The sequence below is a fragment of the Gallinula chloropus genome (genome assembly GCF_964237585.1).
Source record: "Gallinula chloropus genome assembly, chromosome: 27".
NCBI classification, from domain to species: domain Eukaryota; kingdom Metazoa; phylum Chordata; class Aves; order Gruiformes; family Rallidae; genus Gallinula; species Gallinula chloropus.
The window spans coordinates 2,397,949-2,466,740 of NC_140112.1; the positions used below are offsets into that span (position 1 = coordinate 2,397,949).

Here is a 68,792-nt window from a genome sequence, read left to right on the forward strand (position 1 = left end):
GCGGTGGCCGTGTCATTCAGCTGAGGTTGAGCCCTGCAGCAGGGACCATGGGCTTTATCCCTGGCTCATTGTTTTTTTGGGGGGTTGATTTCTCTGGTTGTTTGTCTCTTTGCCTCCTTCGGGGGTCTCTTTGGCCTTGCCAGTTTTGTTGGGTGTCCAAAGCTCCTCTCGGGTGGCAGCGGGTGAAGCCTGACCCGGACAATGGAGCGCGCTGCTGTCTTGGCAGCTGCTCCACATGCTGACAGCTGTGGGGATGATGGGGGGGGGGAGGAGGGAAAGGATGATGTGGGGGACAGGGAGTGACAGGCGGTTGTTGCTTGGATGGTTTCCCACATAAAAACTGAGCTGGGTGGGTGTTTCCCCTGGAAGATGCTCTGGGAGGTCCCTGAACAGCCTTTTTCCAGGTGCTCTTGGAGGAGGAGGTGGGGGGATGCCCTGGAGGGTCCCAGTTGGGATCCCACTATGGTGTGGCTGAAGTCTGAGCACTGTTGAACAGAGAGGAAAGTCCTGTTTGCTGAGGCCTGAGTAAACCCTCCCCTGGTCCCATCAGGCTGTTTGATCTCAGTGTGGTCTCTGGCTTCACTTGGCTCTGGGCAGTGCCTCAGGCTGAAGGGATGGAGCATGACATGGGAACCCCCACTCTGCCACCAGCACAGAAAGCTCTGGGTGCTGGGGAAAAGTAGAAGTCAGAAACATGGGAGGACTGAGGAGGTGCAGAGCCAGACCCCCCCAAACCACAGCCAGCCCTGCTGTACCACCCACCACGCTGCATGGCTGGCACACCTCCCCTCTGCAGAGCTGCCTCCTGCTGACATCCCCATGCAGGTAAGGAGACCTGGGGAGGAAAATCCTCCTCTCCCAGCTCCTTGTGAAGCTGCAGCAAACCCTCCCTTGGCTGAACCCACTCCCCCTCCTCCCAACACTTTGCAAAGCTGCAGCAAATCCTGCCTCAGTGCAGGATGCTCAAGGCATGAGCCCACATCCCTGGTAGTAGCAGGATGGGGCAGTGTGGCCACGTTGGACCCACACAGCTCATCCCAGGAGAGGATGCCCAGGCAGAAATGCTCCTCAAAGCTCCCTGGAGCCTGATTCCTCCTCCTCGTCCTGTTGCAGCTGGGCTGGGTCTGTGCAGTTGGGTAGGAGAGGAGAAGAATCAGTCCCAGGGGGTAATGGGGGGGCAGATGCCTTGCTTCATGCCAGATACAGGGGGGCAGCCTGGCTCTTCCCGGTGGGAGAGGGCTCCAAAGGGGCTGAGCATCAACAGCTTCACACCGAGGCAGAGGAGAGGCAGCCCCACAGGCAGCTGCCTGGCTGGGTGGATGGGAGCTCAGCAGGGAAGACGAGGGATTGCATCCAGGCTCTGCTTCCCAGCAGCTTCCCACATACCTTGGGGCTTGCTCTGTCCTTAAAGAGCGGTGAAACCCCCTCGTGTGGGGAGCTTGGAGGGTTTGGGGGCACGAGGGAGGCGAGGACGGCTCGTCCCCAGCCACTTGTCTTCACGTGGATGATGGTTTCCAGCTGAACTGCTGGGATGGGATTTTTGGGGTTGTTTGAGGGTTTTTTTATCAGCTGCTTTATCCCTCTGAGTGACCTCTCCCAGTCCTGAGACCTCCTGTGTTTTCCTCCTCCACAGGCACCACACTGATGGAGGCTGAGCCACAGCTGGAGACATCCCACAGGCAGGAGAGGAGCAGGAGAGCCCATGGAAATGCCTGGCTGGGTGATAGCCAGGGGATGCAAAGAGAAAAACCTGGTTGTGTCAGGGCTCTGGGGTAAGGGAACACACTCCATCAGCCAGATGGTTTGGGTTTCTTTTGGGCCGGGGATACTCACAGGGTGTTAAGGGTGGGTCTGTGCTGGGTACAGGGCGGTGGGTATCCCTACAGCATCCTCTTGGGCAGCCTGACTTTGGGGATGTCTGAGGAAGGACACTCAGGTTCTTGTGTTGGCATCCTGGTGGGATGCTCTGAGAGGGAGCTCGAGGTAAAAATTCCTGGCAGAAGGGAGAAAAGAGGTGAGATCTTTGCTCTCTGCTGCTCTCTGCCCATCCCAGGTCAGCCCAAACAGCCCGATGAGAGGTGGAGCCAGGCTCAGGTGAAGGTCTCTGGGGACAGACAGCTGCTGTTTCTGGGACAAGACACATGAGTGAAGAGCTCAGTGTGTGCTGGTGCTGCAGTGCTGCAGAACACTCCCAGCCTCTGGAACCAGCGCAGCGCCCGTGCTGCTCCGTCCTTCTCCCCAGACGGCCGCATCCTGCGCCTGGAGGTGCTCAGGCCGGGGAGGTGAGGGACTTGGAGGCTTGTTCCCGGTCTGGGGGCAGGATATAGCGATTCATCTGGGGCTGGGACTAATCCAGGGGAGCAGCTGAGGTGCAGGGGATGGGGTCTGGCTCCTGGTTTGCTGCAGACCCTGTCAGGCCTGATGGTGCAGTCGCTTGGGGCACGGGAAGGATTTTTCACTTGCACCCAGCTCTGAAAAGAAGGAGGGAACAGGGTGAACCCCCCACCCTGGGTGCCAGCTCCTCGTGCCTTGCTTGCTGTGGGGCCCATAGAACACTCCTGCCCCCCCCCCCAATCTCCATGTGAGCTGAGCATCTCAAAGCCCATGGGGTTTTTTTTTCCTCCTTCTGCCAAAGGAGATTGTTAACTATCACCTTCCTCATCCTCACCTCTGCCCAGCTGCTAAGGAGTGACCTGGCTGTGGGGAGGTGATACTGCAGGGGACAGGGGAAATTTGGGTGGGGGGAGCTCAGTGCCTGATGGGGGGGTAGGGGAGGGAAGCTGTAGGGGACATTTGGGGATCGTTTTGCCTGGAAACATATAGAAAGCAGCATCCTGGGGAAGAAGGTGTGACGTCAAAGGCAGCTCTTAAAATACACTCAGGGCAAAATCACATGGCAGCTGGTGAAACAGGAGCTCCACACACCGAGTCCCGTGGGAGCCTTGGGCATCCGGTGGGAAGTGTCCTCAGCTGAAGCCAGCAGCTTTGCTTTCCCTGCTCCTTTATCCCAGCATCTCCCTGGGCCTTGCTGTGAGTGGGGAGCCAGACTGGGGACAGCAGGGAGGGCTGGCCAGTGGCAGGTGGCCGGAGAGGCCGCAGGTGACAGTCTGGCTTCCATCTGCTCCCCACCAGCCAGGGCTGTGGCTGCACAGCCCCAGGGTGGTTCCTGGGTGACTTTTGTTGGAAGCAGCTTCTGGTGGGGACTGGCTGGATGGCATCTGCCTGCTTCTTGTTAGCTGGGGGAGGGTGATGCCGGGTGCCAAGCTGCCGGGGTTATCTCCCTGTGGAGGGCAGGGGATGGTGCAGCTCTGCAGGGTTGGCTCAAGAGCCCAGGACATGCTTTATTTCCCCCTTGTTACTCCAGGGAATGTGGGTTGGGGTGAAAATCCTCTGGTTTTGGCACTTTGAGCCCTGTTGAGTCTCCAGGGCAGGTTGCACAGTCAGGATGAGCGTCAGAGGAACAAGCTGCGTGCTGGTTTGGGCAGCATCAGACAAGGCCATAGCAAGGTCCCTCCTCGCCGGGCTGTGTCCTCCCTTTGGGACTCAGAGAGGGGACATGTGTCCCCTCTCTCAAAGAGACTGCCCCGAAGGCAGGCTGAGATCTCTCTTTATTCCTCCAGGAATAAATGGTGCAGCCAGCAGTGGCTGTGTAAGGAGATCTGAGGCTGAGCAGCCCTTTGAAGGGGTTTTGTTTTCATTTCCAAGGACAAAATGTCCAAGGACCCTGCGGCTCCCCACAGTGGGTCCAGGCACTGAGAGCATCCCAGATCCCCCACTCAGGGCTCTGTGCTGGGCAGGGAGGGCTGGATCCAGCCGTGGTGGTGGGGCTTTTGGGGTGCATCCTGCTGCAAGGAGATGGAGGTGGCGAAGGGAAGGACTGGGGAGGGTCTGGGTGGGGGAAAAGCAGTATTAGCCAAGCTACAGGCAAAGCCCTCAAAAAAAATACCCCAAACCCTCCCTGAGATCACTGGCAGCCCCTCCAAAAAGACCCACCCTGGCCACCAAAGCCACCTGGAAAGGCAGCTTGCTCCGTGGCAGCAGCGGTGCCACCCAGCCCATGAATTTGCCCCGTTGCACAACGCAGCCTTGGCTGTGCCTGATCCCATGGCAGCTCAGCATGGGAAGCAAATTAAGACCAGAACTCAGGAGCAGCAGCTCTTTTCAAGCCTGTTGTCCCGCTGCTAGGAGCCCTTGCCTGGGGCCACGGGACATGGTTCTCATTCCTAGGCCTGTGCTGGGGTTTATTATTCCTCCTTCCATTGTGCAGAGTCCCCTTTCTTCCCTGCATGCCTGTCCCCAGGGGCTGACTGGGGCGATGTGGTTTTCTTCTCCCGCTCAGACACGGCTTCTTGCCTCCTCCCAACCACCCTTTGGGGGTGGGTTTTTTTGATGTGATCTCCAGGCCAAAAATAGACAGTCCCTGCTCCTTGCAGCCCCAAGAGAGACACCCAACAGGTGGGTGCACGGAAGGGCACCGGAGCTGCTTTCATGGAGACCACTAATAAATGGGAGAGGTTTCTTTTAAAGGTCACTTTCTCCATGTCTCTTGATGTCTCCAGCTGGGGCTGCTTGGTGTTTGTCCTCTCCCCAGACCCCTGTGGGGTCACCACCCCTCTCTTGGCAACCCAGGGAGGTCTGGGAGCCTTTGGAAGTGCCGCCACGTCTGCACGGGCTCGATGGTCACTGGCCTGAGCTGTCTCTGTTCTCTGTCATGATGATGAGGATGAAGCAGCTCTGGGATGGATGAGGCAAATCCAAGGGGAATGTTCCCAGCCGGGATCCCGGCTGTGCCAGCGCTTCAGCTGCAGCCTTGGGCACATCCCGTCCCCCCATGGCGCTGGGGGAAGCCTCGCACGGGCGAGCTGGGATCCCAGGGTGGAAAATGCTCCGTCAGAGCCAGGAATTCCTCTGCTCTGAGGAGGGCTGGGCTCTCCTCTCCCAGCTCGGCTCCTTTCCCCCTGGAAGGAGCTGTGACAGGGCCTGGCTTCACAGGCAAAGATGTCTTGAGACACATGAGGGTTTTATCCCCTTCCCTTAGGTGCAAAATCATCTCCTGAGGTACTGACAGCTCTGGTTCACCGTCCTGTTAATCCCCCTCTGTTTGTACCCTGCTTTGACAGGGGGAAGCTGGGCTTAGGAGCCCTGTCCTCAGGGGTAGGTAAATGAAGGCAGCCACCTCTTCCCAAAGGCACCGGGGTGGTCCCTGTGCCCAGAGGGGTTTGGGGTGGAGGGCAGGGGGGAGAAAGGGCCATAAATGCATCTCCCTGCGCTGGCAGCACCCTCACAGTGCTCCAAACTGCTGGGGGCTGCCTGGGAAGGAGTTCCTTCATCCCTGCAGACGTCTGTCTGTCCATGGTCCCTGCCCATCCAGGCTTGTCTGCTGTCCCTCCCTTCCCAGGAGCCCCTGTCTGGCTGCAGTGGGCTTGGAAATCCAGGCTCTGCCGCATTCCTCCTGGGCAGGACCGCTCCATCCTCACCCGCTGCCTCCAAACCTCCCCGCTGTATTTTTTCCTCCCCAAATCGCCACTTTCATCCTTTAAAAAGCCTGGGCGATGCCTCCCCCACACCAGGCCCCCTCCCTGGGACCAGTTCTATGAATGAATGGTTGGTGGCCCCGTGATGCCATTTCCATGGTGACAGATGGCAGCCGAAGATGCGGGGATCAGGGTCACATGAGAGCAGCAGTAAATTCAGGTGGTTATTTATAGGCTGCTGCTCCAGCGTTTATGGAAATGCGTCTATCTTGGCCCGTGGTATCAGCCCTTCGCTGGCTCTCCGGGGCACTGCTCTTCCAGGAGAGACATTACTCATGCTCTGCTTTAATCCAGACTGTTCCTGCTGCTCAGGCTGGCGTTGGAAAAGTACCGGGCTCACAGGGTTTGGGGGATTTATTTTTTTAATTTTTTTTTTTAAGGTTTTTTTTGTGGGTTTTTTTTTTTTTTTTTTGTTCCTTTGGAGCTTCAACCAAAAGCAGCCCCAGCCAGAGCTTCTTGTATCTGCCTGTGGCATCTTCTGTGCCGATTGCTGGCACCGTCTGCAGCGTGACAGCTTGGGCTAGAGCCTGGAATTTCAGTCCTGAGTTGCATGTGTTCGTGGCAGAGCTCAGGTCCAGCCATGTCTGGTCTTTTTAGCTCTGGGGAAATCTTTCCGTGCCTCAGTTTACCAACTGGCAACATGCTCTGGTGATGTGTGGCCGGCCAAGGGGGGATCTGTAAATCCTCAGGGCAGGATTTATGACACCTCGAGGTGTCACTGAGTCACCCGTGACCCAGGAACTCCCCCTTCCCCTGTGCCAATAGGCTCATCCCTGCTCCCCGCTGAGACATACAGGCTCAGGGGAGCTGAATGGCTGGTTCAGCCCCCTCATAATAAGGTTGCTTGGTTTCCCTTTGCTTAAGACCCCCTTAATAAGGTCACTGGATCTTCTTTTGTTTAATCTCCAGGCGTCCAGAGAGCTTTATGCTGCCGGCATTTGCAGCCCGTGGGCTCGGCAGCGCCCCTTCCCCAGCCCTCCCAACCTCATCCCCCTCTCCCCACAGACACGGGGCCAGGATGCAAAACAAAAGTCTCCCTCTCTGGAAATTAGGGAGGTTTCTCATGCCTGCAGACAGCAGGGCTGCTCTCCCATCGCTGGGCTCTTCCCAGAGCGTGTGACAAGCCCGATGCTGCAGGAAGAGTCCATCTCACACCGACCCCACACGGGGCTGAGTTTCTCAGGGGTAGAAGCCCCTCCAGCCATGCAGGACCAGGAACCATCCCTGCAGAGGGCTCCTGGTCCCTATGGAGGTGACATGGGGCACATTCCCCTCTTGTTCGTAGCAGCTGTTGCCCATCCCCATAGGAGGGAGCAGGGGACCCCATTGATGTCCTGGCTATGATGACTGGGGCACTGCGTCCTGTCCCTCCGTGTTTGCTTCTCCCATCAGCCAGGGAGTCTGATCCAGGGAAGGACCACAGCAAGGCTCTGTGTTCCAAACACAGAGAGCAACAAGCCTCCAGGGAGGCCACGAAGCCTCCAACCAGAGAAACCCCCAGCAGGCTTTGCCCTGCACCCTGTCTCTTCCAGGCTGGATCACATCAGCCTCCCTCAGAACACGCTGGCCCTTGCTGAGGTGTGTCAGCCCCCGTGGGATGTGTGAAGGCATCACGGTCAGCCCAGCAGAGGCTGAGGAGTTCACAGGGCCATCAATCCCAAGCAGGAGGTGCCTCCTCCCCTCAGCCCTGCCTGGGGCGGGCGAAGGCCCAGGTTTAATGGAGTGTGGCCTTGTCATCTCTCCCAGGGAGCAGAGGAGGGAGAGTTATGACCGTCTCTCTGGCGCTGGATCGCGGTGCCGGCGCTGGCCGAGCTCCCAAGTACCTGCAAGAATTGATCGCTTGGTGCCTAATAGGCTGGAAAGGGGAATGGGTGGGCAGGCCAGCAGTGTGCCCATGTGTTGGGATTGGGGAGCTGGGAGGAGCGTGGTTTGGGGCTGGAGGGCTGAACCCTCTGGGGTTTGTCCCTTCCAAGTGTGTTTTCCCTCCTGTCAGGGTTTCCCACTGATGCCCAGCACCAGTAAACACACCAGCTAGAGGAATCCCCACAGCTGCACTGCTGGGGCTTGGATGGGCTGAATTTGGGTTTTCATCACCTTAATTGTTTCCACCAGCAACCGAACCTGCCATGAACTCCTTTGAAAACTCATTATCCCCTCCAGCAAACACACCTAACCCCCCTCTCATTAACCCAATTAGATGTTTTCTGGGGGCAGGACTGGCAGCCCTGAATAAAAGGGAGGGCTGAGGGCTGCTGGTGTGCCTGGGTTTTGTATTGCCACATTGCTGCACCAAGACAGCCTATGGGGTGTGGTAAATTAGGCCTGTGTAATGAGCTTGGTTTGGGGTTTGTTTGCCCCAACGAGCTGTTTGTGCATGTGTATTTCTGCTTCCCTCCTGGCGAAGTATCCTGCCACGTGGTGTTGGGATGGGGAGTGGGATTTCACCATCAGCATTGAGGGGGGGTTGGTAAATGTGGGTTATCTTGTTCTCCAAAGCTGCCTTAGAGCCGGCACTACCCCTTAGCTCAGTTTTGGCTCATGGGGGAACTGGTGGCTGGAGATGGGGTGTCCTGAGTCTGGGGTCCCTGGGATGTGGGTCCCCTGCTTTTGAAGGGCAAGCCCCAGGCTCACGCCAGAGTTATGGGGAGCAGAATTCAGGTCCTGACTGCCCTTCCTGCCTCCCTTTGTCCCTGTGTGACCAGACACAAGGCAACCCCTCTGATACATCAATGTATTTCCTCTGGTATATTGGAGGAGAAGGATGACCAAATCCCTTCCCTGGGGCAGAGCCACAGCCGTGCCCAGGAGAGCACCTCAGGGGCTGCCCTTTTCGGGCGGGGGGGGGCATTATAAAGCTGGATTTTGCCTTTCCCCACAGCACCAGCGTGGGCAAAGCTGAGCCCCCCCTTCAGCCACGACTCACCGCTATTTTTCCTCCACGCAAGAGCCCCCCAGGAGTGAGGTGTGTATGTGGGGAGGGGGGGGGTGGGTTTGGCCCGGCACCCCAGCGTTGACGCGCAGCCCTGGTGACTCAAGCCTGCGTCAGGGGCTGCGTGTCCCTTCTTATTTATTCATTTTTTTCTTCTTTTTTAAAATTTATTCGGAGCCGAGAGCAGTTCCCCCCCCGCTCAAACACATCCCCCCCCCTCCCCGCCCCGTCACCCCCCGGCGAAGGGCAGCGGGGCCGGGCCGAGCCCAGCGCGCATCCGCCGAGCAGGGAGGGAAAGGAGGGAGCGGGGAAAGGAGGGAGGGAGGGAAGGAGGGGGCATCACGGCGGAAGGAAACCGGCTCCCCGGCGCGCAGCCACCGGTACCCGCGGAGCTTCTCCGCCGCGGGGCGCGGAGGCAGCGGCAGCATCGCTCCGGGGCCCTACAGCACCGGGAGCCGCTTTCCCGGCCCCGCCGCTCACCCCCATCGCTTTCCCAGGCTGTGGAGAGGGGAATCCTGCTCAGCTTCTCCCGGGACCTGGTCCGTTTCAGCCGGGAACGGGCCAGTTTCGCGTCCCCGGGAGCCGCCGGGCAGCCGCAGCGCTAAGGTAAGGCTGCTCCCCTCGCCCCCCCCCCTTCCCGGGGGTCTCCTCCCGCCCCTCACCGGGTGCCGCCCGCTTTCTTTGCCCCCTCCCCACGGCTGCTGGTGGGGGCTAAGCTGGGGGGGGGAGTGATGGAGGGACACACCTAAGCCTGGAGGCATCAGGCGTGGTCCTAAGGGTGGGGGCATCCAAGGCTGTGGGGGGCATTAGAGACCCTAAATGGCTTAAGCCACCCCGGAGAGCCTGGGGGGCGTTGTGGGGGGGTGGCACTGGCCCCCTTTAGCTGAGGTTGGGGGGGGGGCTCATCCCCTCCAAGCTGCTGCCTGAGGATGGGTAGAAATGCAGCCTCCAGGTTGACCTTGACGGTAACATTGGGAGAGGAGAAAGCACTTGGCTGCACAGAGTGTTTCCTTCCTGGTCCCTACGATGTTGGGGGGGATGTATTTCTAATTATTTATTTATTTATGCTGCTCCCTGAGCGTGGGAGGCTGGTTTCTGAGGTGAGGAGAAGGAAGCTCGGGGTCGTGGTTTTGTGTAGCTCTTGGTGTTGACTGTGGACTGTCCTTATTCCCCTCTGGGCATTTATTGCATCACCAGATGTGCCCAGAGGTGCATGTTTTGGGGTTGGCATCTCAGCCAGGTGCAGATTTGTATCACTCCGGGGATGTGAGGCTCAGACTAGCTGAGAAATCCGGTCCCAGCTCTTTGTAAAGGACCCAGAAGGTGAAATCCTTCTGCTTCTCGATTCTGCCTTGTGTCTGAGGCACCTGAGGTTGAATCCATCAGGAGCTGATGCAACTATTTCTGGTCTTGGTAGGAAAAAAACCCCCAAAAATGCCACAGTGGCTGAGCTATTCTCAGCAGGGCGTAGAGTTCCTTGTGAATATCTCTCTAGAGGTGTCAGGACTAGGTCAAGGAACCTGGATGGTGGTTTGACTGCTTGGAAGGGAAATAAAATGTGGGTCTGAGCTGTCCTCTGGTATAAATCTGAGATGGCCCCGCTAAAATCGATAGGAATAAAAGGGTTTGGTCTAAATCTGGAATGACTCCACTGCTACTTCAGGCTTGCACAGAGCAGGGAATCTGGAGTCATACCAGAGCCAAGCTGGAGTCACGAGGATCAAATTTACCCCAGATCAGGTGCTGACCTACGCACATCCAGACTGAACCATCGCCCTGAGGAGGAGAGACCGATTTTACCCCATCCTTGGGATGTGTTTGTTTACAAACATAGCAGCAGCTTCACGAATTGCAATAGGGAAGAGCGGAGCTTGCAGAGGGATTTGGATGCCACCCGTTCGCTGCCTTTTAGGATCAACCCAGCCTGGGTTTGGGGTCGGTTGGTAACCTCCAGCCGGAGCGGGTGCGTTAAGAGGCGTCGCTGAGGTTTAGCTGGGGAAAGATCATCTGGTGGATCAAGCAGAGCCCTGAAGGAATCACGTGCTGGCTGGCTTGGTACGGTGTCACTGCAGCTGATGGGGTGTTTTCATGATACTAAATGAGGGATGAAAGGAGAGTGAATCTGATGAATCAAGAGGCTAATACGCTTCGTGACACCCCGCGTGCCAAGGCTTCCCCTCCTCCGCTGCGGCTGTGTCTGCCTCATGACCCATCCACAAAACTGCCCTTCCCCAAGGCTTCCTGGTACCTACTGAGGAAAAGAGTCACCTGAACGTCACAACCCACCGTGGGGGTGAAATAAAACACCCAAGCTGGGGGTGGGGAGCAACGCACCCACCTCTGGGGTGGCGCTGGCTGTGGTAGCCCCACCTCTCCTTGCCTTTATAGGAGCTGGGGGGTTATTTATAACATCTGGGTGCTCTTTGCTGGCAACATCCACTTGGGTGGGTGTACGGCAGAAGCGGAGGCAGCTCTGATTCATCAGCCAGTGTGAACTGCTCCTGTGTCATGCTGCTGAAGCAGGCCTGAGCGCTTGCACGGGGAGGATGCGGCGCAGAGCATCTCCAGCTCCTGCGGCGGGCAAGTGCCGGGTTGTGTGCTGCTGTGGTGATCTCCAGCCCGTGCTGGGAGCTTGGTTCCCAGCAGAGCTTCTTGTGGGTGCCCTTGTCCTCGGGCACCCCTGCGCTCTCCTGTCTGCTCACACTGACCCCGTCCGAAGTTTGTGCCTCTCCAAGCGTGGGTGTAACGGAGGGAGCGCAGCGGGACGCGGCTCGGCTGGTGGGACTGAGTCACTGGGTGTCATCTCTGCAGGGTGGTGAGAGCCTGCCGCTAATTAACAGGGATCGTTAAAAGAAGGGGAGAGAGGGAGCAGCCCTAATGAGCCCAGATGGCAAAAACCTTCCCCACGGAGCCAGCGAGGATGAGCAGGGAGGAGCAAGCCCTGGCACTGCATAGCTTTAAGATGAAGGCATCTTGGACTGGTCTTGGCTGGTGGATGGGAGGTTTGTGTGACAGAGGCTGCAGGAAGGTCCCTGGAGTGGGGCTGGGGGCGGGGGTCAGAGCTGCAGTGCTTCTGTGTTTGGCAAAAATCTCTTCTTGGGTCTTTGATGTGGAGTTTGGGTGCTGCTGGGAGGGTCCCAGGGTCCCACCCTTGGTTCCTTGCAGCGTGTAAGAGCAGGATTCCTCCCAAAGACAGGATGCTTCCCAAATCACCCCTTCTCTGAGGGGGATCCCTCTCCCATCCCAGAGGTGTTCCCAAGCAGCAGGTAGGGCCTGGAGCTGGTTTTCTCATCATTTGGTCCCAAAGCTGGGGTGTGTACCCAGGGCTCCTTGCCTTTGCTGTGTGCAGAGGCAGGGATGCTTCTTTCTTCCCTCTGGAGTGGGGGTGACCTTGCAACCGTGCCTTCCACTCCCCATCTGCACCAAACAGCCTGGCCCTGGGTGCAAGGTTTCCTGTGTGCCGGAGGGGTGATGGGGAGCTGCAAATTGATGCTCACATCTCCCAGCCTGAGCCCAAGAGTGGCCTTCCACCTCCTGAGATCCCTTCGTGCCTCTGGTCCCTTTGCACTTCCCTCCTTTCCCTGCTCTGTGACCTTGAGCCAAACCTTCCTGGGCCCTGGGAGCTGGATGCTTCACCAGGAGAATCCTTCTAGGAGCTGGAGGGGGGATTTGCCTGGAAGCTGAGTGAAGCGGAGTCCTGGCCAAAGGAGAGGTGGTGGGGTGGGGAGGGACTAGCAGGGACTCCCCATGCTTTGAATATTAATTTTGAATTCACCCAATCTCAGCCTGTGGTGGGTTTGGGGTTTTTTTAATGCCTCAGTTTCCCCTTTATGGATGCAAATGCAGAATTTGGACAGGGGGGAGGAGGAATCTCCCCCTGTGTTTGTCCTTCAGACCCAGAGCGTGTTTGCTGCTGGTGGCTGCTCTCCTTGGAAGCTGCTGTAAATCCCTGTCTCCTCCAGCCTCTGCACTCCCAGGCCCAGCTGAAAGCTTTGCTGACACGTTTCCAGGCTGCTTTATTGCTCCCCAGATGCCTTCCCAAGAAAGCAAGGACGGGCCAAGGCAGGACACATGTCTTGGAGCATCCCTCCTCTGCCGAGCCATTCGTGATGCCGCTGGCAGGGCTGGGCTGGGGGATGTGGTGCCCTTGGCTCCTGGAGGGCTTCACTCATCTGAAATAGCATCTTTCCCGGATTCCAGCTGGGATGGAACCTCTGGGCTGGGATTAAACCCCTGGGTATAGCAAAACCAGAGCTTTTCCATCTCTACCCCTTCACTGGGTGGGGTGAAGGTGGCTTGTGTGGCAGGAAACCATTGCCATGTGCCTTCAACCCACAGCTGTGGCAGCTCCTAAGGTGTCAGTGCAAAGGGATGTGGTGGTTGAGGTCACCCCTGTGTCACCTGGACGGGGGGACATGGATGGAGGATTGTCACTGGGTGGGAACAGGAGCCCTGGGCTTGGCCGGTGAGTCTGGTGTGGTGCTGGGGGTGGTGGTTACTTTGCAAGGGGTTAGGAGTGAAGGTGTCCATGGAATGGGGAGTCCTACCCAAGGAGATGCTCAGGGACACTGAGCAGTGGGAGATGCAGGGGGTGAGTTATCCCCAGGCAGAGCCCAGCGATGCTTTCCCTGCTGTTTCCCCTCAGAACACACCCCGGGGTGTTGTTGGTCACTCTCTGGAGATGCTGGCACCGACCACAGCACAAACCAATCCTTTCCCTGGTCCTGCCGTGGGACAAGCTGTTGTCCCTCTCCAGGTGCCTGTGTGGGTGGCCACAGCAGTGGCTTTACCTGGGCAATGTGGCTGGTGCAAAGGCCCCCTGGTCTGGCAGCGCAGGCGAGGTGACTGCAAGCCCTGGGCTCTGAAAGACCCTAATCTGTCCTCAAGAGAGAGAAAAAAAATGCACATTTAAGAAAATTAAGGTCATGAGGGCTAAGTAAACAAGCTGAATCTCCATCTGTCAGTGACAAGGGTTTTCTATATCTCCCCAGCCTGAAAAGCTCCTGATTGCCAGCTGATCTCCTTCGTCTTTCTCTCAGGGTGGTTATTATTTTTGGCAGATGAATTTTGGATTAAACTCCCCTTTTTCAATCAAAGAAACAAGTGGAAATACCTTTCCTAGGTGGATCTAGACTGTGGTCTCCAGTCTGAGGGGTGCAGACCCTGGGGCTAACGTAAGATGTTGGGGAAATCACTAGGAAGAGCCCTGTTGACCTGGCTGCAGCCTGGATCGGGTCTCTGTGCTGTGTGGGGTGGTGGCTTTGTGCTGGTTCTGGCTGGGCTCATCTCGTGGCATCAGCAGGGATGTGGACAGCAGAGGCTGGGAGTGCTTCTGGGTTTGCAGGTGGGAAGGGACCCCTCTCCTTCAGGTCAGGATCTCCTCCAGGCGATTGCTGGGCTGAGGATGAGCCACTTGGGATACAGCAGGACCCCCTCAGACAAGGGGCCCAGTGGCAGAGCCATGCTGGGGTCAAGATTTGGACCTCTACCATGGTTTTCCCCCACTCTAGTTCAATTTGGGCATGTCTCCCCCAGGGAGGAAGACTTGTACCCCTGCTCCTTCACTCTCATCTCATCCTCTGGTGTGGTCTCACCCTAATGCTAGAAAGCCCTTGCCCCAGGAGAGGAGACAAAGATGGATAAATCCCCTTTGGATGCCCAAATCCTTTGGGAATGTTGCTGTCTTGAGCATCCCCCAAGGAGCTGAGAGCTTCTGGGGCTTCAGAGGAGCTTGATAAAACCTGCATTTCCCAGGCTTTGCTCCTGTCCCAGGAGAGAAGTTTTGGTGCTCTTGTCTTATGAGTCTGAGCTCTGGGGGCTCAGCTAGCACATCCCAGGTCTTCTGGGCTCCATCCCTGATACAAAGAGGGACTTTAGTCCCCAAGGCTGAGTCTTCCTGAAGGTTTGAGTCTCACTCACTCAGAATGAACTTAAGTAGCTGCTGAGCAGCCAAGGAGCAGCACACAGCTTGGGGGGTGGAGGTGGATTCAGCCAGGTCCCCACTGGTCTATACAGAGCCAGATCCAGAATTGGTGGAAATCCCAGTAATTCCCTGGCTGCTGGGTGAAGCCCCTTCCCCACCCTCTGTGCCTATCCCCAGCCTGGCTGAGGATGCTCCAGCCCCAGGCTGGTAATTGCCACGCTGGAGCTGTGAGTGGTTTACATGAATGAGCCCTCGTTAGGAAATTAAACATTGCTGGGCCAGGCTTGGAAGAATAATTCAGACAGCATCTCTGGAGGAGCTGGATCCAGGCAAGATGTGGAGCTGACACGGTTGCTTGGTAACGGATGCAGCCGACAGCTGAAAATAGCTTTTTTTTTTAAATAGGAACAGGGCCTGGCAAAGGGGAACTTTCTTCAGGGGTGAAAAACCACCCAGGTGAGGGCAGGGAGGGTGAGGGTCCCTGCTGTGGGTGTTTTGATTCTCTCCCAGTGGGTCAGGACCTCGGTGTGCTGGTGGGGGATTTGCTGCCTGGGCTGAACCTGTGGCTGGGAAAAGGTTTGGGAGCGTGAGCTGAATTGGGTCAAAAAGAGGGATGTTTGTCCAAAGGAAAGAATTGCCAGGGAAGGCTCTGGAAAGTCATTGGAGAGTTTTTCTTTGGCTCCCCAGAGCAGGAGACCCATTCATTGCCTGTCCTGGTAGAGACCTGTCAGCCCTGACACTGTGAGATGCCACCTGGTCTTGTATAGGCTACAAACTGAGGGAGACAGCCCCATGGGGAGGGTGGGGTGGGGGTGATGCTGGGCTGGGGGAGGGCCTCAGGCATGGCACCATTGCTCTTGCAGAGGCTGGTGACCAGCCTGGTGTCCCCTGCAATGTAGGGATGGAGGTGAGAGGGTGGAAGAAGCAGCAACCAGCCCTTTGGGAGAGTTGTTTTGCCAGGACGTGAGGTTTTCTCTCCCCAGTTGGTGAAGCTCCAGGATCCCAGCTGGGATGGGATCTGCCACTCCAAGCCCAGTTCTCCCAGTATGGAGAGGAGGGCTGTGTTTCTTTCCCAGGTGAGGGAAGCAGAGTTCCCTGATCCTCCAAACCTTTTTAAGGGGAAAGGGAGCGTTGTGGGGTTGAGCCAGGTTATGGGGCCCCCCAAAACACCTCGGTGTGGGGTCACTCCTGCAGCTGGAGCAGTCCCTGGGGCAAACCCATGGCCACCTGTTTGCAAACACAACCCACTGTGGGGATCTGCTCATCAGTGTGATGAACCCACACTCCCTCCGTGGATCCCAGACCTGCCCAGCCCTGTGCCCATGGGACCTGGTGCCATCCACTTTGGGAATGAGGTGGTGGAGGCCCAACTGGTGTAACTGTGTGGATGCTGTGGGACTGGTGTGGCTCTCCCTGGCTGATGCTGAAGGCTGGGAAGGTGGAGGGGTTGGGAGGATTGATGGTTTTGCCTTGGCTGCCACTGTTTTACAGCTGCTATCAGCTGTAAAGCTGCCTGGGAAGATTTAGCTGCAGGCTTCCAAGTCACTCCTGATAACGTCCAGGGCTGGAGAGATGGCCTGGGTGTTTGTCACTGTCCCCCAGTGCTTTTGAGCTGTCGTGGGGCTGAGGCCAGGCTCTGCTGAGGGGCTGAGAGGGCAGGGAGCTGGGCAAGGAGGGCAGAGCAGAGCCCTGGGTGTGGTGTCTGCCAACCCTCACCAGCGCCGCTGGCCCAGGAGCGGGGCTGTTGGAGGGTGAGAGGTGTCCCGGCGATGTGACTGTCTCCATCGCTTGTCACCATCCCCTGCAGCACAGGGGAATTCCTTCCTGTGGGTCACAGGAGGTTCTTCTCCATGAATGCTGAACCAAGGGGTAGTTCCTGGTCATCCATAGAAAAAGGGGGACCCAGAGGGAGGTCCCCAAGGACCCTTCTCCCCACGGTGCTGCCACCTTTGAGGCAACGCAAACCCAACTCCTCCTCCGTTCTCCCCTTTCCCTCCCAGGTCCTGCTGATGAAGAGGAGGTGAGGGTTGAGCTGTAGCTCACACAGGTGCCATTCCCTGTGGGATATTCATCTCCTCCCCACCCCACTCACCCCACCCCATCCCGTCCCCTCCCCGGGGCCGCGCGGAGCCGCCCGGATGCCGAAGAACAGCAAGGTGACGCAGCGGGAGCACAGCAGCGAGCATGTCACCGAGTCGGTGGCCGACTTGCTGGCCCACGAAGAGCCAGTGGACTACAAACGCAGCGTCCTCAACGTGACAGGGGAGACCTGGGACAAGCAGAAGGATGGAGAAGAGGAGCTGGATGCCGAGAACCGGCCGGCGTGGAACAGCAAGCTGCAGTACATCCTGGCGCAGATCGGCTACTCCGTGGGGCTGGGCAACGTCTGGCGCTTCCCCTACCTCTGCCAGAAGAATGGAGGGGGTGAGTGATGGGGTTGGGATGGGCTCAGCCCTTAGGGAAAGGGCTGTGGTCTCATCCTGCCTCGCTACATGTAGGCTGCTCCTGCTAGGGTGGGGGTGCTGGGGCAGGATGGGGGTTAATTGGGTGCTGAAGGGGGACAGGGGCAGCTGGGAGCTGCAGGGATGTGAAGTAATCCAGGATGGCTTCTCCCTAAAGGGTGTCTGCCTGCCTGCCCCAAAGTCAAGGTGACTCCCTGGAGCCAGGGTTTCTGCAGCCCTCTGTTCCTGTTGGGGCAGCCTGGAAACAAGAGGGGGAAAATGAGAGTCCCTCCATCTCCCTACATCTCAAAGGCATGTTGTGTTGGGTCCTGCCCCTTCCCAAATCTCCCTCCAGCCAGCCCATCCTCCCACCCTACCCTCCTTGGGCTCTCCAGAGCAGCTCGGAGGGCCGGGTCTTCTTCAGCTGTGCAGAGACCTGACACCCTTCGTGCCACTGATGAGAAGGCAGGTTGCTCATGGTTAATCCAAAGCCACCTCTTGAGGCCCCATCCCCACAGCCCTGACCTTTGTGGTGATGGGAAGCAGCTCACACTGAGCGAAGCCAGGATGAGCCCATCTTTGCCCGCTCCCCCTTGCACTTGCTCTGGATGCTGCATCAGGGAGCGTGCCCCCAGCCCCAGAGCTGGCAAGCCCACAGTGCTCTCAGGACTTAAAACATCCTTGGTGTCATCTCCGTGATGAGTCACTCTCCCAAAGGAAGAGTGGTGCCGTCAGCACTTCCCACCCCGCGCTGCTCACACCTTCCTCACCTTCCCTGCCCGGCTGGGACGAGCGCTCTGAGCCCAGCTCCTGCATCCCAGCATCTCCCAGCCTGCTGGCACACTTAGCTCCTGGTGTCCTACTTTGTGTCCAGGCTGGGTTTTGGTGAAGCAGAGTTGTTGGGCGCGGTGTGGAGCCCAGGAGGGGGTCTTGGTGGGGTCTTGGGTTGCAGTGGGTGCTGCAGGGCTCGGTAGCAGCCTGAGGTCGCTGTGTGGCACGTGCTGGTGTGTGTGTGGGGTGCAGGGCGCAGGGTTGTACACGTGGCCCAGAGGAGGTTGGAGGCAGAGCCTGGGGTACATTCAGGGCTGGGGTAGGTCATTACAGAATCACAGACTCACAGAATCACCAGGTTGGAAAAGACCTTTGAAGATCATCAAGTCCAACCATTCCCATCCTAAGCTAAACCAGATCCCTCAGCACCTCATCTACCCGCCTGTTAAACACCCCCAGGGGTGGGGACTCAGCCCCCTCCCTGGGCAGCCTGTGCCAGGCCCTGACAGCTCTGCCAGGGAAGAACTTTGCCCTCCCATCTGCTCTGCCCCTGCCCTGGGGCAGCTTGAGCCCATTGCCCCTTGTCCCATCTCCTGTCCCCTGGGGCAGACACGGACTTTCTGCCTTTTCCTTTACCCTCTTAGCCTGTAGCTGGGGCTCCTACTGGGCTGTGAGCCTGGTGCCAGACAGACGGATGTGGGAGCTGGGGAGTGATGGACGGACAACTTTTGGGTGCTGAACAGCCCCGGGATGTGATGGTGGCTGCTCCTTTCTCCCCTGCTCCCCAGATGGGTGTCTGCAGGGGAGAACAGCTATGTGCTCACAGCAAGATGGGCTGGAGCCAAATTCCCAGGACTCGGTGTGCCGGGAGCCGGCACGGGCTGGCAGCGCTGCACATCGTGCTGCTGGGCATGGTGCTGCACGGGCACGAGCTGGTGCCTGTCTTCCCAGAGGCTGCAGAAGGAAAATGCCCAATATTGGAGCAATCTGCATCTGAATCTGTCCATCTGTCTCACCTCTGTCAGTCTGCAGGTCGAGATGTGGACACCCAGGAGGGTGTTGTAGGGATGGGATGTTTGTGGTCCTTCCCGAATCACACCAGCTCTACCCTGCTGCCTGCCTCTCCTTTCAACCTCCTAATCACCAAGAGCTGCTGCATCTTAATTTATCTCCCCACCAGCATTCCTGACAGACCCATCCCCAACCCACTGCCAGGGTGCTGGGCTCAGGATGCTGCCATGGGCTCAACCACTTTGCACCACTGCTGCTCAGAGCAGCAACAGCCACCCAGCTCCTACCCACAGCCAGGGCCTGGTGGCTGTCACCTGGGTGGAAATCCATCCAGGAATTTGCCCAAAGCATCCAGGCTCCAGCATGTGCCTCTGGATCACCTGTGGCCCCAGAGGAGTGAGCCACGTGCTCCCCAGCCCCTTCCTCAGCCCCTGGCAGGAGGTTGGAGTAATTCATCAGCTGGGCGCTGCAGCGTGAGTCATCGCATCCTTTAGGGTCGTTTGGTTGTGCTTCAGGAGCTGCTAATTTCTCTCTGGCCTCCTCAATTAAGCAAAGATTAACCGTGTTTCTAATTGGAGCTGTTTCTATCCCTACCAGAGGACCCTGGTGTGTGCTGGGCAGTGGGGGATGCGGGGGATGCGGGTGCCCGTGGGGAGAGCATGTTGGTACAGGGGGCTTGGTGATGCTCAGACGTGTGTGTGCAGGCAGGACCTGGAGGAACAGGAGTGCTCCCACCTGTCTGTGTGTCTGAGGTGGCTGGGATCGTGTGTGTGTGTGTGTGTCTCCCCATGGGTTGGGTTACAGAGGTGTCCCCTTGTGCGTGGGGTGAGGTGTCTGTATGGATGCTGTGTGGTTTGGGGTCTGTCCCACACATCCGCACAGTGGCAGGGGATGTTGCTCCCTTCCCCTTCCCCTTCCCCTTCCCCTTCCCCTTCCCCTTCCCCTTCCCCTTCCCCTTCCCCTTCCCCTTCCCCTTCCCCTTCCCCTTCCCCTTCCCCTTCCCCTTCCCCTTCCCCTTCCCCTTCCCCTTCCCCTTCCCCTTCCCCTTCCCCTTCCCCTTCCCCTTCCCCTTCCCCTTCCCCTTCCCCTTCCCCTTCCCCTTCCCCTTCCCCTTCCCCTTCCCCCATATGCACCTGTCCCAGCTCTGCCCTGTCCAACCATCCATCCCTGTCCACCCATCCTGCATGACAGCACCAGAGATGGGTCCATGATGAGCTTTCTTTCCTCTGCCAGGCGCCTACCTGGTCCCATACCTGGTCCTACTCATCATCATCGGGCTGCCCCTCTTCTTCCTGGAGCTGGCGGTGGGGCAGCGGATCCGCCGGGGCAGCATCGGTGTCTGGAATTACATCTGCCCTCGCCTGGGGGGCATCGGCTACGCCAGCTGCCTGGTGAGTGCACCCACGGGGCCTTCAGACCCCCACCTTGGGCTGGGGGGGGGTGGGGCTGGCCTGGAAACAAAGCTTTGTGGGCTCCCACGTGGGTTGAGAGGTGAAGGAGAGTTTCCCAGCTTCACCCCCAGGTCTAGGGTTGGGTGGGAATGGGCTCATGCCCTGATCCCAGCACCCCTGCTCCCCCCCCTCCAGGCTGGGTCCCTGCCCAGTGGGAACTGTGCTGGGGACAGTGTCGCTGTGATTTAAGTGTGTCCTCCCTCCTCCTCCCAGGTCTGCTTTTTTGTTGGTCTCTATTACAACGTCATCATCGGCTGGAGCATCTTTTACTTCTTTAAGTCCTTCCAGTACCCCCTTCCCTGGAGCGAGTGCCCCATCGTGAAGAATGGCTCGGTGGCTGGTAAGGGGCTGTCACTGGTGTCCATGGTGGGAAGGGTGGCAAGGCTCAGCTTGGAGGGAGCAGTTCCCAGTGAAGGGGGGCTCTGGGAAACTGGGGACCCCCAACATCTGTAGCTGTCACAGGCTGGAGACACCAGAGGGTGAGGTGTCTCCTGAGGCAGTGGGTCCTATCCAGCCAGCTGCCTTGATCATATGGAGAGCAATGAGATGGACAGATCTCTCCAGTGCCCTCCCTGCAGGGTCTGCATCCACTTAGGGGACTTGATGGTAGGATCCAGAGGTGGGTCTCTAGGCTGCACCTCGAGGCCAGGATCTGACCCAGGACCACGGAGGGAGGCAGCAGTAGCCAGGCAGGGCTCACCTGGCTGCTCCATCAGTGTCTGAGGGAACTGATGGTGTTTAGCAGAAGCTGAGCACCTCTGTGAGAGGCTTCAGAGCAAACGCCAACCCCTCTCCCTGTATTTAACATCATCTTTTCTCCTGATGGTGGCTTGTTGTCTTGTCTCTTATTTTCCTGCTGAAAAGGAGCCCCATTAATTCCTGTCCCCTAGTTTCCAGGGATGCCCACCTTCCCTGGCCAGCTCCAGTAGGTCTTGGATATTACCTGACACCCATCCCCTAAGAGCTGGTGGGTGACTCTCCCAGCCCCCTCACTCTCTCCTGCCTCTGCTCGGTTGCAGTTGTGGAGACTGAATGTGAGAGGAGCTCGGCCACCACCTACTTCTGGTACCGGGAGACCCTGGACATCTCCAACTCAATCTCAGAGAGCGGAGGGCTCAACTGGAAGATGACCCTCTGTCTGCTGGTGGCCTGGAGCCTCGTTGGCTTGGCCATGATCAAAGGCATCCAGTCCTCGGGGAAGGTGAGTATTGGTGGCCACCTGAGCCTTGGCTGGGGTCCTGGAGGGGCTGGAGGGTGATGTGTCTGCAGGGGGATGCTCACACCCCCTCCAGAGTTGGGGCTGTGTCTGGGGAGCTCCAGAACAAGATCAAAAAGGAGCAGCCATGGCTAAGGGCTTGGCCACACCAGGCCAGCCAGATTGCCTGCCCAGCCCCTGTAATCAGGGGCTGTCAACTGTCCATCCCTGATGCACATGATCTTGATGGGTGCTCGTAGGATGTTGGGGTGAGGGCTGAGTCCTCCTTCACCCAGGGAGCACTGGAATTGTGCGTGAGGAGCTTTGGGAGAGGGAATGCCTGTAGCTCGCAGAGGCTGTTGACGTTTCAAGCAAGGCTGTGTGGGAGGTGGGGTTGGGTGCAGAAGGGTATGTGTCTCCTGGGAGGTTTGAACATCCCTGTCTCCAGATGTGCTCTGCAAAACATCTGGTGCAGTAGGTAGCATGGTCTGAGGAGACCCCTGTCCTGCATCCCCAAGAGCAGCGGGGTGGGAGTGAGCTGCAGGAGGAGGACAAGCAGCAGGTCTCCTCCTCCCAGGACCAAGCCCCATCTCCATCTGCTCATCGGGGCACAGGAAACATGTGAGGAACCATCTGGGGCTGCCTGTGGCCCTGGGCAGGTGCTGGGGAAGGGGTGAGGGGGGACAGAGATGTCCTTCCCTTGGGCTCCCTGGGCACCCCTGGTTTGTGTTTCAGGGGGTTTCTGAGCCAACACTGGTTCCTCTCTATCCAGCACCCCAATAGATTTTCTCTCTCCTAAGCGTGTCCCACTTTGAAAACCCACCTGAGCTTCAGCACCTGCAGCACCCAGCGCAGCCTGCCCTGGCTTTGGGGGAGGTACCGCTCCCTTGGCACCCCCAGGAGCTGTCCATGAGTTGGATGGGGGGTGGCTGGGGCAGTAAATGAGGTTGTGCCCGTGTCTCTCTTGCTGTAGGTGATGTACTTCAGCTCGCTCTTCCCCTACGTGGTGCTGGTTTGCTTCCTGGTGCGGGGGCTTCTCCTGCGCGGGGCGGTGGATGGGATCATGCATATGTTCACCCCCAAGGTGAGACTCCCTGAGCCCAGCACACTCCAAGCAGGTTCTGCTCCTGCCTGGTCACACCCTATTTCCCCTTACAGACCTCACCCCAAAAAACTACCTTGGGGGTCCTGGAATGTCACCAGGACCCTAAATACAGAGGGTATGGCCAGGGCAACAGAGCTTTGCACACCCCCACCCTGGAGCTGCTCTGGGTCTTTAGCATCACTCCTGTCACCTTTAGGTGCCCAGACACCAGGGTTGGGGGGGGGGGGGGGGTATGGGGGTGCCTGAGGCTAGATACTTAAAGACTTTGTGGGAAGATGCTGGCTGGCAGCACAACCTCTGCTGGTGGTATGCATCCATTAATGAAGCAGCTAATTAATTAATTAATTAATTAGCGATGTAGATGAATCAGCTCACTCAGCGAGGCTGTTAAAGATATTAATTATGATCTCTTGATGAGTGATGCTGGGAGGCCTCTGGGCTGCGGCGCTGGCTCGCGGGAGGGGGGGGGATGTGGTTGTGGGGAAGGGAGGTTAAACAAACCCACCTTGAGATGTTTGATTCTCGGTGCTCCAGAGGCAGGAGAAGGCCAGGAGGGGCTGGAGACTCATCGCTGAGCGGCGTGTGGCTCCCTTGGGTGGGAGGATGGGGACAGGGGGTACGGGTGGCCCACTGGGAAGCTGTAGGGCTTTGCACTGGTACCCAGCTTGGGCTCTGGGGCAAAGATGTGGTCAAGTCAAACCTTCCCCTGCCCTTCTCCGTGCCTCAGTTTCCACCTCTGTGGGAAAGAGCAAAAGGCTCTAGACCTAATGCTAGACCTGGTAGTGGAAGATCAAAGCATGTCCCTGGCTGCTCCAAAGTCATCCCAGGCTGTAAAGCCTTTTAATTTAGCTCTGGTTCCACTGGGATGAGTTGTAAGGCCACCAAACCATGTCACTTCTGTCTCCCCTCCAAGCTGGACAAGATGCTGGACCCCCAGGTGTGGCGGGAGGCAGCTACCCAGGTTTTCTTCGCCCTGGGCCTGGGCTTTGGAGGGGTCATTGCCTTCTCCAGCTACAACAAGCAGGACAACAACTGTCACTTTGATGCCACGCTCGTCTCCTTCATCAACTTCTTCACGTCTGTCCTGGCCACCCTGGTTGTGTTTGCTGTGCTGGGCTTCAAGGCCAACATCATGAATGAGAAATGTGTGGTGGAGTAAGAGGACTTGCTTTTTCTCTCTTTGGGTGGGTCTTTGCTACTGCTGGTTGTGGTGGATCTGGAGGTGATTAAGTGCTCTGGAGCAGGATGATGCTGTGTTTTGGTGGACCCTAATTCCTGCTGGTCAAGACCTGTATCTCCAGAGATGTCCTGCTGGAGCTGAGGAAGCTGGGTGTTCAGGTCCTCCAATCTAACATCCAGCCCTAAGATGGGCTCTTAGCCTGCAAACTGAGGGGGAACTCCAACATGTCTGGTCACATCCCCTGGGTTTGCCCTGGTTTCCACTTACTGTGGGGCCACTTGTTGGCCAGGTGAAGGCAGCAGCTGTGCTGTACCCCAAAGCAGCTGGAGGGAGGTGAATTTGTCCACCTTGTGTTATCCTTTGGCAGTGAGCTGCATCCATAAAAATTCTGGCTGTGCAGTGAGGAGTACCAGAGCAGGAGACAGGTCTGAGAAGGAGGTGCAGAAGGCCCCTTCCCTGGTGATGCTTCATGTGCATCCTCTGTCATGTGGCCTGATGCACTGTTTGCTTACCCCTTGGGAACTGCAAAGAGGTCCTCTGACTGGGACCTGGGTGACAGGGCCCAGGGAGGGTTCATCCTGCCTGGCCCACAGGGATTATTCCATGGTCAGACCCCATGCTCCACCCTGGGAGGAAAGGGACATCTCTGGGTGACCAGGCTCTGCTCTCCCTTAGGAATGCTGAGAAGATCTTAGGCTACCTGAACACCAACGTGTTGAGCCACGACCTCATCCCACCCCACGTGAACTTCTCCCACCTCACTGCCAAAGACTACAACGAGATGTACAGGGTGATCATGACAGTGAAAGAGGGGCACTTCAAGGAACTAGGCTTGGATGCCTGCTTGTTGGAGGATGAACTCAACAAGGTACTTGGTGGCACTCCTTGTAAGGACCAGGAGGTCACCTACCCTCCCCTTGCCTCTCCTTGGTAGGATCTGCTTTACTTGTGTTCCTTCTGGCAGGTGGATCTGGGAAAGCTATTTCTAGAGCCTCTCCAGGGGATACCTCATCCCAGTGGTCTTCCCCTGCACACACTGGTCCTTCCTGGGGTGGGGGGAAAGGTCTCACCATACCAAGCCTAACAGGGTCATCGATGCTTCCAGGCCCTAGTACCAGATTAGACTTTTCTTTCCTCAAAGAGTGGTTCAGTGCAACAGGAGAGAGAGCTGAGGCATGCAGGGGCTTGCAGGCTGTGTCCTTGACCTGTTCCTCCTCCTTTTTGTCCTCCCTCTGAACAGTCAGTGCAAGGAACTGGCCTGGCCTTCATTGCCTTCACAGAAGCCATGACACACTTCCCAGCCTCACCCTTCTGGTCCGTCATGTTCTTCCTGATGCTGATAAACCTGGGGCTGGGGAGCATGATCGGGACCATGTCAGGCATCACCACACCCATCATCGACACCTTTAAGGTGCGGAAGGAAGTGTTCACAGGTGAGGTCTTTTCTCCTGCATCCTCCTGGGGAAGGGGGTGGAGGGTCCCCGTTGCCCTGCGGAGTCACTTGAGGAGAGCAGGGACGTGGTGGGTTGTACTGGGGTGTGTGGGGTGCTCTGCTGACCATGCCCTTTTTGATGCCCCACAGTTGGCTGCTGCATCTTTGCTTTCCTGGTGGGACTGATCTTCGTGCAGCGCTCTGGGAACTACTTTGTCACCATGTTTGATGACTACTCAGCCACGCTGCCGCTCACAGTTGTGGTCATCCTGGAGAACATCGCTGTAGCCTGGATTTATGGCACCAAGAAGTAAGGCTGCCTCACAACAGCAGGAATAACTGTGCTCTAACTCCTGCCTAAGAAAGTCTTCTTTCCAGCTCTTCTCCATATGACTTTTCACCCAGGAGGTCAGGTCTGCTGGAGCAAGTGCTTCAGGGGCAGCTACCTTATAGAGGCAGGAACTCAGTCCACCTTGATCTCTGCCCTAGGTGTTACCCAGCCCCAGGAGCAGGTCCTTTTTGTGGGTATCTGGTGTTGGTTATGGTGCTCTGTCACTTGTGATTATGCTTTTTGTCGGAGGTTTCCAGGTTCTTCTGGAAGAGGATCTTGTTCCTCCAGTGCTTGTTCTTGTTGTTCATGAGTTGGATGGAGCAAGGGAGGTTCTAGCTAGTGCTTGAGGGGCCTTTTTGCTTTGGAGGTTCCCAAAAAGCCCTACCAGCTTACATAGATGCTTGCCTGGATCACCTGGGTTCTTCAAGCCCTGCCTTGAGTGCAGTCCACAGCGGGGTGTCCCTGGGAGGGAGTTTCTCACTTGGAGGTGGCAATCAGCCTGTTCCATCTCTTCTCCTTGGCAGGTTCATGCAGGAGCTGACAGAAATGCTGGGATTCCGGCCCTATCAGTTTTACTACTACACCTGGAAGTACGTGTCTCCCATCTGCATGGCCGTGCTCATGACTGCCAGCATCATCCAGCTGGGGGTCAGCCCCCCAGGCTACAGTGCATGGATCAGGGAGGAGGTGAGCACCGTTCCCTTCCCCACACCAGGGCCAGGCTGAGCAGGGGGCAGCTGAGAGCTGCAGACCACCCTGTTCTTCCCAGCTCTGCTCGCTTCTCCTCCCTTCTCCTCCTGCTGGGAGATGTCCTGCCTGTGGCTGTTTGTCCTCTGCAGCCCATCAGGTTTGTCAACGCTGCTGGGAACTCTCCAGCCAGCTCTGACCAGGGGCTGGAGTTTGAGCTTGGGTTTTGGTTTGCTTCCACAGGACTCTATCCTTTACCTTGATTTGAACCCACCTTCCAACAGCTTCATGTGGTGGCCCTGAGGATGGAGTCTGGCAGGAGGCAGCAGGGATTGCCCACCACTTATGAGATGATGGACCTGCCGTGGATCACCTCTGCTGTAACAGCCCCTTGACACTAATATCTCTCTCTTCCAGGCTGCAGAGAAGTTCCTCTTCTACCCAACCTGGGCCATGGCTATTCTCATCTCCCTGATCATCCTGGCATCCCTCCCTCTGCCTCTGGTCTTCATCCTCCGGCAGTTCCACCTCGTCTCCGACGGCTCCAACGCCCTCTCGGTCACCTACAAGAAGGGCAGGATGATGAAGGACATCTCCAATTTGGAAGACAATGACGAGACCCGCTTCATCCTGAGCAAAGTGCCCAGTGAGACCCCGTCCCCCATGCCCACACACCGCTCCTACCTGGGTCCTGGGAGCAACTCCCCCATGGAAATGAGCAGTGCCCCCAACGGACGCTACGGGAGCGGGTACCTACTGGCCAGCACCCCTGAATCTGAACTGTGAGGGCTGCCTGCCCACCACCCCCACCGGGAGAGGAGGTCACTGGGGAGTGGATCCTGGCTGTCCAGGCAACAGGAAAATTAATTAATAAGGAAGATTGAAGAAGCAAAACCCCTCTTTAAAATTGTAACCAAAAGCAGCCATTTCTAAGGTGACATTGGGAAGAAGGGACTGCAGGAGGGGCAGGACTCCTCCAACAACCCTCATCTGAGAGGCAAGACCCTCCCCCAGCCCCCCGGGCTTGTCTTTGGGGAAGGGAGGAGGAACAAGAGATGCTGCAATATCTTTCCAGGAGTTGTTCTCCTGCAGCTCAAACCTGAAGGAAAGAATCTCTTTTCCAAGCAGCTAATGGTTGGATAAAGGACCTGGTGTCAGGTGGAAAGCCAACCATGCTTCCTCCTGTAACCCTCTTCCCTCCCTGTCTGTTGTCCTTTAGCTGGGAGGAGTCATGGCCTTATTCCAACGAGCACAATTAACCATTGATGTTCATAGCACAAAGAGGTGCTGCTGTTGTCACCATCGTTGTTGTTGTTGTTGTATCTCCTGTAGTTTTTATAGCTGTGGACACACACAGATAACCCAAAAAAAAATGTTGGCCAGGGTTGGCAGGGAGCAGTGTGTGGGCTGGTTGAGAGGTTGCAATGTGTGAGGCCGTGGATGGTGGATCCTTGGTGTCTGTTCTGTTGCCACCAGCATGGGGAACGGCATCTGTGGGTTGTTCTGGGAGGTAGAGACGTGTCCATGGGATGAAGTGGTTGGCATGCCCCGTGCTTGGGCACTCAATGTGGCGAGTGGCAGAAGGACCCCTGAAGTGAGGGCGATTTGAGGGTGTGAGTGTGTGTGGGGTCTGGATGGGGCTACCATGATGGGGGTCAGGAGTGCTCTCCTGAATTACCCCCTGACTTGTGGGATGCCCTGCTGAACCAAAATCCCTGGCGTGGTGATTGTCTCCCCTTGCCACTCTCTTTAGATGTCCCAGAGGGACAAGCAGAGAAGCTGTGGGACATCCAGTCCTACCACAGTCCTGGTTTAGCTCTCAGGAAACCACCCCCTGACTTATCTCCCTTGCACCCACCGGTTGAGGTGAGCTGGGCAGTGATTCTTTCCGGATGTGTGTCCTGGATTCTCATGGCTTCGAGCCAGGGGGTTGCATCACCTCCTGCTGCATCTCCACAGGAGTTCACCAGCCTTTGGATGGGGGTAACCAGCTCCTGGGGACAGCAAGGGTCTGCTGAGCAGCAGTTACTGGGAGTCGGTGCCAGGTCCCCGTTAGCTCTTGATCCAGGCTGGTGAGCCCTTGTTAGAGCTCAGGGGCCTCTGTCCATGTCAGCTGGGGACAAGACTGATGTCACCTTACGTTATTTCTCCCCATGCTGTCTAGGAAAGGCTGGGATCTCCCAGCTCAGAGTCTCTCCTGCTGGGTTGTTCCCCTGAATCCTACAAGTAGCTGAGCATTTCTGTCAAGGGTACCAGTATTACATGGCATCTTCCTCCTCCCCCCTGCAGCCTGCTTGCACCCACTTTCCCTCTCAGCACATTGCTACGGCCTCCAAAAGCTGAAGGAGCCCCCTCATCCTCAGTCCTTCTGGGCTTGGATTGTGCATGCTGGTATTTCAAGCCAGTTTGAAGGCCAAGTTTGTAGGTGCTTGTCCACGAGCCCTCCCCTCTCACTTCCTGCCTTGATTCCCCTTTTGGCTGGGAGGTGAAGGCAGAAAGTACCTGGTCCTTTTTGCCACATCCTTGGCTTCTCTTAGCATCCCTGAGTCCAGGAGGTCCCCTACAACGATGCTTCTCTTGTGGGTTGTGATCCTTTATTTATAGCCCTTCTCCACGGGCTTGGCTGGTGACCTGGGGACTCTTCACAGACAATTAGCTCAGGCCCTTTGTTAACCATTTTTCTGAGGGAAGATGGAGGCATGGACTGAACAGCTCGGTCTTTGATGGATCTGAGAAGCATCAGCCATACTCTTCTTTCTCCTCCAGACGTCCCCTCCTTCCCCATCCCCTCTGCTGTCTTTCTGCCCTTCCCCTGCTGAGGGACATAGAACTATCCCCCCACATCGCCTTGGAACAGGAGAAGCACAAAACCCATGGTATTTCCCCATCACTGGGTGAGATGTTCCCTCCCATCCCCTTCTTCTCCCTCTGTCCCCGGATTCTTCCACCCAACCAGCAAAACAGAGGATGAGCCAAATCGTTGCCCAACGTCACCTTCCCGATGCCCCTGAGCCTGGGGGCCAGATTCCCACCATAGCTCCCATGGAGTTAACGGAGCAGGACCCCTCCTGTAGCCAAAGTGCTCAGTCCCATCTGCTCCCATGGCGTGATGCTCCTTGAACCTGGGAGAGGAGGGAGGAAGGATCCAGCCCTCCATCTCTCCCATCACCGTTCCCAAACCAGCCAGGGAGGCGTTGGCTTTCCTCCCCTCTTCTTGCAGCGTCCACGAGAGGCAAAGTCAATAAGAAGGTAACTAAAAAGAAGCTATATTATATATATATATATATATAAAAATATATATAGGGTGAGGAGAGGGAGTGATGACCTGAGGGTCTCTGTGTCAGCTGTATATTTATTCTGTAAATGTCCCTGTAAATGCTGTGAAATGACCCCAAGTGGCCCGTGCCCTGTGTCCCCTCCCAGTGCTGTACAGATCCATTCCCATCGTATACTGGGACAGATTTTTACCTTTTTATTTCTTGTGTGTGGTGGGTGGGTCTTGTCCCTTCCCCCCCCACCCCAGCCCCAGGGGCTGTGGCTGCCCTGGGGATCCAGCGGAGAGGAGGAGGAGAAGGAGGTGGAGGAGGGGGAAGAGGACGAGGAGGAGGAGAAGGAGGAGGAGGGACACCACCTTTATTTTTATCTGTGGAAAATACCGTGTTTCTTCGTGGCATTTGCTTGGTGTTAGACACAGGGTGTTGGGGGGAGGGGGTATGGGGGGTGTGTGTGTGTGTGTGGTTTAAATCTCAAGTGGTCCGTGTCATCGCCGTGCGCCTGTTCGTCCCTAGATGCTGTGTGGGGCTGGGTGTGTGTGGGTGGGTGTGTTGTGTTCTGGGGTTCACTTCTTGCTGGACTTGGTCACTTTTGGAGCCTGCACCGGGGGTTCCTCCTGCTCCCTGGGGCTCTCCCTCCTCCATGCACCTTCTCGGGGTCCCGTGCTGGGGATGGGCCTGACCACTGGTGGCTTTTAGCCCTTGAAATCACTTTGTTTTCCTCTTTTTTTCCCCCTTGGAGGCACAGGGAATAGCTGCTAGTTGTGAGCACAGGCACTTTTCAGTTTTCCTCTGGGTGGTGGGAGAAGGAGGGGGGGAATGACTGCCGATGTTCCTGTCCCCCCACGTCAGGTCCCTGCTTGGTTTCCAGCCTGGCTTCTGCTGCTCAGAGCAGGGTGGTGTCCCTGCCTGGTGTCAGGGAGGTGTTGGGTAGCTCAGGATGGGTTGACACCTTGTCCCGTCCTTGGGGACAGAGCTGGGGCTGGGTTAAGCGGGTCTGGAGAGGGGATGAAGGTGCTGAGGATGGAATGGAGCTTTGCAGGGGGTGCCCACCCCGTGATGGCAGTGCTGTGGTTCCTGGGGGGGGTGTGTGGGCTGGAGCTGGGATGCTCCATCCTGGAGCATCAGCCTCGGCCACCGGTGCTGTGGGCAGGGGCTGGATCTGCCCTTGACCCTGGTGCAAAGCAGAGGGGATGGCTGGCCCTGCTGACTTGCACTGTCCCCACGTGTCCCTTGGCCCTATGCCTCGATCCCTTCCAAAACAGCCCCTGCTTCACCTCCCTGCCCCCACCCAAACCCTGGCAGGTCCCATTAAACCCCAGCACCTCCCTGGAGCATCTCCCACTCCCTTCCTCCTGTTCCCCCATCCTGAGCCTGGTCTCGCTGGCAGGAGCGAGGAGCAGGGCTGGGTGGCCTTGGTGACCGGGGGGGAGGGACACACATGGCAGCAGGCAGGATGCAGCTGCTTCCCCCGTGGGCAAGCACAACGCTGGTGAAACCCTCCTGTACAGGTAAAAGCACAGACCTTGTAGTAACTTGTCCCATGTATCCTCGTAGCCGGTGTATTTCCCACGCGTGCCGTGCTGGCCGGACTCCTGGGCAGTCGAGACAAACCCTGTACCAGCTGTAACAGAGTCCGATTAAAAGTCTCTTCTTACCAAAACCTCTCCTCACCAAGGCCTCTTCTCTGCCTCTGTTTCCTTTCTTGGGGTGGGCTTTGGGGGCTCTCTGAGGTTTGGGGGTTGCTGAGGCATAAAGCAAGGGGTGCTGGGGCTGTCTGCACCTATGGGCATCAATGTCTCTGTCCTTCCCTGTCCTGTCACCCCTGTTGCCCTTCTGTCTCCTCTGATTCCCTTCTTCCACCCAGCATCAGCTCAGGGCGCAGCTGCCTGCAGGAGCATTGTGGAGATGATCATCTATCCTGGACCAGTTCAACCAGTACACATTGGCTTTATGGGGCATGTGGATGTGGGAAGATACAGCATCTGCTCCTCTGCAGACGTTGGTGGCTTATCCTGAGCAGTGGGGATACTGGGGGGCTGAAGATCCTCCCTGGAGACGGAGCAGAGAATTCCAGCAGCACCAGGTGACTTCAGCTGCTGGGTACTGGCTTAGTGACCAGTCTGGGGGGAGCAGAGCTGCCTCTTCCTTCCCATCTGCTGTAGCTCCTTTGGCTTCTCCAAGGTTATTCCAGCCCTGGGGAGCATGAAGAAAAGGGGGAAGGACAACAGGATGGATGGGATCAGCACTGGGGATGCTCTTGGGTACCACAGTTGTGAGATGAACCCTTTCCCCCTCAGTGGCAGCTGCGCAGGAGCAGGGTGGATCCCTGAGCACCTCTGTGTCATCTGGAGGTGATCATAGGGGTGGGATGAGTCTCTGGATGGGGGGCTGGAGGCAGGAGGGGGCACAGGGGTTACCTTTGTCCAGAGGTGGTCGAGGAGTAAAACATCTCCCAGGAGTGATGACTGGGAGAGGGGGGTGTGCACAGCCCTGTGCTGTGGATGCAGGGACAGGGATCATCCCAGCTCCTCCTCATCCTCGGTGAGATGGCATCGAGGGGGGTGCAGGATTACAGCTGCAGCACCCATCCAGCTTAGTGCAGGGTGATGCCCAGGTACATGTGTGTGGTGCTCACTGCTGTGCTGAGCTGGCCAGCCTCAGCCAACCCCTGTGCTGCCACCGCTGTGTGGCTCTGGGCTTGGGGAGAGGCTCAGATCCTCAACCCAGAGAGGACACATGTGTCCCTACTGCAGGCCTGGGTCTGAGGGGAGGGCTGCTCTGATCACAGCTTGTCCCCAGGCCCCCTGAGTGAATAGGGGCTGTGGGAGATGTGGCAGCTCCCTGCACAAGCAAACCCTGCCAAAGCCCCAGGCAGCAGCTCGGCTGTGTCTTTGGGATTGCAGCTACTGTCTGGGTCTGGAGGGGTTGAGAGGGGCAGGATTCTGCTCCATCCACCCCACAGAAGGCTGAAAGCGGGTCTAGGGCTGTCAGAAACCCCCAGCTCCTGATGCTAGGGGCTCCCTCTGAGCAGGTGGATGAAACACACTGAAAAGGATGATTCTGGCTCCTGGGGCTATGAAAAGACTCTGAGAAACAGGGCCAGGGGTTAAAATGAATGCTTAAAAACCCCCCAACTGAATTCCTTGTGCTGGTGAGGTGTGGAACCTGTGGAGCCTGCTGGGAAGGGAAGGCTGGTGCTGTTGGATTGGGGGGTGGTTTTGGGGTGTCCCATCTCACTACAGCTCTGGACCAGGGTGCTGACACGTGTTAGAGCTGCTGCCAGCATCCTCCTCCTCCTCTGGTTCCCTGAGCACCTCAGAAAGAGACAGTTACCCTGACTCTTAACGAGGGGGAAACTGAGGCACAGCACCAGCTCATGAAGTGCTCCCGGTCGTTCCAAAGCCAGACGCTCACCACCCCGCCCCCCCCCAACCCAGCCTCCTCCCGCTCCCCAAGTGCTTTTACGGAGCAAAATCACATCAGCGCCGGCGCGGATGGAGCCAGATTCCCCGCTGGCCCCAGCCACCCTCCACCGCCTTCCTCCTCCCGTGCCTCGCCGCTGCGGGTCCCACAAGATGGCACTGTGCGACAGCAGCGCGGCACCCACAGCCCTGGGCTCGGGAGGGACCCGGGGTGCGGGCCAGGGGGATGAGCCAGCTCCCCATCCAGGCAGAGGGCGCGGAGGGCTGGGGCTGTGCGCTCTGGCCGTGCAGCCCCCGGCCACAGGTGCCCACGCTTGGCTGGTGACCCCCAGCTATTTTATCTGGAAGAAAATCCCCCCCCGTCAGAGGTGGATGGCAAAGAAGAGCCTTGTGTGTGGCTTGAGGTGGCTGCTTCAGGCAGATCCACCTCCCGGAGAGCGTCCTGAAAGGGGGCTGGGGGTTGGTGCCTCGGGGAGCTGCTCTGCTGCCTCATCCGCACCCTGCGGTGTTGTGGGTGCTACAGGTGGGACCCATCCCACCAAAAGCAAGGAGAGGGCAGAGACCTCGTCTGGAGCACCTGTAGGTTGTTGAGGTCAACGTAACTTCCTCTTCACAGGATCCTGGGCAAAAACAAACCTGGAGGGGTTGGTTTGTCCACCTCTACCCCAAAGCAGGGTCATCCATCTTCCAAGTGAGCCACAGTCCACCTTCCTCCTCCATCCCTCCATGGATGGAGGCACTCTGTGATGCCAGCATCTCCCTGACCTCTCCTTTAGGCCACAGAGCCCTCTGAGCACCCCCTGGCCCCTTGCATTGTCTTGGAGTACCGGGTTGGGGCCATGTGCTGCATGATGGACAGTGCCAGGGTGCTGTGCCAGGTCAGGGCAGAGACAGCACAGTGCGCAGCGGAGGGGACCCAGAGACCCCTTATTGTGGCCTCAGGGCCCACCCACGGGCTCTGGCTTTCCAGATTGGAACCCATACCCCCTGAGATCTTCCAGGTCCTTCTCTTTGTTCCAGCTTTCACCTGGATGTTATCCGAGATGCCTCCAGCCTCGCAGGAGGTCCCTGCAGAAGTGACTCCCTCTTGCTCCCAAAAGGCCCCTGTTCATCAAGCTCTTTCTATTTTCTCTTTCTCTCTCTTTTCTTCTTTTTTTTTCATGGACATTAAAAATCTGAAGGCATATTTAGAGAGCAGACAGCTTTGGGCGGGTGTTGCTGGCTTAAAAGATCTCTTCCTTCCCCAGATACAACCCATTTGTCTGCCTGGCCACCCCCCCCACCCCAGGAACGGCCGCGCTCGGGTGCACGAAGATCTCTCTGGGCTGAAAGTCACTGGATAAAATATGAGCCTCAGGTCGCTGCATCCCTTCCTCCCGGCCCAACTCGCATTACGGATGATGAGGAGCTGAGCTGAGCTGAGCTGCGCTGCCTGGCCGGTGATGCAAGGCTGGATCTTTCCAGCACGGTTTTCCCTCGGGCTCCAGGCTCTCCCGCTGGTGCAGCCCCGGGTGGTTTGGGTGTGGAGCTACGCCAGCCTCCACCCGCTCAGGATCCGGCCCTGGAAGCTGTGGGGTTGCAGTTACAGTTGGAGCAGGGCTTTCTTGGGGGTAAGATTTTGGTTTTTGGTCTTTTTTTAAGCGCGGCTCTCGTGCCTCGTGGCTGGTTTTTTGGGTGGATTGTTTGCCCCAGCCATCCCAAAGCCCCCCTCCCCCTCCTCCCTCCCAGTTAGGGGGTTGAGAATGTCACTGAGGGGACAAACTGGAGCAGAGCAGGAGGAGGAGGGGCCCTGGGGGGCAGAGGTGCAGACAGGGATGCTGGTGTAGGGTGGTATCCCCCACTCGCTCTCCCCTGCCCCCAAAAATCTCATTATTCAAGTGTTGACCCCCCAGCTCGCCCCCCTCCCACAATGATAGCAGGCCTGAGCTGGGCTTGGATCCCACCTGTGACCCCAAAGCACCCATCTGCATTCCCCCCCAGCACCAGTGCAGGAGTAAACAGTGCTGGTGGCACTGGGTCCCTCCGCTCTTCGTCTTGGTGACAGGCTGGTCCCCTGGGGCACCACAGCTCTTCACCTCCTCCCCAGCCCCAGGAGATGGTGCTGAGCATCACCAGCACTCCAGGGGTGTAAGAACGTCCCCAAAGATGGGGGAGGTTAAGGGAGGGTCCCCTGGGGCTGGGGTGGTTGGTACCCTGGGTCCCAGCCCTGGTGTCAGTGGGCACAGCTCCGGGGAAGGGGCGTCTTTCACGGGGGAGCCAAAACAGGACCGAGAAAGGCTCAGAGAGGGGGACAGGGGAGGGTCGTGGGAGGAACCGAGGGGCCAGATCTGCCCGCAGCCGCCCTGTTCCGCCCCCCTCCCCCGGCCACGGCCCCGCACTCGGGGTCGGTCTCTCCTGACCTCTCGGTGAGCGAGGGATTGCGAGCCAGGGAGGGATGGGATGGGATCTGCTCGAGCCTCTGCCAAGAGCTGGCTCCAGATCCGCAGGCAGCTCTGGGCTGCATTTCCCCTCCGGCGCGAAGCGGAGCTGGGGTGTCCGGGGTTCACTCCTCGCTGACACCGACCCCCCGAGAGCCTCACCGGCGCGTCGGGCCCCGCGGGGAGGTGAGCCTGCGGTGGGGGTGCGGGGGGAGCCTGGGGAGGGGGGTGGGGGGGGTGGGCAGGGGAAGGGGGGGCGGGGGGAGAGCTGGGATGGGGGTGGAGGGGATGGATGGAGGGATGGGAGGATGGAGGGAGGGATGCGGGGATGGAGGAGCGTGGTTGGGAGGGAGGGCAGCGGCGGGGGGCTGTGGGGCTGGGCGCTGGGGCGGGGGGTGGGAGGAAGGGGGTCCCCGGCCCCCCGGCGGGGCGGTGCCGGTTCCCGTAACCCCGCCGCTCGCTCCCAGCCCCTATAAAAGCCCCGGGCGGCGGCTCTTCCCCCGCCGAGCCCCGGAGCAGCCCTCGCCGCCTCCCCCGCGCCCAAGCAAGCCGGGAGACAAGCGCCGGGGCGCAACAGGCCCCCCCACCCCCCCATCCCCGGCCACGCGTGAGCGGGGCAACCCCGGCGCCGCAGCCCCCCCGGGAGGGCAGGGCCCGGCTGGTGGGGGTGGGGGGGGGCGGTAAAAGGGGGGAAGCGGAGGGGAAAGGGGCTCCCCGATTTTCCCCATCCGCCAGGAGCCAGCGGAGGCGACCCCCAGCCGCCTCCCTCCCCCCCCCCGAGCCCGGTGCGGGGGGAGCGCGGAGCCGCCGGAGCGGGAGGGGCGGGCGGCGGGTGTCCCCCCGTTCCCCCCCCCGCGCCGGGCGCTGCAGGTACCGGGAGCGGGGGACACGGACGCGCAGCCCGGCGGGGCGCGAGGCTCTTCCGCCACCCCCCTCCCCGGCCTTGGCGGCGGCAGCAGCATCCTCCCCAGCCGGGCCCGCATCCCCCCCCCCCCCGCGGCAGAGCCGGGGCTGCCGGACCCCAGCCCGCACTCCCCCCCGGCGCCACCCCCCCCCAACCCAGCCCTGCCCGCGGCCCCCTCCTGCCTGCACTTGTTGCTGCCCGGCGGGGCTGGGCTGGCTCCTGGTTTAAGGCGGTTTTATTTAGGGGGTGGTTTTGGAGGGGGTGGAGGTTGCAGCCTCCCCTGCCGTCCCTCAGCAGCCGGCGGTGTCCGGCTCGGCTCCAGCCTGCTCCCCCTGAGGCCAGAGCCAAGCCTGAGCCCCCCCCTTTTCCCCTCCCCAGTCCCATCTCTGCCCCCTTCTCCCGCCTCCGCCGACCCCCAGCTCCTCGCCCGGAGGAAGGGTGCGCGTAGCGTGCATCTCCCATCCACCGAAATCTATGATCAGCTCGGTGTGTGTCTCCTCCTACCGTGGACGCAAGTCTGGGAACAAACCACCCTCCAAAACATGCCTGAAGGAAGAGATGGGCAAAGGGGAAGAGTCGGACAAGATCACCATCAACGTAGGTGGCACCCGGCATGAGACCTACAAGAGCACCCTACGGACTTTGCCGGGCACCCGCCTGGCCTGGCTCGCCGACCCCGATGCCCAGAGCAACTTTGACTTTGATGGCAAAAGCAATGAGTTCTTCTTCGACCGCCACCCCGGGATCTTCTCCTACGTGCTCAACTACTACCGCACCGGCAAGCTGCACTGCCCCGCGGACATCTGCGGGCCCCTCTTCGAAGAGGAGCTGACCTACTGGGGAATCGATGAGACCGACGTGGAGCCCTGCTGCTGGATGACCTACCGCCAGCATCGCGATGCTGAAGAGGCCCTGGACATCTTTGAGAGCCCCGAGCCAGGTGGAGGGGCTGGTGGAGAGGAGCCTGAAGAGGAAGGGGGTAGGGAGATGGCCCTTCAACGGCTGGGCATGGATGACAGGCCGCCGGGGGCGGCAGGGGCTGCCGGAGGGGGTGGCTGCTGTCGGAATTGGCAGCCCAAGATGTGGGCGCTCTTTGAGGACCCGTATTCGTCCAAGGCAGCAAGGGTAAGCTCCCAAAACGTGCTGGTGGGGAGGTGGGATGGGACTGTGCTGGGGTTGTGTCTTCATCTCCCCTCCCCCTTGGGTGAGAAAAACTACCCCGGTGTGTTACGTGGCACCCATAGCCATCTCCCTCCTACCATGGGCCATGTTGGCCATCTCCCATCCTATGGGAAGCTTCTTCCATCATCTCCTTGTCCCCTCCCAATACATTGCTGGAACTGGAGGTAAGCCCAGTCCCTGCACCCATCGTGCCCTCGGGTGCTGGTTGGGCACCTCACGGGTGCAGGGAGGTGAGGGATTGTCGGGGAGAGTCCTTGGCAGGGCTGAGTCTTGGCAGGTTTTTGGGATGCTCCAGGACAGGCAGGATTACTTGGGTTCTTCTCTCTGGGCTGCACACCTGCCTACACCAACACCCAAGTTCAACCACCCAGGTATGGAGTAGGGGGACAGGGCTGGTGCCTGCTGGCACCCAAATCGGGTCCTGAAGCAAACGGGACCCTTCTGGTTGTCCTCACGGAGCTTGCGCTCTCCTGCAATGTCAGCAGCAGCAGCAGCCCCAGAGGACACCCCATGTCTCTGCCCAGGCACCCATCCCTGCGCCCTGCGAGCACCCTCGTCCCCACACCCCTGTCCCCGAGCGTCGCGGCGTCGATGCTGCCCACGCGCAGCATACGGTCCCCATCAGCACGTGCGAGCGCAGGCTCAGCCATGGTTAACAGGCAAACACCAACCCCCCCACACACCCCCTGCATCCACACATGTCCCTGAGGACCCAGCGCACTGCACACACACCTGTGATGTGCTGACATCCTCCACAACCCCCCCCTTGCAGGCACAGACCATCCCTACCCACAGCCCCTGACGTGCCCAGGACAGATCCCAGGTGCATCTTCAGGTTCCCAGCCTGTCTCGGACACTCTTCAGCCCACGTGTCTCCTATCCCCAGCTACTCTTAGATCATCCCCACAGCGCTGCCCACCGACCCCAGACACCCACCCACATCCTTTCCATACCCATCCGGCCCCATCCCCACGCGTGTGTCGTCCCCCCCCCCATCCCCCCCGGACACCCAGCTCATAGATCTGCTGCACACACATAGAGGCGTTTGGGTTCTAAATGAATTCTGGCTGCATTTAGAGGTGTAAAAACCCATCAATGGTAAGAAATCCTGCAGGCATTTCACACCCACCAGCAGCGCGCGGGGCAGGGGGTCAGCTCGGCAAGGCGGTGTTTGTGCAGCTAACGTAAGAGCAGCACACACACACGCAGAGGGTGCTGGAGCACCAAGAGCTTTACTCCTTCTGAAAGGGATGCCTGATCCTTAGCCCACCTCTGAGGGCTTGTCCCCCACCCCCCCAACCCCGCGATGCTCTGAGTGCTGCAAAGCTCCAAATTAAAACATAAACCCCAGCAGAATAATTCCACTGAGGGGTGTTTCCATGTTATGGGTTGGTTCTGCTTTTCCCCTGTGCTGAGCTGCTCTCTGAAAGGCATTTGCTAAACAGGAGCAGGAGTGAGTTGGGGGGGAGTGGAGGTGGTTGTGATGTGAGCTGTGACTGGGGTTGGAGTGTGACCAGTCTGTGCTGGGAGCTCTCTGCTTCATTCTTACTGCCCTAAGATAAAGGCTCAGCTTTGTACCACCACAGGGACAGTCACCTCCCAGCTCACAGGCTCTTCTGGGTCCTATTTGCCACTCTGAAATAGCAGAATGGCTGTGCAACAGCTTAGAAGAGCTGCTCTGTAAGAAAGGGAAACTGAGGCACAGAGCAATGCAACCAACCCAGTGTGCCCAGTTAACAGAGAACCATTACTGGCTTGGAGTCACCCCCTGGCACTAGGATGCTCTGGGACACACGAGCATCTCTGCAGGTGCAAGGGTGATGTTGCTGCCCTGGTATTTGGGGGTGGCTGAAGTGGGATTTCAGCCTGTTTTGGAGTCTCCCCCTTCCTTTCTGGAGCACAAGGGATGCTGCAGCCATGCTGCTTGGCCCAGGGATGCTCTGTGTGGTCCAGTGTGTCTTGCCAAACCTTGGCAGCAGCAGGAAGGGGAGCAGTCCCAGGCTGTCTGTGTGTGAACCCTCCCTCCATCGTGCGACAGCAGTGACTAAGAGTCTCGGGGGCTGAATTCCTCCAGTCCTTGCTCCTCCTCGCCTGCAGAGCGGCCCCTCGGGCCCTGACTCAGTTGGCTCCTGGCTATTTCCATCTTTCCCTCCCTCCAGCACTTCTCTCTCCTGGTACATCCTGAGCTGGCAACCGCCTCAACGTGTGGTTAGAAATTCCCTCCTCGAGTTTCAGCCTCTTTTCCTTGTAGCATCGACACCCAGCAGGACCTTGGCTCCTGTGTCCAGTCTCAGTGCAAATCTGGTCCCAGTGTAGCTGCTGGCCCAGCTCAAAGCTCTTTCTCCCCATGGGAACCTGCCCTGGTTGTGATTTTACTCCCAAACTCTGCTCTCTTGTAGCTCACTGATTTTTCCCTTTGTGGCCCAACTTGTGTTGTCCTGCCCTGACTTCCACTGGGGCTTTCCAGGTTAGTGACACCCCGTAGGGCTGTGGGGTGGGTTTTTAGGGGGCAACACCCTTCCCAAGCTGTTGAGCTCATGTTGAGATCCTGTGGCTCATCAGCAGGTTCTGGAGAACCTGTTCAGTGGGGATCTGGGTGCTGTACTGGTGGTCACTGGGTATCTACTGAGACCTTACTTAATTTTTAAGATAGTTTTGGGGAAAAAATGGAGCTTGGAGCAGGGGCCAAAGCTGAGATAAGACATCTCAGGTCAGACCTTCAGCTGGCACAGAACTGGAGCAGCACTATTGGCTTGGGGGGTGTGTGTGTGGGGGTGATGGTTGGTTCTCTCCTATTTGTAGAGGTCGCTTTTGCTCCTGGGGCTCAGTCAGATCTCACCTACACGGCTCATACAGCAGGGCTGCTTCATCGCCTGAGCATCTGCAGGGTCCTGCTCTCTTCCTGGGTAATATTTCCTCTTCCTGCTTTGGTTTGAGTCTCAGCTTTTACTCTTTAATTTTTCTGGAGATTCCCCATGCAGTGAGACTTGGGAGTGTTACTCAGCCCGCAGCTGAGAAGTGGGTTACCTCAGCTAGGCCAGTCTGGTTAAGCCAGCCTGGCTTTAAGCTCCCACCTTTCCCTTGGGTTCGCTGCCCAAATTGTGGGTGGCCAATCACCACAGGCTGCTGGGGTCTGACCTGAGGGGTTTGGAGCATCTCAGCCCATCCCCGAGTAGGCATCTGTTGCTGCTGGAGTGGGGAGAATCATCTTCCAGAGGTTTCCCTGTCAATCAAAGCCTTGGCTTAAACTTTCACACCTAACTCCTGGAGGGCTGATGCTCTCTGTGCTGGACCCATAGGGGTTTGCCCTTGGGGACACCCCTCAAGGATGCTCTGGGCAGGCTCAGGGCTGCGGGCGCGTTACCGCCGGTGTCCGGGGCTGGGTGTCTCTCAAGCGTGACTCAGACTGTCTCTGCTGCTGATTCACTCCAGCCCAGGACCCGGGCTGTTGGCTCACGGTGCCGCTGCTGCCGGGCGCAGCCGCTCGGGTGGCTTGGACAGCGAAAGGCCTCATCCTGCTGGGTGCAGGGCAGGCTGTGCTTGCAGGGCAGGCTGTGCTTGCAGCGCAGGGTGCTGCAGCAGGATCTGCTCCCAGGGAGCCAAGCTCACTCTGTGGTTTCAGGCTGGAGGAAGGTAGAAGAAGAGCTTCTCTGTTCAGAGGCTGGGTTTTTTTTTTTTCTCAGGGGCTCTTTGGGAACAGATGCTCTGGGTAATGGACTCATCATGAGCTCATCCTGGCAGGGGGAGGATTGATGGGGGGGGACACAACAAAGTCTTTTCTTTCTGACACAGCCTGTGATTGCCACCGCGTGCTGCCAGCCCCTCCTCGCTCATCTGCTCACTGCAGTGTGCCCTGGGGAGGGGACAGAAGTCTCACCGGTCAGGCAGAGGGGAGAAATGGGAGCATCTGGGTGTCACCAGGTCCAGGCATTGTTGGGAGGTTGAGCTCTGCCTGCTCCTCTCCTCCTCATCCTGCCCCTCTTGGTCCTGGGACTGTTTGTGGGCACATTGTCCACTCTTAGGGAGCAGGGAGGGGGCGAAAGGACGTCTCTGATATATCCAGACCCCAAACCTGCCAGTCATGAATGGTGCAAACATCTCATCCAGGAGAGGGTTGGGATGAACCTGGGGACAAGCTCTTTGGCAGTCCTCTCCAAGTTCCCTTTCCATGTGTGTTCCAAGTGGAGGTTTTGTCCCCAAACCCAGGCTGCTGCAGGTCTCCATCCTCATCACTGTCACTTCTGAGCTGTCTCCGGCCACTGTTGGAGCCCAGCACACCTTCCCCTGCACACGTGGTAGCACTTGGAGAAAGGTTCTGGACTGATGGCCCCAAACACTGATGCTTGCTGTCACCCCAGGGATCCCACCCCCATTCTGTGTCCTTGGTCTTGGGGAAGTGGGTGGCAGCAGCAAAGCTCCTGGGGAGCTTTGAGCCTCTTGCACTCTTTACTGAACCAGGACTTCTCCCATCACTGCTGTTGCTATGCACTAGCAGGGATTAGAAGAGATGTGCCAAAGGCAGGTGACACCAGAAGTATGTCCCAGGGCTGCCCCAAAGTTCCTGTCACAGTGGCTAGTAAAATTTCTGCTCCCTTCCAAAGAGGAGAGGGTGACCCACATCAGCTAACGGCCCCTGTAACTTCTGCTTTTGCAGGTAGTTGCTTTTGCCTCGCTGTTCTTCATCCTGGTCTCCATCACAACCTTCTGCCTGGAGACACACGAGGCCTTCAACATCGACGTCAACGTGACGGAGACCCTGGTGGTTGGCAACACCACGACCATCCTGCTGACGCACAAAGTGGAGACAGAGCCCATCCTCACCTACATCGAAGGGGTCTGCGTCCTGTGGTTCACCCTCGAGTTCCTGGTTCGCATCATCTGCTGTCCAGATAAGCTTCTCTTCATTAAAAACCTGCTCAACATCATTGACTTCGTGGCCATCTTGCCCTTCTACCTAGAGGTAGGGCTCAGTGGCCTGTCCTCCAAAGCTGCCCGGGATGTACTGGGCTTCCTACGGGTGGTCCGTTTCGTCCGGATCCTCCGGATCTTCAAGCTGACACGGCACTTTGTGGGTCTCCGGGTGCTGGGCCACACACTCCGGGCCAGCACCAATGAATTCCTGCTCCTCATCATCTTCCTCGCTCTGGGTGTCTTGATTTTCGCCACTATGATCTACTACGCCGAGCGGATCGGAGCCAAGACATCCGACCCCCGGGGCAGCGACCACACTCACTTTAAGAACATCCCCATCGGGTTCTGGTGGGCTGTGGTCACGATGACGACCCTGGGCTACGGCGACATGTACCCCAAGACCTGGTCGGGCATGGTGGTGGGGGCTCTCTGCGCGTTAGCCGGGGTGCTCACCATCGCCATGCCCGTGCCTGTCATTGTCAATAACTTTGGGATGTACTATTCCTTGGCCATGGCCAAGCAGAAGTTGCCAAAGAAGAAGAAAAAGCATATACCCCGTCCGGCCCCGCTGGACTCCCCTACCTACTGCAAATCCGAGGAGAACTCACCCAGGAACAGCACCCAGAGTGACACCTGCCCCTTGGCTGTAGAGGAGGGGGCGGCTGAGAGGAAACGGTCAGGTGAGACCCCAAAGGTGGGGGAGAGGGAGGGGGAGATGCTTGGGAACCCCCAAGGCAGTGCTTTTGGTCCCTTGTTGTCCAGAGTCTGTGGGGACTGCCCTGCTGCAGTACACAGCCCCCAGCTCTTGGGTGTCTCCTTGGGTGTCTGGGTGGTGGGTGCTGTATTGGTGGACCAGGATGCTGAAGATCAAGTTTCCCCTCCAAGCAGGGTGGGGGGAAGGCTGTGTCCTGCTCTCCTAACGGCACAGATCAAGTCACTGTGGTGTGATTCAAGGTGTCCCTACTTAGCCCACCTCTTCCTCATGCTGACAGAGAGAAGACCCTTTGCCTGACTCCCATCTTAGCCTGGTAATGCCCTGGGGGTAGGTTTTCTTACACGTCCTTCCACTGTAAATCAGTGTGAGTTTCACCAAAATGGATCAATCCCTGGATGCTCCCTGGGGCTTGACCCCACCTCCCTGTTCATCTTCTTGTAGATGTAGCATCCCTGCATGGCAAGGTCAATGCATCTCCAAATCCTGTGCTTGGGCAGGAGCAAAACCAGCCCCCATACACCTTCTATTTGGTCTCAGACCCTGTGAGAGCCCAGCCGTGGTGTCACTGCTGGCCATGGAGGCTGCTTTGCCCTTCTCATTCTGGTTTGCTGACAGCAGCAGCTCTGGAGCTCTGCAGTGTGGAAGCAGGAGGGACTGTGGTGGGACCCTGCACTGAGGTGGCATTCATTGCCCTGAGCTGCCCACATCTGGCCACATCTGTTTGTGGTCCCTCACCCGTGGGGGCAGAGGGAGCTCCACGTGCCCCAGGCAGGAGTTCTCCTTTATAAATCTCCTGTGTGCCTGCCTCAGGAGCCCTGGCAGCATGAGCAGCTGTCCTGCTCTGGAGGAGCAGGTGAAGCACATCCCTCCCCCCCAACACCACCCAGGAGCACAGCCCAGACCCTCACCGGGGTCATTAGCATAACATCCTCCCACAGGCTCAGATGACTTAAATTAGCAGCTCACCACTCACCTCAGCAGTCTGTATCTCAGCAGTGTGAGTTTTGGAGAGCTGATTCCCACCAATGAGGGGGATGAATCCTAAGGATGAGGGGTGTTTCTCCCTTGGCAGACCCCTCATGGCTTCACACAAGGTATATGGCCTTCAGCAGGAGTCAGATACGCTGTTTGCTGCTTGGGATTGAGGTCTGGCATAGTCCTGCTCCCTTGGCCACCCTAAGTTAGCACGTCCAGGCTGGGATCAGTACCTGAATTTGTGGGTATTGCTCTGGGCCACCTGCAATCTGCTCTTCTCCTTCCTTCCACGGCGTAAACAAACCCTTCTGGCCACCCCAAACCACCTCACCCTGCGGCTTTCTCAACTGCTGAGGAGTCTCTGCCACCTTCTTGCAGACTCGAAGCAGAACGGCGAGGCCAACGTGGTGCTGTCCGACGAGGAGCAGCCGCTCTCGCCGGCCGATGAGGAGAAGCGGCCCATGCGGCGCTCCAGCACCCGGGACAAGAACAAGAAATCCTCCACCTGCTTCCTGCTGGCCACGGGCGACTTCTCCTGCGCGGTGGACGGAGGCATCCAGAAAGGTACGGCTGTGCCTGGAGCCCGGAGCTGGGGAGGGTGAGCTGGAGGACTGAGGTGGTGGTTTGTTGCATCGATCCGAGACAGTGGTTCATCTTCCATCTGCCTGCCTGGCTGTTGTTTTCTGCTCCCTAAATCCACTTGTCTCCCTGCCTCTCCATCTGCTTCATCTCTGGCCATCATGTCTCGCCGTGCCAGCTCTATCCTTTTTGTTTTCTCCTGCCCCAAGCTCTCCTCCCCTGGTTACCACCCTTTTGGGGGCTGTGACCCCATGCTGGCTGCACTGCCCTCCTTTGGGACAGGCCTGTCCCTTTGCTCCAGCTTCTCCTGTCTTTCCAGCTCTTTTCCCTGTGCTACAAGCACCCGTCTCAGGGAGGTGTGAGGGGCACATCTCTCCTGGTGGGCTTGTGACCGAAGGTGGTCTAAAGGTTTTCAGTAGGGAAAGAAAACACACACAGGCTTTTCCTTTCCTCTCCCTCTGATGCCTTTTGGTGGGTTTGAGTGTGGGGAGCTGTGATGTGTCGAGTGCTGCCTTGCCAAAAGCCCCAGGCTGCCAGAAAGGCTGTCTCCTCAGGCTTGGGCAGTGAGCTTTGTGTGGTGTTGAGGCTTTCTATGGGAAACTGGGGGGAGATGAGTCAGGAAAACACAAAACTCTCCTTCCCATGACAAAAAAAACCCAGTCCTCTTCAGCCTGGTCCCTTCACGCCGTCCTCCAGCCTTCTCCGCTCCACCAGTGAGTGTGTCCTGTGCTCCAGGCCCCACCTGGAGTGTTGTGTCCAGTTATGGGCTCCCTGGGATCAAACAGACAGGGATCTCCTGGAGAGAGTCCAGAGGAGGCTACGGAGATGCTGAAGGGCCTGGAGCATCTCCCCTGTGAGGAAAGGCTGAGTGAGCTGGGGCTGTTCAGTCTTGAAAAGACTAAGGGGGGAACTTATTAGTGTTTATCAATATATTAAGCATGGGATGCAGGGGGAATGGGCAGCCCCTTTTCAGTGTCTGTGGGGACAGGACAAGGGGCAATGGCTGCAAGTTGGAGCACAGGGAGTTCCACACCAACCTGGGGAAGAACTTTTCCCCAGTGAGGGTGAGGGAGCCCTGGGACAGGCTGCCCAGGGGGTGTGGAGTCTCCATCTCTGGAGGGATTCCAGCCCCATCTGGACGCCGCCCTGTGCAATATGAGCTGGGGAGCTGCTTTGGCAGGGGGGTTGGACCCCAGGAGCTCTCCAGGTCCCTTCCAACCCCTGGGATTCTCTGATTCTATAATCTCCCAGCCCCCAGAGGATAAATCCAGTGCCTGCTTTGAGCTGCACCTTCGATTTCTGGGATAATTCTTTTTTCTTTTTAATTAGTTCTGTGTTTTTTCTGTGTGCCCAGGGTGGTGTGGGAGGATGGAGTGGTGGAGTTGACCTACCTTGACTTCTTTGTTGCCACCTAATCCCAGTTACTCACAGGGAATGGTCAGTGTGAGCTGGGACCAGGCAGGAGGAAAGATGATGAGTGGTACAGCAAGCCCTGGTGACTCGTGGGGTTGATGCTTCAGAGGCCCTTGGGGGTTTGTTGCTGTTGCACTGGTTGGGTTGGTAAAGACTGGATGGTCTTGAGGCACAGGGAGGTGTTTGGGGGCGGTCACATCTAGTACATTAGTAGAAGCAAGATGATTGCTTCCCCCTGGGAGATGAAGGATTCCCTGCGGGGTTCCTGCTCAGCCTCGTCCCTGGGAAAGGGGGGAGAAGATGAAAAGCTCTGCTCATCTCTGGGCAGGAGGGTACTCTGCAAGTATTTGCTTGGCTAGACTCGTGTTTCTCCTGGAAGTGCCTTCTTCTGTGAAGTTGGTCTCTTTTCTTAACGCCTGCTAATGAGGTGAGGTAAGGGGCTCCAGTCCTGCCCCAGACCAGGAGGGGGGACACACTAAACTGGGAGAGGTGAAGGAGATGGACAAAAGCCATCTTCATCCTTACAAGATGCTCAAGTCAGGCATCTCTTCAACTGAAGCATTTGATCTTGGTCCCAGTGAAGCCAGGGGAAGTAGAGTAGATCTAATAGCTGAGGACCCAGTGCTGCTCTTCCTGGGCTCCCAAGTCACATTGCTTGCTTGCAGGAGACCAGGAGTTCTTCGTGCACGGTGGCTGTTTGAAAGGGCACTCTGGTGATCTTTCTTGGTTTGTTCTGGTCCGTTTCCTGCAAATATCAGAGTGATTTTTACAATTAGAAGTAGAAGCAGATGTGGGCCACTTACCCTCCACCTTGCTGAAAAGGTCTTGCACCTGGAGACAGGTGGATGTGGTGTCCAGAGGAGTTCGAGTGATATGTGAGACCTTTAAGAGGGAACCTTGATATCCGTGTCCTGCTTTGGGGCTGTTGGGGATGGACCATGGGGTGCTGTCCTGGGACATCAGTGCTGAATTCTTCCCTGGTGAAATGCTCCGGTGTGGTCAGGGTTAGTGGTGACCAGAGATGATCAGAGGGGCAAAGCAGCCTCGGTGCTCCAGCCAAAAGCTGTTGGGAGCCGCGAAGGCGCCTCTTCCCTTGGTCCTGATTTATCTCCTGCTGAGGCTGTTTGTTCTGGTACTGGGATGCTGGCAGCTCTGCAAATTGAGATGAGCTTGGTTCTGAGCCCAACTTGCTGATGGCCATCTGTCAGATCCTGGGACAGGTACTGATGTCTGTACAAGCTGTGGAAATCAGGGGATGGAGCTGGTTCAGGAATATGCTGCAGATCACGGCATCCGTCATGGTTTGAGCCCAATTCCAGCAGCTGGTCTCCGTGGGGCAGCTCAGAGAGAAGAGCTACCCCTGCCCACCATCCCTTGGACCTGTGCCCCAGAGAAGACTGAGCTGGATTGCAGTGGATTGCCATGTGGCATGTGTTTCTTGTCCCTGATGCTGATTCCTGTGGTGTCACCTTGCTCCCTTGCTGCTGGGGATGGCTCCAGACCCCTTATCTCCCTTCAGCACTCGTGCCCTGCCCAGCAGTTCCCTAAAACGTGTCCTGCTGGGGCCCAGGCATGTTGGCATGGATCTGCCTTGTCAGGTGAGCCCCGTCTTCTGCTTGGATGGAGGGATATGGAGGCAGGATGAGTCCAGCATCATCTGTGCCAACGAGCTTGGCCATGATGGTCTAGAAAAAGGTGGTGATTGACACTAGAGTGGGGTGTCAAGATGAGGGGAATGGGCTCAGTGGAGGGGAGGGCATTTTTGGGCAGGAATTTTGGGCTTGTTTTCCAGAAGCCAGAGCATCCCACCGCTGATTTTAGGTGGTTGCTTGCCACTAGTGCAGGGCCATGATGGACACATGGCTTGAGCGGTGTGGGATCGAGCGAGGGATGCTCAGGTGAGCGTCCTCTGGTGATGAGCAGGGCCAGGGGACGCGCGTGCAGCGCGCAGATGAGCGCCAGGCTGCCACTATAAACCAGCACAGGCGTTCCTGGGCGATGCTGCCAGCACGTTACCCCGTCCCCATCTGCTGCTGGCTCTGAGCGTGTGTGAGCGTGCACGTGCGCCGCGGAGCAGCGAGCGCTCGCACACGGGGAGCGCGGCGCTGCCAGGCCCCTGGTAAAGCCCCCTGGTCAGAGCCTGTTTATAAGATGCCTCCACATGGCTCCTTGGCAACAAACCCGCTTATAAAGTGATCCCGGTGACCCCAGTTAGCACCTGTGAGAGTTGCTGGGATACCGGTTCCCTTAATGAATGGCACCAGTGGCAATTAGCAGAGCACGAGCCTCCGGTGCTCTGTGGTTTGACACCGTGGTGGCACCTGGCCCTGAGCTTGGTGGAAAACCACGATGGCCTTGAGGGATGGAGTCCTGAGCTCCTTCCCAGGTGATCCCCTGAGCACGGCTTTATGTGCGTTGGGAATTAATTGATGGAGAAAACGAAGTGTTGGGCTTGGGGCAGGGTTACCCTCGCTCAGAGTCTCGTTGCTGAGGGGCTCTGGGGCAATCAAGCATCTTTATAAAGTGCTGCCCCAAACTGTGATGCTTGAGACTTTAATCAAAACTGGCAGTGTGATTTTTGGCGCTGTTCCCATGCCTGTTTCCATCCCTTTCTATGCGGCAATCTGAGCAAGAATACAAAGAGCATCCCTACAAAGTGCTCGACCACATCAGCAGGTCCTTGCATTGCCAAAGTGGCTTCCAGTGAGCCCCAAGCCCATAAGGCCTCTTGACAAATGGATGTTGTTTGGGTGCTGGATCCATCAGTAACCCCAAGCTTTCAGGAGCCGGCTGCATCTCGGCATGATGGCTTTAGGATGGGATGTGGGCAGGGAAATGAGTGAGCTCTTCAAAGAGCCTCAGCACTCCTGCAAAAAGAGCAAGGCTTGTTGAAGGATGAGCCCAATGCAGGGTTGGGGATGCTGTTTGGGTTATTTTTTTAGGGGATCAGCGGGGTCTGTAGGTGGGACACATCCCCAGCTCAGGCTGGGGCTCCCCAGCTTAGGGCTGCACTTGCTTCCCTCCTCGCTCCCTGCATGGTTTCATGCCAAAAAGTAAATAGGGAAATTGCTCTTCTGTTTGGGCTCTGATTCTGCTCTCACCTCTGCTGTGGGAAATGGCAAAGCTTTGTTGGAGTCAGCAACAGGTTTTGGCAGCTGCTGCCCCCCAGCCCTTTCCCTGCCTCCAAGCTGGAGGAGCTGCGTCTCCTGGAGAGGAGTTATGGGAAGTGGTTGAAGACTCTTGTACCTGTCCTGCCGGCATCTGTGGTTGGGAAATGATGAGGTTGAGAGGACAAAAAGGAGCTTAAAAATCAGATTTAAAGAGGTACCACTCTGGAGCCTTTTTCCAGCCTCAGCATCTCTCAGGGGTATATGTGGGGGGTGATGCTGTGGTCACTCCAGAGAGAGCAGTCAGCCCTAATCCGAGCCCAAAGCAGCCTGGCCCAGGCCAGCACCCGCCATCGGTGCCTTCACAGCAAAGCAAAACCCAGAGACGTGCCAATAACTCCCTGGGGTGGGGGGGGACACACGATGCAGGGACGGTTTCCAAGCTGAAGGGGCCATCCATCACCTTGTTTTTCTGCTGTCAGGGAGCCCTCCTCTCGCTCGCACGCGCTGGCTGTCTCCAGAGCTCGCTGGGGAAGGCAAAGGGGAGGCTGGATTTGCTCATCCGGGCTCTCAGTGAAGATGCAGCGAGCGCGGCGTGGCGCAGGACTGCTGGGCTCATCGCAGCTTGGAGCATCCTTAGTTTCCCTTATTTTAGCAGTAGAGCTGGTCCTGCAAGGTGCAGAGGTCCAGAGAGCAAATCTCGGGGCTCATCTTTGAACAGGGCTCTTGTTTGGTCCTAAAAATGCAATTTTCAGTGTGAACACACTTCTTTCCAGAAAGAAAAGTGGCTTTTGACCTGCCAGAGCATTTGTTCTGGCTGTCGCTTTTCAATAAAAGCTGGAGCAATTTCTGGCTGGTCAGGAGAGTGGGAAGGGTTCCCGTGCTTAAAGCAATAGAAATATTTGCTCTTTAGTGCAATTTCTTATGGAAAACAAGGAGAGTGTCCACCTGCTCCTCTCCATACAGAAAGGTGTCAGCAGCAATTTGCTGCTCCAGCCACCTTATAAACCAGAGCCAGGGGAACAACTCCTTCCAAATCCCACATTTGTTTGAGTTCTGCTGCTTTTCCCCGTCCGCTTCAGCCCACGAAACCCCCAGACTCATCCCTCATTCAGAGCAATTCGGGAAACAACCCCCAACCTCCTCCCTCCCTGCCCTCCCCTGACCGATTTGGTCTCCTACCATCAATGGCTCTCAGGTCTTGGATTCAGCCAACACTGCATGGGGAGCCGAGGGGAAGGGAGGGGGGGGTCTGGAGGATCTGCAGAGGCTCATTCACCCTCCAAAAGGCCTTTCTGACTTTTCTTTTCTTAAGGGGGTTGAATTGGGGTGCGGGGCTGGGCGACACCCTGGTGCTCTTTGCTTCCCGAGCCTTGGGAAGGAGGCTGCCTGGCTCTAACCTGTCCCTTTTCTTCACCAAGGCTATGGAAAATCCCGAAGCCTAAGCAGCATAGATGGTGTGGCAGGATCCACGGTGGGCTTGGCTCCCCTCACGTCCCGCTGCAGCTCTCCCTGTCCTCTGCGGCGTCCCTGCTCTCCCGTCCCCTCCATCCTCTAAAACACCCGCCCGGATCCTGCTTTGTCGTGTCGTGTCGCTCTGTCTGTCCCTTCCCTTCCCCCTGCACACACACACACAACCCCTTCCCCACATCCTGAGCCCAGAGGAGACCGAGCTGGGACATCTCCATCGCTGAGAAGTGGGCTCTGACCTTCTCCAGCCCAGCGCTGCCGCCGTGCTCCCCCTGCCTGGTGTGCAGGATGTGTAACGTCTCCATCGAACTTGTCTCGTGTCCGTGTGTTTGGGACAGTCCCCAGAGTAGGTGGTGTTGTCCCCCCCACCCCCCCTCCTTCCTTCCCCACCCCTAGAAACCTTACTCATCCTAAATAAATTGGGCCAACCCATGCGCTTCCCTCTGGTGTCGAGCCCTCCTCCCCGTGGGCCGTCTGCGCTTGGGCTAAAGGGTGGTGTGGTGGAAAGGCAAGGAGGACGTGCTGACTCATAAAATTATATATCCTTGTGCTGGAAATGGCTGAATTCATATCATTTTAGGTCTTTTCTTTTCTTTTTTTTTAAAAAAAACCAACCAGCCTTGAGTTTCTGAAGGCGACAGATGAATAAACCTCTGTTCCCTGCCCAGCAGTGGTTCCCCTTTTGTTTTGTGCCTTTTTCTGCCTAAGTCACACTCGTTCTTTCCCTGCTTGTGTCTGCTTCTCCATCCGCCCCCCAGGGATGGTCCTGGGGCTGAAGGTGGCTTTGGCAGCCTTGGAAACCAGCCCCAAGGTCTTGTGAAGGTGGGATGCTGTTGGTCCCTGGGCTGGGTGCGGGGATCCCATGGAGGCTGGGATAAAGGATTGGGAAAATGTATGGATGGATGGTCCCATGAAGATCTGGGAGGAGGAATGTGGGTTTCTGGGAGTGGTTGGGAAAGATGATGTGGAATGGTGGGGAAATGAGAGTTTTGAGACAAAATGCTGCCTCTGTGGATGGGGGGGAATGGAGCCTCTCTGGAGACAGGTGCAGGGTGATGGGGCAGAGCATCACTGTGGGGACAGGAGCTGGGTTTGAACCAAGTCCTCCCCTAGCCTTGGGAGGATGAGGTTGTGGTGCCACTGGTTTTTCTCATATATATTAGTTTTTGGGGGGTGGTTTTGAAGGATCTTGAGTGCCTTCCTAGGCTAGAACAAATCCTTCAGTCCCCTGTCTCGTTTCTAGCTGTGTTGCCTGGGCTCAGCCTCCCCTTTGGGCGGCTGAAAGGGGCTGGGTTGGTCTCAACTCGCATCGTTCAGTCTCTTTCCTTGTTCTGCACAAATCCGGCTAAGCAGGACCAGAGCCTGGGGACATTCAGCCAGAGGTGGGAAGCAAAGCCTAGCTTTGGGTGCCTTTAAACCCCAGGGGCTCTTTGGGGGTCGGGTCCTTCCCCTCCATCACAGCCAAGGTGGAGCTGGTGCTCAGGGGGCTGATGCAGAGGGAGGATCCCCTTGGTGCCAGGCTGGACTGCATTTTGGTAGATCCCACAGACCAGACCCTCCTTCTCAGGCTCTCCTGTGCCTCAGTTTCTCTCTCAGTGTAGAGAAGGGTTAACTAACACCCAGAACCTCCTGCAGTAACACTCCTTGCTGCCACGGCGGAAGAGATGCTGTGCAAGGAGGAAGCGTTAAATCCCTCGTCTGGCTTATTTTATTTTCCTCCCCACTGAGTTGAAGGAGCTGCCAGGAGGAGCCAGTCACCACATCTCCAAAACCAACCCCCCTCTGAGTCCCACACGGGGCCGAGGAGAAGCCTTTGCTTTTCCTTTCACACTTCCTTCTCCCCGTCCTGCCTTGCCCAGCCCCAGCCACGCGAGCGGAGACGACGGAGTCGGAGGGAAGAGGGGGAGGAAAAAGAGAGACAAAAAGCCTTGGTGCCATGAGCTGGGTCCTGGGGCTCGATGGCAGGAGCTGAGCTCTGCATAGATGCAGTGCTGGAGCTGGAATTTATCTGGATCTGGGGAGAAGTTAGGATGAGATGCATCCCTCCTCTGCCTGGGATGTCTCTGGCTGTGAACCCTGTGGTGATTCGCTCCTCGCTGGCAGCCGAGTTCCTTGAACTCGTGTGGTTAAAGGGTGTTCCCACACCAGAGGGTCAGGGTACCTCGTCATGTTCAGGAGTCACCCCAAAACCCTGTGAGAGGGTGAGCGTGGCAGCACCATATAGGAGCTTCCCTGGTGCATCCTCTTCCTTCAGGAGGAGCTGAGATACCCCTGTCCGTGTGAGGGGGAAGGTCACCCTCCCCCTCCATGAGTTCAGTGGTCTCTGAATCATAAATGATTTAACCAAGGTCACACACTGACTTTGGGGATGCGCCAGGCGTGAAAAAGCAGCTCTGCTGCCCTGTCTCCTGTGGGAGGAGCAGCTTGAGAGACTCAAACTTTGGGATGGGCATCTCTTGAAAGCAGAGGATGAAACCCAGAGCAGCTCCGGAGAGATCCCATCCTCTCCTTTCCCCCTCCCAAGCTCTCAAACCAGCTCATCCAAACACCAAAGCCGGTTGCCCGGTGTGGAAAACCCTTGGTGGACCTCCAAAAAAATTTCCTCCCCATCAGAACAACCAGGGTTGTGTATGAGAGCTGACATGGAGCTGGTACGATGCAATTTTTAGCAGTGGTGTTATGCAACTCGGGAGAAGGGATGACTAATGTGCAAAAAGCTCCTCTAAAACAACTGAGCCCCGAATGGGAGACGGAGGGATTTCAGTGGGAGGCACCAAACTGTTGAAAAACCCATGGCATCTTCTCCCTCTTCCTCCCCACCACCTTCTGAACAAGTGATTTGGAAGGGGGAAAACAGCATGTTGTTGTTTTCCAGGTGGGGTCTGGGTTGGTTTTGGGGAGCGAGCGAGCTGGGGTTAATCCCCTGGGTAAGGTTATAAACAGGGCTGGAGTGGAGCAGAAGAGCAGACCACTAAACACCTCTGTAGGGTTTTATCTCAGGAGCCAAAATTGGCCACCTAGAGAATAGGATAAGAATAGAGCAAGAATATACGATACTTCCCCCGAATATCCTCCCAGCCGCTTGTCTATGTTTAGGGCTCTGGCGAGGAGCGCACGTTCCCGCTCAGGCAACAAGCAGCAGGGGAAAGCAAGGTTGCTTGATTTATTCTTGACGAAGGGAATAAATCAATAGGAGTCCAGCTGCCTCTGCCTGAGGCCTAAAATGGCATTAAAAATAAAAATCAACTGGTGTGTGGCAGCTGCCGGGGCTGTGAGCCCGCTGCTGGCATCCCAGCTGGGAAAGGAGAGTTTCCCATGGGATGGGGTGAGGGTGTTGGGTCTGAGGTGTAGCCCTGTTTTCAGCAGGATGCCAGGACTGAGCAGGAGCTGAGGGTAAAGCTCTGTGTGTACCCTATTGACATCACCTACGTTCAGCGTGATGCCCGCAGCGTGGTACCCAGGGGAGCGGTTGGTGCCCTGGGCTCCGCTCCCCATCGCGGCTGCGAACCCATGTGATGCTCAACAGTGGGAATGGTACCAGAGGTGCTGTGTAGCATTGTTGTCCTGGCATCTGTCTGCCTGTGTGTCTGTCTGAGACCAGCAGCACTTTGGGGCGAGGACCAAACCCCCTCAACCCCAGTGCAGAAACCAGCTGCGCAGGGAGCAAAACCAGTACGGCTCCATCCTTCAATCTGAGAGGGGGGTCTAGGGGCAGTTCCCCCCTCCATCATCCATGAGCAGCTTCTTCCTTCTCTCTCTTCATCCTGGGAGACTCAGAGTCCAGTGCTGCATGGAGACTGTGCCTCCATCCCTGGTTGCGTGCAGAGTATTAATTGCTATTGTTGCAACAACCACTCCGTTTCTCAGGAGATGCTTGAAAGAGCTGAGAAAATACAAAGGGCCTGTCAGGCAGCCGGGCAGGAGGTTAAGATGTCAAGAGAGTAATTGCTCTGCCCAGAAGCAGCCTGTTTCTGGCTTCCTCGGCGCTGCCAGGAAAAATCCTCAGCGCTTATTTGATGACAATAAAAAGAAAATAAAATAAATAGCAACCCCATCCCTTGCCCATGCTGACGAGGAACGGGGAGAGCAGAGGCAGATGCAAAATAAGATGCAGTTGAGCTTATAAATAGGAGCCTCCCAGCTCCCAGTCTGGTACTTTGTTACCTCCACCCGGGTGATCGATCCTTATGTTTTTCCCCCCATGAAAAGGTAAATGGAGGTTGGAAAGTGGCTTATGAACTGCTGGGGAGCAGGTCGTGTTCCTCCTCTTGTACCCAACCCCTGGGTAGCATCTGTGGTCCTGGCAGCACAGGAGATGCAGGTGGCTGCTGGTGTTTGCTCCATCGTCAGGAGCCCCCCAAGCCCCATCTTTACGTGGTCCATTAGGGAGATGCAGATGTTGGCTGGGAGATGTTTAATTCTGATATCTGGGGAGCACGCTGGGGTGCTCAACCCCTCAGGGTGCTGCCAGCTCTTCAAACCCCTCCTGTCACAGCGGTGAAAAGGGATCTACAAAGTGGTTCAGCCCAGGGAAGGCTTGGAGGGGGCTGGGGGCTGTGGTCCCCATCCCCACAGGACTGTTCTGGTGTTTGGTGATGTTTCTTTTGGCACCTCCTGAGCCTCTTGTCTGCAAACAGAGCTCTGGGTGGGGTGAGGGGAGGAAGAAGAGGAAAAAAATGCAATGAAACACAAGTGTGCTGGCAGAGCAAAGTGGGGTTAGTGTAGGACCTACCCAAACCCTGAGCTGGAGCAGGGGGAGGCTGGCTAGAGAGTGTTCAGGGGGTGCTTGAAGGGGGAAAATGGGACTGTGTGAACTCATCATCCCCATAAATTTGTGGGGAGGGGGGGTGGCCCTGGGAGCACCCCAGCAAACCCCAGGGATTGCCAGGGCTGGGTGGCAGCCAGGCTGTGCCAAACCTCCCACTGTGCCCACGGAGGGGCTGCAGGGCATCACCCCACCACCTGCATCCAGGGAAGGTGGAGGAAGGAGCCACAGGCTGCAAGGGTGAGCAGGGCTGGGACCCACCAGCGATGCAGAACAGAGCCGGTAACGCTGAGCTGAGACAGGAGGATGGTTTTCTCCTGGCACCTTTGCCTGGGGACAGCGATTAAACACATAAAACCCAGGGAAAAAAAAATATCTTGTTGTTATTTATATTTAGTTGTGCTAATTTTTTTCCAAGGCTGGGAAGCTGCTTTCCAAGGCAGGTCCCTGGAGGATGCGGGCAGCAGGTCTTGAGCTAGCACACAAAATGGGTTTGAACAGGGAGGGAGGAGATGGGAGTTAAAAGCTGAGTCGTGTCCCTGCTAAATCAATTGACCTGACGGGGAATATTTCTAGCAGGCCTAGAGCTTTTAGCTGCTTGCAGGAGTGATTGAGCCAGGGGTGATGATATTTTTTAGCAGCTGCCTCGTTCATGGCCAGTGCTGGTCCCCAAATCGCTGCTGGGGGATGATGCTGGGACCCCTGAACCGGTCCAGCGTGGCAGCTTGAGAGGTGAGGACCTTTCTGGCAAGCCCTGGCATTTAGGGACTTTAATCCCATGGGTTTTTCTGGGCTGTGGGGCTTTGAGCAGCCTCTGTGTCTGGGCACTGCTCACCCAGACTGCGCCGTGATGCTCAACGGAGGATGAGACCTTTTATTTTTGGGGGGAAACAAGGTGCTTTTGGAGCTGTGTTTGGGTTAGGGGGAGGAGGAGCTGGGTCAAACCCACGGTCAGGAGTCGGTGTTGGGTTTTGCTGCAAAATCCCTGGGTGGAAAGGGCAGCGACGTGGCTTATCGGGTGGATCAGGCGCTGCCTCCCCGCCTGATGGGCCCTCGCCTGGAACCCGGGTCCTGGCACAGGGGTAGAGGCAGCGTTGTGACTCAGAGCTCCAATCAATGTTAATTAATTCAATGATAACAAATGAGAGGGAGAGAGAGACAGAGACAAGCAAAAACACTGCGGGATATTAATGCACCAGGCTTGGCTTTGGGACATCTGGCTCGGCGTTGGCTGGAGAAGTTTTGGTTGAGAGCAGCTTTCTGGGAGGAGGGGGCTGCAGCAGGGGTGGCTTCTTTCCTCTGCTCTTCATCCTGAACCTGAAAATCACCCTGAATCCACGTCTAGTGTCTCTCAGAGAATCATTTCCCTATCTCTGGGTCTATTTTGAGGCTCTGTAAAAGCAGTTGGTGCTGATTTACTGGTGGGATAGCAGCGTTTTATCCCTCCCGTCCTGAAAAGTTTGGGTCCCCTTGAAGTTTTTGGTCTCTCTCCCTCCCCTATTTCTCCCCAAATAGCTGATGAAAGCAGTGTCTAACGGTGTGTTTAATACTTGTGTCTTTAATTCCAGACACCTGCCAAGACGTCATCTCTTCCAGTTACCCCCAGGGTGAGGTGGTCACCTTCTCCTGAGCCCCGGATGGATGCAGGCAGTGCCCCGGTGAGAGATGCTCTCCCCAAGGGATGCTCGCCCCAAGGGATGCTCGCCCCAAGGGATGACTTCTCCGAGGTGGAGGGATGTGTGCCCCACAGGATGCTTTCCCAAAGGTGGAGGGATGCTGTCCCTGAGGCCAAGGCATACATTCCCCAGGAGATACGTTCCCCCAAGGCCAAGGGATGCTCTCCCCAAGGTTCAAGGATGCTTTCCCTGAGGCCAGAGGATGGTCTTCCTAATGCAGAGTGATGCGTTCCCCCAAGGATGCTCTCTCCAATTTGCAGGGAGGATCTGTCCAAGGCCAAGGGACACATTCCCCAGGAGAGATGCTCTCCCCGAGGCCAAGGGCTGCATTCCCCAGGGGAGACAGTCTCCCCAAAGCCCAGGGACGCTCTCCCTGAGGCTGAGGGATGCTCTCCCCGAGGCTGGGACATGCATGCCCCCAGGGATGCTCTCCCCAGGGCCGAGGGATGCTGTCCCAGAGGAGCTTTGCTTGCCCATGACAGCAGCCCAAAGCTCTGGCTGCCAGCTCCACTGCTGGGGCGAGGGGAAGGGTTGGCACCCAAGAGATGCCACAGAGCAGTGGGGCCAGGAGGGGAGGTCAGGCTGCCAGGCATGGCCCCGCTCCCCTGCCTGCTGCCCGTCTCCCTGGCACACCCCTGGGCTGCCCCCTCCCTTCCCCCAGGCTTTCGGATGCACCTCGCACCCAGACATCGCGCCTGCAGCTCCACTCTGGCCCCTCCATCACCAAACAGCTGCTGGGGACCCTTCTTCGGGGTTTCAAAGGCTCCATGGGTGGTGCTGAGAGCAGGTCGCTGCCCCATCACCCCCCTCTCAGGGGTGCTGACCCCTGGGGTGCAGACCCTGAGCAGACAGGGCTAGGGGGGGAGGGGGGGGCTGTGGGTCAGTTCAGCGTGGGGACGGGGATGGGAAGCAATAGGTGAATGGGGTGGGGGGCACCCAGCTGGCCCGGAAGGGTCAGTGTCTTTCTGATGCTGTTACATATCTCTGTGATCAAGGCAATACTACTCCCATGTCCGTCTGTCCTGTACGCATGCCTCTCCCTGTCCGACCCTACTAGAGTCCGAATAAAGACACCCAGGAGCTGAGTCAGCTCCCTTACCCCCTCCCTGCCTCCGTGTTCCCTCGCCTTGCGTGCCCACAGAGAGCCTTGTCCTGACCCTGGGTGTCCCTGGCAGCGGGGACGCTGATTGCAGCAGCAGCGTTGCTGGGATGCTGTGGCCAAGCTCGTTGCTTTCTCACACTGCTTGGAGCGGTGCCCGCTGGAAAGCCCACGGCAGACTGGCTTCAACATCCACACGATATTCCTTTGTTGAAGGGAAAAGCACTGCAGAGCTGACAAATGCATTGGCTCTGCCTGCCCGGGCTATCAAAGATGAAATAATCAGCATTATGGCCTCAGCGGTGCCATCCTTAGGTTTCAGAGTGAACACTGCATTAGGTGAACCGGCTGGTCCTCCCTGAGCTGTCTGGGCAGCCTGGCCGCAGAGCACATGGCCCTGAGCTGATTCATGGCTCTGGGGTTAATATTTCACACCCTTTCAGGGCTGGGGGTCTTCTTGGTGTTGCCTTTTGACTGGCTCTGAGGTGCAACGTGAACCCCCGGAGAGCCAAAGAGACCTGGCACGACTCTGGTTACTGCTGCAGTGAGTTGGAGTGGCCTCAGCTGACACCTCCAGGATGGAGCTTGTGGGGGCTCCACTTGCTGACAACCCACCCCTGGGGCACAAGCTCTTTTACTTGAGACACAGGGAGAGGCTGGGATGGTTAAAACCGGGGAGGAAACTGAAAAGAACCCAAAAGAAAGCAGCCACAGAAGTGAGCAAGCAGTGGCCAGGGGCCAAAGAGCAATTAAAGCCAGAGCCTTCCTCCCAGGCCAGGAGTGAGATGCTCTGCTTCCCTCTGTGGCTGCAGAGAGCCCTTGTGAGCACCATGCTGCTGGCTGTGCATGGCCCCCTGACACGGCTGTGATCGTGGATTGATTGATGCCCAGTGCTTGGGTTGGCTGATGTGGGATGCTCAGTCAAGTGGTGCTGGGTACCTGCATCCCTCCAGGGTCCTGGTGCTGGGGGACAGCAGCTGCTCAGAGCATCAAGTGGTGCTGGGTACCTGCATCCCTCCAGGGTCCTGGCGCTGGGAGACAGCAGCTGCTCAGAGCATCAAGTGGTGCTCAGGACCTGCCTGAGGGGGACCTTGAAGGGACTGGGACAGCCTTGGAGGTGGTTTTAAGGACAGGGTGGTCACACCATGAGAGGTCACTACAGAGGAGATGTCCCCTGGAACGTCCCCAGCAGCAGGACAAGCTCCCATCTCCACGCTGGACGAGGCTTTTCTCCTCACCATCGTGTACCACACTGGCCATTTGCAAGCTGCTCCCCCCATCCCCTGTGGGAAAGGCAAATCCGAAGGAACAAAGTGGCTCAGGGATCGAGCGTGTGCCCAGGGACCCCCCAGCTCTCTGGGGTGCCCCTCTCCACCTCCTTGGCTCTGTGAGAGAGGTAAGTCCCTCAGCACCTGGTGAAACGTGGCCAAGCCTTTCCAAACACGCAGGGAGTGGGATGTGAGCCATCAGCCAGGGAAGGTCCTTCAGCCCAGAACACCCTGGGGGTGTCTGAGTGGAGGGAGCAGGGCAAGCCCCCAGCCCCCCAGCCAGTGCAGGGCTGCCTGAGCTCTTGCTCCATCACCCTGGGCTGGGACTCTGCACTGGGCTGCTGGGCATGGCCGTGGGCACCCCAACTTCCCAACAGACCACAGAGACACAGGAAGGTCACAGAGGGTGGGGGATGGAGATGGGAGGTTTCTGAACCCCTGAGGGAACTGTGGGGTTTGGTCTCTGATGGTCTCTACACCTCCCTGGAAGGAGGGAGTAGTAAGGTGGGGGGATCAGTCTCTTCTCCCAGGTAAGAAGCAATAGGACAGGAGGGAACAGCCTCAAGTTGCACCAGGGCAGGTTTAGGGTGGGTGGCAGGAAAAGTATCTTCACCCAAAGGGGTGTCACTCAGGGGACCAGGGCAGGGGGGAGCCCAGAGGGGTTTCAAAGCCGTGTAGATGAGGTGCTCAGGGTCATGGGTGGGCGGTGGGCTTGGCAGTGTGAGGTTAACAGTTGGACTCGATGAACTTAAAGGTGTTTTCCAGCCTGAATGATTCCCTGACTCTATGATTTGGGCACTTTTGGCACACTCCCCTCCTGGCCCACGTTTCTTGGCTCAAGGTATAAACCCAGGACCAGCCAAGTGGGAGGAGGGGGACAAGGGACAGGGATGGAGCCTGGCACACCTTTACCCCCCCTGCTTTTTACCTCAAATCACCCTTTCCCCCATCCCCAAGAGCATTTTTGACTCTTTTCCTTGATTTTTTAAGCCAAGGAAAACCCAAGTGGGAAGAGAGGCACAAACAGCTCCTGGGGACACTCAGCAGAGAAGGAACATGGACAGAATGACCGGGTGGGGGTGGGGACGGTGACAGCATCCCTGGCCTGGGGCTGGGATTAGCCAGCGGGTGCACTTAAAGGGGTTTTTATCATGGAAAGGTGGTGCTGTCAATAAAAACCAGCCAGAGGCTCCGTGGCTCCAGGCCAGGGCGATGAGCGCAGGGATTTTAATCTAGGAAAGTAGCTGCCGGGAGGGGAACAGCACACGGGGAGCTGTGTCCTTGCCAGGAACATCTGAAGGGCCGGATCCAGGCTGGGAGAGGGGCTTCCCACCCACAGCCAGGCCAGCTTTTGGGGTGCTGATGCAAGGAAAAGGGGTGGGGAACGGGATGGGAGGGTGGGTTCCTCTGCAGCTGGTTTGCTCAGGGACTGTTCTCCCGTGCCTCAGTTTCCCCTTTCCTATGTGAGGATGCTTAATCGCCCCTTTTAGACAGGCAGATTTGTTGGGTGGGGGTATAAAAAGAGGGACCACTTGCAGGGAGTGGGGTGAAGGCAGCAGTGGGATGAGTAGGGAGCAAAGCCCAGCAGAAGGGCAGCAGGAGCTGGGCAGGTCTGGGAGCAGACAACCCGGGCTGAACCAGCTCTGGGTGAGGATGAGCTTCATGCTGCATCTCCATCCTGGGGACCAGACCCTTTCTTTCCCCTCCCCTTGCTTTGGGGGATGTTGTGGCATCACCTGGGAGTATTTTGGAAGGGGGAGGCTCCCCAGCACAGGTGTAACTCCTCTTTCTCAGTGAACACCTCTGAAAAGAGGAGGTAGTTCCTTCCCTGCCCTGATCCTGGCTCTCAGTTGAGGGTGCTGGTGCTTCCTACTGCCTGGAGGAGCTGGTGGGCTGCAGGAGGTGGAGCTGGTGGCACTGGAGAGGTTATCAGCCCACCCCAGAGCAGCCCTGGGACTCTCTACGTCTCTGGCAGTTGGTGTTGCTGGTTGTGGCTGTGGAGAAGGTAAGAGAACTGAGGGGAGGGGACACCTTACCCTGTTTGGGATTGTTGGGAGCCCATGAAGTGCCTTCCACCCCCTGGGCTGGGTGCACATCAGCATCGTGTGGAAACCCCCTCCCCAAGGTCAATGCAATGGATTGAGAGGCCCTTTGCAGCCCAGACTCTCTCCAACTCCAGTCCCACCATCCCAATCTCCCCACTCCCAAGTGACTGGAACCAGTTTTCTGCTGGGAACAAGGGCTCAGGGTTTCTCCCAAGGGGTGGTTAAAAGCTCACTGGGGTCTGGGCACCACCCTGGCGTGGTTCTACCTGGAAAAGCCCTGCTCTGTGCACAGGGTGCTGAGCCAAATGCTGGGGCTGGGATGGACAGACCCCTCCTCTTCCCAGCCTTGTGGAGCTTCACAGCCACTGACCTGGGGAGTGGTCCCACTGCTGCATCCCTGCACATCCCCTCCCCATCAGTGACACTTCAGACCCTCAGTTTAATGGGGCTGGTGCTGAGGGTGCTGGTGAGGAGGGTGAGGGACCAGTTCCCCCTCTTCTCATGCAATGAGAGCTAATTAATCCCCTAAGAGTGGCTTTTCTTTACCATGGAGGAATGAGACCTGCAGCCTGCCTTTGGCTGGGCTCTGTGAGCCCTGCCTGGGCTGGTTTTACCTCTGGCTGCTCAAAGCTGATGCTCTTCATCCCACTGTTGCTGGACAAAGCTCCTCAAGCCCACGAAAAGCAACTTAAAGCTTCTGGCTTTTCCCTTTAACCTACATTGTGCTGCTGTAAGGTGTGCTGAGCTGCTTGGGGGGGAATGCCTGGGTTGCTGGGGGTGGCCAAGAGACCCCAGGGTGCCTGTTCCCCTCCCAGAGGCAGCAGCAAGAAATGCTGTTACAAGTTCCCCTGTCCTCAGCCTGGGAAAATTCACCTGAAATGGGTTTTACAGAGAAATTGGCTTTTCCTGCTTGGGACAGGGGGGATTTTTCCACTGCAAAATACTGTTTGTCCCTCACCCTGAATCCTCCCACTGCCACCTGGGGATGGCAATTCTCCTGCTTCTCCAGTTCCAGAGAAGGGCAACCAGGCTGGGGAAGGGGCTGGAGGGCAAATCCTCTGAGGAGCAGCTGAGGGAGCTGGGGGTGTTCAGCCTGGAGAAGAGGAGGCTGAGGGGAGACCTTCTCACCCCTCCCCTCCCCTGCCAGGAGAGTGCAGAGAGGTGGGGGATGGTCTCTTCAGCCAGGGGACAGGAGATGGGACAAGGGGCAATGGGCTCAAGCTGCCCCAGGGCAGGGTCAGAGCAGATGGGAGGGGAAAGTTCTTCCCTGGCAGAGTTGTCAGGGCCTGGCCCAGGCTGCCCAGGGAGGGGGCTGAGTCCCCACCCCTGGGGGTGTTTAACAGGCGGGTAGATGAGGTGCTGAGGGATCTGCTTTAGCTCAGGATGGAATGGTTGGACTTGATGATCTTCAAAGGTTTTTTCCACCCTTGTGATTCTGTGAAAGCCACTTGGATACAGGTTCATCCCCCTCCTTGGCGTTTTTGAGAGCCTTTTAATTAGGAGGCAGAGATAATTGGGGGTAGGAGAGCTGCTCCAGAGGGCACAGGGGTGTTACAGGCTGCGATGCTGTGGAGAGGATGGGTGATGCCTGACCCCCAGCTCCAAGCATGGCTGGGAGAGCTGGGAACCCTGGTTTTCCTTGGGCATTTTGTCTGGAGTGAGCAGGCTCGTGCCTCAGTTTCCCCATCTGGATGCTCCTTGCCCAGGAAGGGCGTGCTGCTGGGGGGAAGCCTTTAGAACAGGAGATGCTTGTGTATGGTGCAGGGAAAGAGAAAACCAAGAGGAAAGCTCTGGGTGTCAGCTGAGGACAGGGCTGGTGGAGCAGAGAGCACGATTTTATTTGCCTATTATGGTCCCAGTGCCACATGTCTGCCAGCACAGCGGGGGTGCTGGGAGCACAGCGAGGGTGCTGGCAGCTCAGCCAGCCCCACCAGCCCGTGTCCTGGAGGTCATCATTTGCTGGATCCCAGAAGCCTTTCCTCAAAGGGATGATATGAGAGGGAAGGGAAAGCACCGTGCCAGGTCCCTGCTTGCCATTGGGCAGCCAAGGTCACCCCATGCCCAGACTGTCCCCGAGCTCCTGGCTGGGGACAGCTGGCTCCTTCCTCCCCTTGCCCGTGCTGGTGGCACGTGTGGAGCTTGGCACACCAGTGAACACACTGCTCCTCCTCGCTGGCTGCAGACCAGCACAGACCTTACACCTGGAAAAGGAGCATCTCAGAGAGGTAAAACTACCCCCCAAGGACCCAGGTCTCCAGCCACCCCTTCTCCACCCCCTGCTCTCCCCCATCCCTCTTGGTGCTGAGCCACGGAGAGGTCTGAGACCCCACTGTTACCTTCTCCATCCTTTCTTTTTTGGGGTGGTTTGATTTTTTTTTAGCTGATTCATGAAATCCCAGCTCTGCTGTGTTGCTTTAAGCTGTTTACACGAGTTCAGGAGGCGACAGCACACAGGGTATTTTTAGCTCTCCGGGTAGCGGAGCGGGATTAAAATGCAGTCAGTGTTACAGACGCTGGGGCTGAATCAGTATTCCTGCACAAGCTTCTCCGTGCCAGCCTCTTCCATTGAGTGTCTGAAAGACCCAAGTTTCCATGGAGACCCAGCTCCAGGGCAACCCGTTTTCCTTGGGAAGAAAAAACACCCCACAAACCAACCAAAACACACACAAACCCCCCCCCCCCCACCACCACCACAAAAAGCAGCAGGAGGGAGGGATAGCCAAGCACTGGGTCCAGGATGCTGTAAGCCCCCTGGTCCTTTCTGGCCTGGGATGCCTGAGATGTGGGTGTCAGGTTGTGAGATGCCACGAAAAGGTGTGAGCTGGGCTGCTTAGTCCTGCCCTGTGCCCCTTTGGGGGTTTTTTTGGTGGTTGGATGTGTCTTCGTGGTGGTGGAGGTTGGTGGGAGGTCTTGGTGTCTTGCTGTGGGGGAAAGGGAGTGAGGAGGGGGAAGGTGGGGGGTGTCAAGAGAAGGGTGGGCAGCAGGTCAGGGAGGTTCTCCTGCCCCTCTGCTCTGCTCTGCCCTGGGGAGGTGTCACCAGGAACAGGGTGTGTGGGGCTGGGCTCCCTGGGGCAGGAAGGACAGGGAGCTGCTGGAGAGGGGACAGCAAAGGGCTGTGGGGATGCTGAGGGCACCAGAACATCTCTGGTGCAGAGAGGCTGAGGGACTTGGGGCTGGTCAGCCTGGAGAAGAGAAGGCTGAGGGGGATCTTCTCAGTGCTGAGAAACCCCTGAGGGGTGGGCTCAGGAGGAGGGGTCAGGCTGTGTTTAGGGGGCCCCAGGGACAGGCCAAGGGGCCATGGGCACAAACTGGAGCAGAGGAAGTTCCACCTGACTGACCCTGAGGAGGAACTTCTCTCCTGGGAGGGTGGCAGAGCCCTGGGCCAGGCTGCCCAGAGAGGCTGGGGAGTCTCCATCTCTGGAGACATCCCAACCCTGTGATCCTGGGTGCTGCCCTGTGCAGCCTGATCGAGGGGACCCTGCCCTGGAGGGTGGGACTGGGTGATCTCCAGAGGTCCCTGTCAGCCCCCACCAGTCTGGGATTCTGTGACTTGGGCTTGCTCTCCTGAGATGGTAGAACCAGGAATTTGTGCCCCACCTCCAGGAATTAAATGACTCAAATCAGGGGATCCTCTTACGTGTTGACACTGTGTCCTCTTCTGCCTTGAGGGACCTGTGGACAGGCTTTGCCAGGGGCAGGCTGTCTCCAGTCCCATGTGGGAGCAGAAATGCTCTAAGAGGACCTGAGGAGGGAGATGGTTGCTTTGGATCATGCTGCAGAACTGTCCTCTCTTGGTTTGGCAGTTGTCCCATGCAGAGATGTCAGCCACACGTGTCCCATGGAGAAGAGACCAAAACGATGCTGCACTCCTTTATTTTCCAGCTCAGCCAGTCTTTCCTCTCCCCCTTCCTGCTGTGTCTGTTGTGGCAGAAGACTCAGTGGTCCCAGTTTGGCACTGGGGAAGACTTGGCAAGAGAGACCTGGGCCTGGCTGAGTCTGTAGCGATGGGAAGATCCTTTTCTTGTCCTGGTAACTGTGAGATGGTTGTTCCATGGACTTTCTTTGTGGGGGAGATGATATTTTTGGTGGGGCTGTGGATGTAGGTTGTGTGGAGCCCCAGGAGCTGGTCACCACTCCTATGGCCTCAGCAGCAGGGTCCTGCCTCAGCCATGAATGTGCCAAGCAAGTTTTCCTTGAACCCACTGAGACCCGAGCTGAAGCCAAGGTGTTTCCTCTCAGTTGGTTTCCTTTAGCAAACCCAGCCTGGGACATCTTGTAGCTGCCCCAAGAGAGGCAGTAAAGCATGAGGATACAAAGCCCAAAGCCAGGGGCAGCTCTTGGAGTGGCTGGTCCCTCCACTGCCTCCTCATGTGGGGGTTGGACCTGATGGTGCCTCGAGGTCCCCTCCAACCCCTGTGGCTCTGTGACTCTGACTGCCACATCTGCATGGACAGAGCCATGGGTGATGTGCAACATGGGCTGGGATGGATCATGTTGGGAGGGATGAGCTGCTCCTGGGAGCAGAAGAGCTCCTCAGATCACGGTGAGGACTCATCCTACAGCAGGACCTGCGTGCAGGTGAGCTTCATGGGGAGACCCAGCAGAGACTTTGCAAGGAGGCCATGGGTGGACATGAGCCCCCAACCCCCTGATGCTGTCAGGTACCTTGAAGCTGTTTCCTCTGCAGTGAGATTTGGCATTTAGATTTTTTTTTCCCAAGCTGGTTGAGAGCTGCTGTGGCTGAAGAAACCTGCTCAGACTTCAAGGCAGAGTTTGTGCTTTCCCATCCTTCACCTACAGGGGGGAAAAACTGAAATCCCACCTGCAGGAAAACTTCTTCAGTTCCTCAAGGGCAGAGAAATGGGTGTCCAAACCCCTGTGTCCTCTGAGCAAAGCCCCACTTGAGAGTTTGTACCAAGCAGGCTGATTTCTCCTGCAGGGTTTTTCAGCCTGATTGATTAATATTTTTGCCCAGGCCGAGTACTTCCTCTGAAAAAGCTGCTTTTGATCTAAAAACAGTTGTCATTGGCTTCTTAAAATTGAAAACCACTTCCACTTTCATTAATAGCTGTTCCCCCATCCCCAGCCTGTGCTCAGCAGGCCTGAAACAGCTCCTGGCCAATGGGTTATTTTCCAGGGCTGGAAAGAGCTGAGATGATGGGCTTTTATCTACCTTCATGGTGAATTTAGGCAGACTTGTTCCTATTCAGGCTGCATTCAGAAAATGGTCTGTTTTTCTTATTCTGGGTAATAAAGGGGGAGGGAAGTCATCTTTCAGCCCAGCTCCTTGGTTTGGTGTAGTCTTGGAGGTTGTTTCTCTCCCCACGGAGTCAAGGGGGTGCTACAAGAAGGGCTTGGGTGTTTTGGGCTCTTCAGTGAGGGCTACAAGAGGGACCTTGGTGTATTGGGGTTTGTGGTTCAGGTCTTGGATCTTGGCTTTGGCTGATGCTTGGTATGGGTTAGTAGAGGACTAATATCTTGGGTTAGTAGAGAACTAACCTCCCAGAGCTCTCCATGCTACTGGATGTGGGGGCAGGTTTGGTACCTGGGTATGGGTGGCACACCACAGCAGGAGTGTCCCAGGGAGGCCATATGCCTGCCCCTACCAGATGCTTGGTGGTAGCAAGGCACTCTTTGTGTGTGTGTGTGTGTGTCTCAGAGGCTGCATGAAACACATGCAAATGAGTTGTCTCTTATCACTGCCCAGGCTGCTCCATCATCAGCCTTTCATTTCTCCCCAGTGTGGGCCAGTCCTTTGTCTTCACTTTCCACTCAGAAAATACTATTTGCTGAACAGCCCCCAGGAAAAACCCAACAACAGAGCAGGGACACCCCAAACCAGCTGCAGCACTCCTGATAGTATAACCTGAGTTCAGCACAGGAGCCTGTGCCTCTCCTCTGGGAGAGGATGACTTGTGCAGCTCTGTTTGCAGCACTCATGGGATGCAGGGATGGGTGGGCAGTGTATGGGGGGCAGGGGGGAGATACATGGTAAACCCTGGTGGGAAACCTCACCCTGTTTGCATAGAGCATCATGTGTGGGGACTGCAGGAGGCTCGGCCAGGGACAGCAGGGAGATGCTCTAAGAGCAGCTTGCAGTAAGGATGCTCTGGTTGCTTCCAGCTGGAGTAAATACCATCTCCTTCCAGACTGCAAGCAAAGGAGGGTCAACCGTGCCTGAGCAGCTCTGCCAGGCTGTGGTGGCACCTCTCAGAGTCAATGCCAGTGTTGTGCCCTGGTCAGGCCCCACCTGGAGTGTTGTGTCCAGTTCTGGGCTCCCTGGGATCAAACAGACAGGGATCTCCTGGAGAGAGTCCAGAGGAGGGACAGAGATGATGAAGGGCCTGGAGCATCTCCCCTGTGAGGAAAGGCTGAGGGAGCTGGGGCTGTTCAGCCTGGAGAGGAGAAGACTAAGGGGGGACCTTATTCATGGTTATAAATATCTTCAGTATGGGATGCAGGGGAAATGGGCAGCCCCTTTTCAGTGTCTGTGGGGACAGGACAAGGGGCAATGGCTGCAAGTTGGAGCACAGGGAGTTCCACACCAAGCTGGGGAAGAACTTTTCCCCAGTGAGGGTGAGGGAGCCCTGGGACAGGCTGCCCAGGGGGTGTGGAGTCTCCATCTCTGGAGAGATTCCAGCCCCGTCTGGACGCCGCCCTGTGCACTATGAGCTGGGGAGCTGCTTTGGCAGGGGGGTTGGACCCCAGGAGCTCTCCAGGTCCCTTCCAACCCCTGTGACTCTGTTCCCTTTGAACACATTCCCCTTCTTCCCTGCAATCCCCCTCTGGTCCCTCTCTGTGGGATCCCCACGCTTCAGCCTCTGCTTTGCATTTTTAGCTGCCTTTTTGCAGCTCTTTTGTTATTTTCTGCTGTTCATTTAAAAAAAGCAGCTGACACCATCGTGCTGCTTGAGGAAGGAAACTATTTAGGGACATAACTGGTGGGTTTTGGAAAACTTACCATAAGGGGAGAGCTGTGGTTCCTTCCAGCCTTGCATCTGCCCAGCTCCCTGCCAGCCAGCTCTGCTGAAGGGGATGCTGAGGACTCAAATACCAGGGAGGGATTTCTGAGCAGAGTCATTGGGAGTCAGCAGGAGCTGGGGGCTCTTCGTGCTTCCCCAGGGCTCGTCCCTCTCTGAGAAGGACGTCACGTTCCCCGAGCTGTTGAAACGTGGCCTTGGTGTTGAAAGGCAGCGTGAGCTGATGAGCTTGGCAGGGCTTTGGAGGAAGAACTGGGTTTTTAGGAGGTGGGGGCTGAACTGAACAAGTCCTGTGGAGCAGCGCTGGGAGGTGGAGAGGGACAGTTGGGGAGCTGTGGGTTCTCCTCTCTGTTCTTGGTTGTGATTGTCGTGGGTAGGGGGGGAAACACATTGGCTCTGTGCAGCAGGCTGAGGGCTCCTGTACCCTGCAAAGCGATGGGTATGAATTGGGGGCATGAGGAGCCCCCTCAGTGTCCCCCATCCTCTGCTAACCCCCTTGGGAGACACCGTGGGTGAACGTGCCTGGTCGTGGAGCTGCTGCTCCGCTCTCAGGTCTGTCTGCTGCCCCTTACTTGCAGTTCCTGAGGTTTTTTTTCTTC

At 57.3% G+C, this 68,792-nt stretch overlaps 2 protein-coding genes across 4 annotated transcripts; both read left to right on the top strand.

Moving 5' to 3' along the window:
* Positions 1 to 16,524: 16,524 nt before the first annotated feature.
* On the top strand, positions 16,525 to 26,776 carry SLC6A17 (solute carrier family 6 member 17; the record flags this gene model as incomplete). Its single annotated transcript, XM_084276010.1, has 11 exons — positions 16,525 to 16,810; positions 19,843 to 20,000; positions 20,274 to 20,400; positions 21,080 to 21,261; positions 22,229 to 22,339; positions 23,274 to 23,515; positions 24,216 to 24,408; positions 24,781 to 24,973; positions 25,123 to 25,282; positions 25,828 to 25,990; positions 26,408 to 26,776. 11 exons carry the CDS (start codon positions 16,525 to 16,527, stop codon positions 26,774 to 26,776), a joined length of 2,184 nt encoding a protein of 727 aa, XP_084132136.1.
* A 7,353-nt stretch (positions 26,777 to 34,129) lies between these two features.
* On the top strand, positions 34,130 to 56,755 carry KCNC4 (potassium voltage-gated channel subfamily C member 4; the record flags this gene model as incomplete). 3 transcript variants are annotated; one of them, XM_084276008.1, is made up of 5 exons in its annotated part: positions 34,130 to 34,297; positions 36,387 to 37,133; positions 41,845 to 42,781; positions 44,170 to 44,355; positions 52,226 to 52,332. In XM_084276008.1, the coding sequence occupies 5 exons, from the start codon at positions 34,130 to 34,132 to the stop codon at positions 52,330 to 52,332; spliced, it is 2,145 nt and encodes a 714-aa protein (XP_084132134.1). The 3 variants fall into 3 exon arrangements, with proteins under 3 accessions (XP_084132134.1, XP_084132133.1, XP_084132135.1); XM_084276007.1 differs by lacking the exon at positions 52,226 to 52,332 and adding an exon at positions 50,312 to 50,448; XM_084276009.1 differs by lacking the exons at positions 34,130 to 34,297; positions 52,226 to 52,332 and adding an exon at positions 56,694 to 56,755 and having other exon boundaries at positions 36,483 to 37,133.
* Between the last annotated feature and the right edge of the window lie 12,037 nt (positions 56,756 to 68,792).